The sequence below is a fragment of the Diplotaxodon limnothrissa genome, linkage group LG13 (assembly GCF_057381915.1).
Source record: "Diplotaxodon limnothrissa isolate DT_005_m linkage group LG13, D_limnothrissa_male_GT1.1, whole genome shotgun sequence".
Taxonomy (NCBI): domain Eukaryota; kingdom Metazoa; phylum Chordata; class Actinopteri; order Cichliformes; family Cichlidae; genus Diplotaxodon; species Diplotaxodon limnothrissa.
This window is the reverse complement of record NC_140608.1, coordinates 8,486,699-8,549,052: the sequence shown is the minus strand read 5'-3', so window position 1 is coordinate 8,549,052 and position 62,354 is coordinate 8,486,699. Positions and strand designations below refer to the sequence as shown.

The window sequence follows — 62,354 nt, the reverse complement described above, 5'->3', positions numbered from 1 at the left end:
TTGCCCAGCTCTAATACATATACATACATATACATATATATTAGGGGTGCAACGATATTCGTATCGATATTGAACCGTTCGATACAGTGCTTTCGGTTCGGTACGCATATGTATCGAACAATACAAAATTTGTAATTTATTTTATCAACTTTCCTTCTGACGATGCTGTCTGTGTTGAGCGCTCAGTGAATCTGCGTTCGACTACTCCGCCTAGGCTGCACTGTCGAGCGCAGATCCACTGGGCACTCAACACAGACAGCATCGTCAGAAGGAAGAGCGCAGGGCAAGCTAGCAAGACAGAAGTTAAGCTCTCCTTGCAACATGGACCTCCCCCACCCTCATTCAGATCTGGCGTTTGGAATTATTTTGGTTTTCATGTGACGTATGACCCTGAAGGTAAGCGCGTCATGGACTAAAGTAAAACAGTATGTTGGATGTGCCATGCAATGCTCAATTACATGGGTGGGAACTAGTGTGTTAGCGCAGTTAGCTCGTTAACGTTTTGGCCGTCTAGCCCCATGCACGGGGCGATCGGCGGTAGCTCGTTAACGGAGATTTGCCGTGTTGTGGCGTTAAGGTCATTTCAACGAGATTAACCTGAAAGCACTAGTGGGAACACAACGAATATGACTGCACATTTATGCCGACATCATCCTAGTGCAAAGAAAAGTGGAAGCAGACAAAAAAAAGCAAGCATGCTACTAACTTTAGCCGAGTCATTTAGACAGCTGTTTAATATGCTGCTGAGAATATAGCCCAGAAGAAGCGGATAGTATAGCTTTTATTTTGGAAAGAGACATTTCTCTGTAATAAACTCTCTTTTCCAAAGATGAGTGATTCCTCAATCAGATACAGGGCTCGCAATATCGCTAGCCCGACGTCCCGGGGCTAGCGATTTTTTCAGTCGGGCTACCAAAATCTATCTCTTCCCTGCCTGTCGGGCTATTGTAGGAAGGAAAAATATATGTCAATGCTTTTGCATTCTTTCAGAAATGTAGCTGGGTAATTATGTCATTGGCATCGGTGAGCCACTGTCAATATGTGACATATTGAAATCGCGTTTGAATTTGCGCTTGTTTTTTTGCTTTCACTTTGCAATCGTGCGAACTGTGTATAGAGAGCGACAGCACTGATCTGTGAGTGATGATAATTTGTGCACCAATTCCTCTGACATCGTCTTATTAATCGTTAGCTTACTATGCAAACATGACAAGTGAAATCTCCCGCAGCTTAAACATGTGAGAGGTTGATCGCGCAGAGAATCGCTGAGCTTATGTGAGTGCCTGTGTAAAAGCAGCAGGATATATATTTTAGTTCTGCTGAGCCAAATAAGACAGGTCAGGGTGAAGAAGTGACAGCCAAAGAAAAGCTTACCACAAAACGGAGAAGTTATGACAAATCAGACTATAAGGCAAAAAGAAAGTGCAGCTTTATGGTTTCATGGACAAAAGAATTTCTCTGGCTGCAATATGATGAGCTATATAACCAGGGCTGCACATAAGTGGTCCGCAGGTGCGCATTCGCTGTCAAAATAAAAAACACGCACAAGGGTTAGGGTTAAATTGAAAAACTGTACTTTTGAGTTCAAATATATATTTATAATTTTAATAAATGACAAATTAAAAAGGCATGAACATTTTTTTTGTATCGAAAAAATATCAAACCGTGACACCAAAGTATCGAACCGAACCGAACCGTGAATTTTGTGTATCGTTGCACCCCTAATATATATATACATACATACATACATATATATATATACACATATACATATATATATACACATATATACATATACATATACATATATACATACATATACATATATATACATACATATACATATATATACATATATACATACATACATATATACATACATACATAAAAACACCTAGCACGCCCCTGCGGGCGGTTTATCCTTCAAGCTCGGGTCCTCTACCAGAGGCCTGGGAGCTTGAGGGTCCTGCGTAGTATCTTAGCTGTTCCCAGGACTGCGCTCTTCTGGACAGAGATCTCCGATGTTATTCCCGGGATCTGCTGGAGCCACTCGCCTAGCTTGGGAGTCACCGCACCTAGTGGAGGGTGGAGGTAACGGTGGTCCCCGTGGTAATCGGAGCACTAGGTGCGGTGACTCCCAAGCTAGGCGAGTGGCTCCAGCAGATCCCGGGAATAACATCGGAGATCTCTGTCCAGAAGAGCGCAGTCCTGGGAACAGCTAAGATACTGCGCAGGACCCTCAAGCTCCCAGGCCTCTGGTAGAGGACCCGAGCTTGAAGGATAAACCGCCCGCAGGGGCGTGCTGGGTGTTATATATATAAGCTAACTCACCATGCCACTGTATGAGTGTAGAAACAATACCGCCTGCCCATATAGAAGGGTGCGATGGCTACCTCCAGCTCCCACCTGTATGTGATTAAAATACACAAAGATCAATTTAAACTTCAGAAAACAGTTAAACAGGAAAAGAGATAAACAAAACATCCTTCCGATGTGTGAACAGTTTGTTTACAAGTTATTTAATTTACGATAACTCTAATGTAAAGCTGTTCTAGCTTAACCGTGTTTCTTAGATCAGTGTTTCAAGACTGTGCTATCCATATAAATAAATACAAAACAAATCTCCCTGAAATAATGTCACAGACAAAATCCTTACGCATCCACACTGTGGTTAATAATATCACAAAAATATAAAAACATATACTGACTTTATCATAATATTTCCATTTATACCTCAAAAATAGACATATGTATTGCAAAATGACAATGACAGAAAATCATATGTTTACGGAACAATAAGGAGCCCTGAGTGAGAACATTGAATTTATATAAAGGTTATGGGAGAAATAATAGAGAAGACCTCTGCAGCCAGGTTTTCACTGTGGGCCAACATCTCCTGCAGGGCTCGCACAGAAAGACACTGGGCCAGGACAAAGCCACACACAGACAAGTCTGGTGGAACATTCTGGTAAAGAAAGAAAAGACATTTGAGTTTTTGAGGTAATTTCATGCCTGGCTGTTCCCTTCACAGGCCAACAGTGCAATTAGTGCCAAAGACCATGGCAAATTGGCAATGGGCAGTCCAAACTGGGAAGGAAGGCATGTAAAAATGCTCGAGTTACAAAAACCAATAAGGAACTAAAATTTTAGATACTTAAAAATAAACACAATGTACTGTCCATGTGCAGTGAAATATTTGGAAATTTCAGTCATCTCTCTCTTTGTATGACTGGCAAACTGAGTTGTCTGACAGTAAGGGAGGACTGTGCAGTCACACAGGTAGAGCTCCTTACCTTACAGTTAGAGGTGGGCTCAAGCCGGCAAAGTCTGCTGCCAAATCCTTCAGCAGCAAGACATAGCTTCACATGTTCCTCCTGGGAGGTGAAGGTACTCTGCAAAACCACCTCATCTCCCTGTGCAGAACACATACACACAGATGACAGATTTCAAGTTAGAGAAGCCCACAGAGCGCATTCACATATTGAGATCCACCAGATTTCACCATGAAAGCTTTTGTTGGATAGGATCAGCTAAAGACCTCCATCACACCAAAACGCCTCTGAAATTTTATCTTGTGAATTAATTAAAAAGAAAGTCAGTGAAGCAGTTTTGGCTTCAGAGAAAAAAATCTTCATCCTCTCATATCATGTAATTCAATTCTCTCAGAGGAGGAAACGTGTTTGGCCACAATGACCGAACATAGAAATTCAGTCCTATTTTGCTTTTTAAATGTTAAAACAACTTTAAACTATGAAATGTGTGAATTTTTAGGTATAGCATCAAAACTGCCCCATTGTGCAGTCCCATTGTAAACACATAAGGAAATCTCAGTCGCTGTCAACATTACCTTATCTGCATTTAAATACCACGTCGGCCAAATTAAGTTTCTCTGTTTATTTGAGGAACTGTTAGGAACGACAGCAGGCGACAGGCCAGTCGCCAATAAAACCAGCACCTCTCTGTACCCAGGCTGCAAACATCCATATTGGGAAGATACTGCACAGTCTGACCCCTGATTTACCCTTCTTTCCACTCTTCATATCTGCAGTACTCTGCAATCAGTCAAACACACTGTCCAATGCAGAGATACATTAGAGCATTAGAGCAGGACTTGGAGTCTTTTTTAAGGGACACTTAAATTTCAGATCTAACAGGCTTTCACTTCGAGTGTTTTCGAATTGAAAATGCTGCAGTTTTGTTTGTCTTCTTAAGGTTTCTTGTATTATTTATAATAGTGGAATTGGGACCTCTTTGCATATAAAAAATGACTACATTTTTATAACAAATATAACATTGTTGCCATTTCACAAATGTCATATATTTAATCACTGGGTCTATTACAGTGTGTTTTCCCTGTCATCTACTAACTAAATGATAACGAGGAAAGCTCCATCAGGATCCGGGTAGCTTAATACCACGGCTGAACAACTTTGCGGGGGGAAATCCTGCATTTAATATAATAAAGTATGATATCGTAGATGGATCTCGCAAAATGACTTCTCTCCAGTCTATGTGTTGGGCTCAGGATGATGAACATCGCTGGCTTTGTGTGAATGTGTATGTGTCTCAGCCACTCCAGACGCCCTCCACGTGACATGCCCTTATCAGAGGGCAAAGATTACAAGCTGTGAGAGGACAACTTACAGCTGCAGAGCAATAATAGCATCTTGCAGTGAAGATGAGAGAAGCCATTTTTGGCCTCCCTTTGCTGTCACTGTTGTTGCTAAACTATTATCACATTAACATTTTATTATTTATATTTATTCTTGAATAAAATGTAGCAATTTTAATTAAAATGGGATATGATAATCTTTTAACTGATTGGGATATGCATCACTGTTGACACCTGACCTTAAATAAACTATATCAGCTAATCAGTTACTACAGCAATAGACTAAAATCATGTGAGTTGGTTTCTGTTTTTTAATAAGGCTATTAGTCAGCTAGCCCAAAACAGGTGAAATGCTGTTACTATGACGTGCGTATGGAGGCATCTGCGCACAAAATAGTGTCATGGTTACATGATTGCATAATTGCTGCTGACAGAAACCTACATATAACTTTAATTAAACAAATAAATTAATAAAAAAAACACTAATAATGTTTCAAACAAAGCTAAATAGGCTACCCTAAGTGCTACCTTTAGTACAGCTACTTACTAATTATTAAACCTCCGGTGATAGCCAATGAAGACCTCTGTTTGACTAAATATTGGCCTGTATGTTTAATTTGTAAGCTGTCTGACTCACCGTCCGTAGAAACTGGAATTCATCGTCGCCTTCTCCACTGTCAGTCATTATTTAAACCTTTATGGCCACATTAAAGAGTGAATGAGCCAGAAGAGGACAGGGACTGGAGAAGCTGGAACATGAAGGTACACGGCCCTGAGTGTGTGGGCGGGGTCTGCAGTTCAACTCCGGCCATCATCATGCCATTTTAGGAAGGAAAAGTTGAAGCTGTTAAAGAAGAAACTCTAAATATAAAAAAAGGAGGATAAAAAGTCTTGAAAAGGCAATTTTCAAAGACATTACAAAGGTACTGGGTATTACACCTAACCTTGTTATCATTGCATTGGCTGTAGCTTCGCCGTACCAACAAGTGGTGATTTCGATATTCAAAGACCACCTGTTCCGAAAAAAGCGAAACCTACTTACAAGGTTTTTCGCATGGTGTGGAAAAACATAGGACGATGAAGACCAGCTACCAGAAACTGACAATATCTCCCAGACACTTTTGAACGAATTTAAAGATATTATATTTCCAAGAAAACAAAATGAATATTTAGAGCAATCCATCAGGATTGACTCTAAATATTTCTTTAAAATTATTTGGACAGTTTAAGTGTATTAGTTGACATCAAAGTGCCTCTTTAAATTGGCTAACAACAAATGATTCAAACAAGCTAATTTATTTCACATCCAATGAGTCACTTTAAAAATCCCACAACCGGTCGAGGCAGATGGCCGTCCCTCACTGAGCCTGGTTCTGCCAGAGGTTTCTTGCTTTTAAAAGAAAGTTTTTCCTCCCCACTGTCGCTGAGTGCTTGCTCAGAGGGAATTGTCAGATTATTGGGGTTTTATTTTTTTTTGCCAACTAATACACAACTCAGGGCTCGCAAAATCTCTAGCCCGACGTCCAGGGCTGTAGTGATGGGTCGTTCGCGAACGAAATGGCTCTTAGAGCCGGGTCTTTGACGTGAACGACGCGAGCCGGCTCCTTATCGCAAGCCGTCACTTGGGTTTTTTTTTTCTTTCTTTCTCTCAGCCTCTCTCTCGCACTTTTTTTCTGCTTCACTCAGCAAGCGAGCCTTGTGCTTTACGCTGGGCAGAGGGGGAGGGGCGGTAATTACACTCAGTAGCACAGGAACAGATCCAGAGGGGGAGAGAGAGAAAGAGAGCCAGGGACAACAACGTCACATTAGAAAGGTATAGTAATTAGTGATGGTAAATTTGATTCTTTTTACTGAATCGAGTGTTAATGAGTCACTCACCAAAGTGAATCGGGTGTTTTGAGTCATTTGATCAGTCAGTTGACCAGAGAGTGCAAAAATTTTACATTTTCACTCAAACTTAATTTGTTTCCCTTTTCATGTAAATCCCACTGCTAAGATGAATGATTAAAAAACAAACAAAAAAACAACTATTTTATAGAGAACAAAGAGCAAAAACATTTCTAAAATTAAGCAATTTCTTATCAAAATTGCTTAATAAACATTTATTTTGTTTATTTGTATTTTATTAGTATTTTCCTTAAGTGTGTCAAATATATATTTTCTCATCTAAATGTCCACTGCGCTGTGAGCCAGGGGGCAGTAATGCGCCTTAACATTGGTTGCCAACCAAGAAGAAGAAGCTGTGAGCCAGGAGGGAGGGGGGGAGTGAGTGATTCGTTCGCTCGCTCTATGATTCAGCACAGGAGGGAGGGGGGTTAGTGAGTCCTGAGTGATTCGTTCGCTCGCTCTTTGATTCAGCACAGGAGGGAGGGGGTGAGTGAGTCCTGAGTGATTCGTTCGCTCGCTCTTTGATTCAGCACAGGAGGGAGGGGGTTAGTGAGTCCTGAGTGATTCGTTCGCTCTTTGATTCAGCACAGGAGGGAGGGGGTGAGCGAGTCCTGAGTGATTCGCTTATGCTTACGATTCAGCACAGGAAGGGAGGGGGTGAGTAGCTCAAATGTGCTGTTAGCATGTTAGCAGCGCGATGCTACTGTGAACCGAGGAGCTATTTTCTTGATGTTAGCTTCTACTCAGGGGTTTTTCTTCCAGTTCAGAGCAGAAATGCTTTTGTTACGAAACTGGCTGTTGTTTTTCCCCCCACAATTTTAATTACAAGCTAGATATATTTCTACTAATGGAATTAGTTTGCTAACAGCAACAGGGATGAGTCAGTTGGGCTTGTGAATCATGATTCACGAGTCAGTAAAGTGATTCTCGAGTATTGAACGATTCGTTCACGAATCGAACATCACTAATAGTAATCATCCACAACTATTTTCGGTTGCAGATGATAAAGGATTCATTAAGTTTATTCATGCAGGCCCATATGACAGATAATGTGCATGTTTCTTTTTGTTTTCATATTTTAATTTATATTTAATTGTGTTGTGGTTTGCAGTGTTTTGTATGGGCAGAAATCTGTGCCATCAGAAACTGAATTTGAATAAGTTCAATTTGAATTTGAATTGCTCAGATTGAATCTGAATTGTAACTTGAATAAATGCTTTTGAAAACTGAATTTGAATTAGTCTAATTTGAAATTGAATTTATGGTTTGAAAATGATCATCACTAAATTGAAATTGAATTTTATATTTTGAAAATGAATTGATTTGCTTTGAAACTGCATTTTATCCTTTAAAAATTCAGCTCTCGAATAATTTCAGTTTCACTTCTCACCATTCAGTTTCAGTTCTACAATTCAATTTCAGTTCCAAAATTCAGTTTTTTGGAACTTACATCCGGTTCCGGTTCAAGCACAGATTAATAGAACTACGTTTTACTAGCGGACCGAAAGTGTTACTGACGGGAATCTACAGCGTCTTGAGCTGAATTAAGACTTCAGAAGTCATTCGTCATGTCGAATGACCAGCGGATAAACTCTCAGGTTGGTAATAAATGTATTACATGTATAAGAACAAGCGTCATGTTAACAAAAGATTGCCGTACAGTAACTGTTATGCTTATTGTAGCTGTTAGCTAAAAACGGTAATTTAGCGTAGTTTGCCCTGAATTCAGCTTTGACAAACAAATATGATCGACTGTTTCTAGTAGAATTCCAAAGTTGTCATCTTGTACCCTCTCAGAATGCTTGCAGAGACCCCTACAGTAGGGAAACATGCAAAACGGTGGCCAAACCTTTGTATTTTAGCTTTATTTATGCCTTACACAGCATCCCAACTCTTTAGCTAACTTAATAACTTTAGCTAAAGTGAATAGTTAGTCTAATTCATTAGTGCAGCATTACTGGATCACCTCTGTTTGAAGTGATATGATATGTGACTATCACTGTGTTTAACTACCATAATAATTTTTAGGGTACTGAGTGCATGCTTAATTAGATTTTTTTTTTTTTTTTAAAACACACTGCTCCATTACTATGTTTGACAGGCTGAAGTTGTCGGGTCACCTCCTAAATCGACCATCTTTTACAGGTGTTTTGTGCCAGAAATGGAGTGTCCACTGAAGACTGAAGATACTGAATCTCTACGCCTTGCCATTGATCCCTCTTGTGCCTTCATATAGACAAGAGACATTAACTTAACCACTCTCATATGCTCTGTACCTACATCACCTTCTCTGACAGTCGTAGCTTGGCTTATCTGAGGGTGAAATTATAAGAATGTGTTATTTTGCAAAGTGCTCTCTAGGGTGCCTAAATAAAATATGCCATTGAGGTCATTTCTTTTGAATTAATCCCTTCTTCTGAAATATAAGAACCTCTGCTGGTTTTAATGGCACTTTGGATTTCTTTACTTTCTGTTCCACTTCCAAACCCAAATAGATGCTGACAAGCTGACACAGTGACATGGAAGAGGGAAAGACGTTGGAAAGGACTACTACAAATAAACCTAATGCCTAACAATGAAAAGTGTAAAATAAGAACAATAATAATAATAATAAAGATAAAAGATGAAGTAACACGTTTTTAGTATTTTATTTATAACAAATGATCATCCAGCTGTCTGTGACATGTGATGACAAACACCATAATGGAAGGCCTTAGTCATCATATATTTTTGCATATGCTGAACAGGCAGTCAGACATGCTGTAACTGTGGGGTAGAAAACAGCATGAACACCATACGGCAGGTGTCTCAAACTCCAGTCCTCGAGGGCATGGAAAAGTTGCATGACACTTTGACCCTTGAGGACTGGAGTTTGAGACCCCTGTCATATGGAATATGACAGGTGTGGTTGAACTGCATGAAGACTCTGAAGTTTGTCTTCTCTTCTGGCAGGACAGGAATGTGGCCTTGTCCTGTGAGCCACTGTAAGGATGTACTTGGAGTAGAACTGGACTGTCACCGGCCTCAGGCTCTTCACCCTTTTCAAAGACAAAGCAGTCATTTAGATAAAATATTAGATATTGTTTACCTGTAAATGCACAAAGTAAATTTAGAAATGTAATTATTGTCAAGAGTGAACAAGCACTGATAGTGTAATCTACAGCTGTGGCCAAACGTTTAGAGAATGAGAAGTGTTGTTTGCTTATTTACAAAGTTTGCTGTTTCAGTGATAGTTGTATATCACATCATATCACTTCAAACAGAGGTGATCCAGTAATGCTGCACTAATGAATTAGACTAACTATTCACTTTAGCTAAAGTTATTAAGTTAGCTAAAGAGTTGGGATGCTGTGTAAGGCATAAATAAAGCTAAAATACAAAGGTTTGGCCACCGTTTTGCATGTTTCCCTACTGTAGGGGTCTCTGCAAGCATTCTGAGAGGGTACAAGATGACAACTTTGGAATTCTACTAGAAACAGTCGATCATATTTGTTTGTCAAAGCTGAATTCAGGGCAAACTACGCTAAATTACCGTTTTTAGCTAACAGCTACAATAAGCATAACAGTTACTGTACGGCAATCTTTTGTTAACATGACGCTTGTTCTTATACATGTAATACATTTATTACCAACCTGAGAGTTTATCCGCTGGTCATTCGACATGACGAATGACTTCTGAAGTCTTAATTCAGCTCAAGACGCTGTAGATTCCCGTCAGTAACACTTTCGGTCCGCTAGTAAAACGTAGTTCTATTAATCTGTGCTTGAACCGGAACCGGATGTAAGTTCCAAAAAACTGAATTTTGGAACTGAAATTGAATTGTAGAACTGAAACTGAATGGTGAGAAGTGAAACTGAAATTATTCGAGAGCTGAATTTTTAAAGGATAAAATGCAGTTTCAAAGCAAATCAATTCATTTTCAAAATATAAAATTCAATTTCAATTTAGTGATGATCATTTTCAAACCATAAATTCAATTTCAAATTAGACTAATTCAAATTCAGTTTTCAAAAGCATTTATTCAAGTTACAATTCAGATTCAATCTGAGCAATTCAAATTCAAATTGAACTTATTCAAATTCAGTTTCTGATGGCACAGATTTCTGCCCATAGTTTTGTGTTGTTTCACTTTAAATTTGTAAAAGGAAAAAGCTGAAAATTTAAATAGTTAAAAGTTGAAATGTGAATAGTTGAGTTTTGTATTATATGATTTATTTATTACATTTTATGTGGAGTGAATAAATAAAAGTATATTTACAGTGGCCCCTAGAGACAAAGCACATACAAACTTCAAATCACGTACGAACTCTGAAGCATGTACAAACTCCAAAACACGTAAAAACACGTACAAACTCCAAAACACGTAAAAAAAATGTACAAACTCCAAAGCACGTAAAAACTCAGAAGCACATAAAAACTCAAAACACATACAAAAGACAACAGAAGTGCTCCAGGATGCTAGGGGCAGTGTTGAACTTTTGTTACCGAGTGGCTGCACAAGCCAGCAAGTACCAACAACCGGATTTGGTGTGTGGTAATAACAGGTAAATGAACTTTTTTTTTTAAAAATTATTTGAATATATATGAGTGCCTGTGTATAAATACACAAAGAATACACATATGCTTTCAATTGTGTAATTTAAGTGATCTAGTAGCTCTGCTTTGGAAGTTCAGTTCATGCTAGAAATGTGTCTTGGAGTTTGTACGTGTTTTGTCTCTAGGGACCACCGCATATATTTATATATAAACATATATAAATAAAACCACTTTTTTTTACGTTATTAATTCCTTTTGTGCATAATTTTATAATATTGTTAATAATAAATTAATTAAAGCAACAAAACAACCTGAAGAGCCAGTTCGGAGCCGAAAGAGCCGGCTCTTTTTAGTGAGCCGAACCGAAAGAGCCGGATCTCTAAAAAGAGCCGGAAATCCCATCACTAAAACACAGAACCTGACCACGACCGGCACACTTTAGTGCGGGAGGTTTTCTTGAAGCTTTTATTTTGGTATTTCCGTTGACCCGTACAATAAATTTGCATATTAGCTAAATATTTAGTTTCCCGTAACATTTCGATTTAACATTTCGATTTATATATAACATTTAGATTTATATATAATATTTACATTTAACATTTACATTTAAATATATTTAGATTTAGCATTTAGATTTAACATTTAAAATCTTGTTTTAAATATGAAAAGTTACAAATATTTTACTAAATGTTGTAAAAAAATGACTCGAAAAAACATGTTTTTGTAAGATTTAGAGCTAAATGTGGAAAAATGTTGCCGTTAATTTCGGCATGTTTCAGTTTACAAACGGCGCCCCATAAAAGTAAACCGATGGCTCGCGCTGCTGCCCCACACTTCGGTCCATCCCTCCCTTTTCTCTGTTTAAGTACCGTTGTGGTACGGAGGGCCTAACGTGCCCCCGAGGGGAACGCGAACTACGCGATGGACCAACTTCACCATCACCTAATGGAGCCCAATTATCAATCAGTGAAAGTCGCCCACCAGGCCCGGAGATGGCGAAGATGAGCCGAGAACAGGCGGCGGACCAGCGGGCCCACCTGGCTGCGCTGCAGGAACGGACGGACCGGCAGACGCAAGTACTGGAGCGGATGGTTGGGGCCGCTGCCAAGCCGCAGCCCCCACCACTGTCGGTGGCGGTGCCCCGGATGGGGGAGGGGGACAACCCCCAGGTTTTCTTGGAAACTTTCCGTGTCACGGCAGAGGCTTGCCAATGGCCGCAGGAGGAGTGGGCTCCGCGGCTGCTCCCCCTGCTGTCTGGGGAGGCCCAAACGGCGGCCCTGAGTCTGCCGCCGGCTTTGAGGAGCTGTTTCCGGGACGTGAGCCGAGCGTTGGTGGACCGGCTGGGGCTCACCTTCGAAGAGCATCGCCGGCAGTTCCGAGCCTGCCGGCTGGCCGCGGCGGCTCGACCGTTCGCCTGGGCCTGACAGCTACGCGATGCAGCAGTGCGCTGGCTGCAGCCGGGATCGTCAGAGGGCGAGACGCTGCTGGTGGACAAGGTGGTGCTGGAGCAGTTCGTGGAGGGGCTGCCGGCGGAAACGGCGAGATGGGTCCGGTGCCACCGGCCCGCGAGTCTGGAGGTGGCGGTGACGTTGGCAGAGGACCACCTTGCCGCGAGAGCAGGGGTGCCCGGGGACGGCGGCCGGAGGCCGAGTAGACAGGCCCCAGTACCGGCCCCGAGGCGCCCGGTACCTGCGCCAGGGCAGGCAGAGCGGGCGCCGGCGCTGAGGCCCAGGAATCCCTCTGCTACGTTTGTGCCGTCCCGGGGAGCCGAGACGAGCGGTACCGCCCCTGAGCCACGGAGAGCCGCACAGACGCCGGGGCAGGAGTGCTGGAAGTGCGGGCAACTGGGACACCTGAGGAGGGACTGTCCACTTATGGAAGTGGGGCAGGTGTTCCGTGTTGCCGGTACCCCAGCGCCCTCTCCCGGCCCAGGAGGGACATACAGCATTCCGGTAAGGACTCGAGGGGGTATACGCCATGCGTTGGTGGACACGGGCTGCACGTAGACGCTCGTCCACCAAGGCTTGGTTCAACCCGGGGCATTGTTGGAGGCGGAATGGGTGGAGGTGAGGTGTGTTCATGGTGATGTTCACAGGTATCCCGTAGTGCTGTGAAACCCCTCCCAGAAATTAACCCTTCCCAGAACACAAAGACAGGAACTGGAGCAAAGAAGCCAGCCACTAGTGTACAAGCAAATGTGGAAAAATGAAGTCAAATCAAAACAACTCTGTACTCTAGCTAGCAATTATTCTGACATTTGTGTTAATTTCCTAGAAGAATGGCACCAATCTTGCTCCACGGTCATCGGACTTTGGTCTCAGCATATCCTCCATCAAAATTAGACCAGCTGGAAAGTGTGCCACAAACAGGAAGGTACTGAAGAAGTGAATACTCTGAGAACAGAAGCAAACCTCATCGTCCCAACTGAAGTTAATCACATTTTTTTCTAGTATGACATTTATGAGACGGTTTTCATTTTACGATGATGCTGCAGCAGGATGCTAACAAAATTGTTTATGTTTAATTCATTACAACATAAACCAGCACCTTTATGATTTGGGGTTGATTTGGCCGAGCCAAATGCAAAAACATAAAAAAGAAGTCCTCACCCTTTTTAAAACAAAATTACCGCTGTCACTTTTGTTCCTATTATGTTCTCTTATGTATCTTGGGGGCAGAAGACTGATGCCAAAGGTGCAATCCAGGATGCTGTCAGAGGAGCTGGGATTGATTCAGACCATATGGTAATTATGCTGGAGCCTTTGAGCTAAACTGAGTTATAAAAAAGGTCATAATATTCAGACAAGCTTCAAACAACTGTGAAACGTGTAAAAATATATTTTGGTAACAGTCTGAATTGTCCAAAATAAAAACTATTTGAAGGCTACAAAAAGTACAAAATGTCTACTGATAATAATAAAAAGTCTATGTTGCAGGAACGCCTACTGAAGCCACTGAGTGGCTTTTCTGGAATGAGTGGTGAGATGAGGGAACTAGCTACGATCATCAGCAGGAATATCAGCTTGGAATATGATGTAAAAATATGAAAATCCTCCATATGACTCTTGCTGAATGTGTCCACTACAGAGCAGCAGAGGGCTTTGTTTTGAATGAATTGATATTTTGTACTAATGAAGGCCCAGGCTCTATCCACTTCCCATATCTGATGTTTCATTCTAAAAGACATCTATTTACGCAACCAGGACATGTGTGGGGGGCCAATTTCTGGCTTATATCTTCCACATGCATCACTCACTCTCTGTTGTGTGTGTGTGTATGCTTTTCAAAAGGACATCTATTTGCACAGTCCCAATGTGCGATGGGAGGACATCATCGGTCTGGAGGATGCCAAGCGATTAGTCAAAGAGGCCGTCGTTTATCCCATTAAGGTGCGGCCGCTACCCGAGCATGCTGGTATTTCAGCTCCGGATGCCCATCTTCGATTCTGAATACATCTCTTTTAAAGGGCTTAACAATATTATAAAATTATGCACAAAAGGAATTACTAACGTAAAAAAAAAAGTGGTTTTATTTATATATGTTTATATATAAATATATGCGGTGGTCCCTAGAGACAAAACACGTACAAACTCCAAGACACATTTCTAGCATGAACTGAACTTCCAAAACAGAGCTACTAGATCACTTAAATTACACAATTGAAAGCATATGTGTATTCTTTGTGTATTTATACACAGGCACTCATATATATTCAAATAATTTTAAAAAAATGTTCATTTACCTGTTATTACCACACACCAAATCTGGTTGTTGGTACTTGCTGGCTTGTGTAGCCACTCGGTAACAAAAGTTCAACACTGCCCCTAGCATCCTGGAGCACTTCTGTCGTCTTTTGTACGTGTTTTGAGTTTTTATGTGCTTCTGAGTTTTTACGTGTTTTGGAATTTGTACGTGTTTTGGAGTTTTTACGTGTTTTGGAGTTTGTACATGTTTTTACATGTTTTGGAGTTTGTACATGTTTTTACGTGTTTTGGAGTTTGTACATGCTTCAGAGTTCGTACGTGATTTGAAGTTTGTATGTGCTTTGTCTCTAGGGGCCACTGTAAATATACTTTTATTTATTCACTCCACATAAAATGTAATAAATAAATCATATAATACAAAAATCAACTATTCACATTTCAACTTTTAACTATTTAAATTTTCAGCCTTTTCCTTTTACAAATTTAAAGTGAAACAACACAAAACACTGCAAACCACAACACAATTAAATATAAATTAAAATATGAAAACAAAAAGAAACATGCACATTATCTGTCATATGGGCCTGCATGAATAAACTTAATGAATCCTTTATCATCTGCAACCGAAAATAGTTGTGGATGATTACTATACCTTTCTAATGTGACATTCCTTGTTCATCTTCTTGAAACTGATGGACATTATGGACAATGCCAGACATCCTCTGCACACGGCCATAAACAACCAGAAGAGTCTGTTCAGTGACAGGTTGCTTCTCCCAAAGACAAGAACTAACAGACTTAAAAACTCCTTTGTCCCACACGCCATCAGACTGTTTAACTCCTCCCTGGAGGGGAGAGGGAGGGGAAACAGGAGGACAAAGGAGGGGGGAACAACTAAGCTGTAGTGCCTCTTCACCTCACTGTGCAATACCTTTTGTGCAATACTTTTGTAAATAGTCAACGGTGCAATAGACTCAATACTTGAAATGTGCAATTCACTTGTATTTTTATTTTTATTCCTATTTATTCTATTTATCCCCTTCGTATATTTTATTTATATTGTCTCTGTATTTATATATATATATATGTGTGTGTGTGTGTGTGTGTGTGTGTGTGTATTATATATATATATATATATATATATATATATATATATATATATATATATATAATATTCTGTAACTCTGTAACTTCTGTCGGTGCTGTGCTTTTTTGGAAATCGAATTTCCCAGAGGAACCCACCCGAGGGATTAATAAATTTCTATCTAATCTAATCTAATCTAATCTTCTTTTTGTTTTCATATTATAATTTATATTTAATTGTGTTGTGGTTTGCAGTGTTTTGTGTTGTTTTCACTTTAAATTTGTAAAAGGAAAAAGCTGAAAATTTAAATAGTTAAAAGTTGAAATGTGAATAGTTGATTTTTGTATTATATGATTTATTTATTACATTTTATGTGGAGTGAAAAAATAAAAGTATATTTACAGTGGCCCCTACAGACAAAGCACATACAAACTTCAAATCACGTACGAACTCTGAAGCACGTACAAACTCAAAAACACGTACAAACTCCAAAACACGTAAAAACTCCAAAACACGTACAAAAAACTCAGAAGCACATAAAAACTCAAAACACGTACAAAAGACAACAGAAGTGCTCCAGGATGCTGGGCGCAGTGTGGAGCTTTTGTTACCTAGTGGCTACACAAGCCAGCAAGTACCAACGACCGGATTTGGTGTGTGGTAGTAACAGGTAAATGAACTTCTTTTTTTTTAATTATTTGAATATATATGAGTGCCTGTGTATAAATACACAAACAATACACATATGCTTTCAATTGTGTAATTTAAGTGATCTAGTAGCTCTGCTTTGGAAGTTCAGTTCATGCTAGAAATGTGTTTTGGAGTTTGTACGTGTTTTGTCTCTAGGGGCCACCGCATATATTTATATATAAACATATACAAATAAAACCACTTTTTTTTACGTTAGTAATTCCTTTTGTGCATAATTTTATATTATTGTTAATAATAAATTAATTAAAGCAACAAAACAACCTGAAGAGCCGGTTCGGAGCCAAAAGAGCCGGCTCTTTTTAGTGAGCCGAACCGAAAGAGCCGGATCTCTAAAAAGAGCCGGAAATCCCATCACTACTCCCTCTGTGTATTTAAGCCCTGTGTTTCTCTGTGTCCGTGTCGCGATCTACCGTTTTCTTAGCTGTGTGTTCTGTCATTTCTCTAGTTTAAGTTTGTTTTGAGTTTTTTTAGTTTTGTTATATTTTGAGTATTAAATTAAAGCTTTTTTTGAGTTCACGTCTGTCTCCGGAGTCTGCACCTTGGGTCCTATTCCTGCCTGCACACAGCCACACCTAACAGTATTTTGGCAATTTGAAAAGTCTTTTATTTTGGAAGGCAAAATCAGACTGATTTGATATTGATATGGTATCACTGTGGGGTTGGATACTGTTGATCTAAAGTGGAATTAGCCTGAGGAAACAGCAAAATTCTATTTAAGAGCATTTTGAAATTGTTCCAAGAGTAAGTCAGATATGGGCAATTTTAAAAGACTTTTATTTTTGAAAGCATAATCAGAATGACTTGATATTGATATGGTATCACTGTGGGTCTGTATACTGTTGATCTAAAGTGGAATTACCCTGTGGAAACAGGAATTTTCCATTTTAGAGCATTTTGAAATCACAGAAAGTTAGGTAAATTGTGGACAATTTGAAAGGGCTTTTATTTTTGAAAGCAAAATCAGAATGACTTGATATTGATATGGTCCACTCGGGACTCTTCCTTTCCTTTCATCCTCAGAAAATTCCTAATAAAAATAAAACAAGTTTTTAAAATGTAGCCAGCATTTTGCTCTAAATAAAAAGAAAAAAAACCCCCACAAACCAAACAACCCAAAACAGAAAATTAATGAATGATGGATACCTCCAGTTACGCATAACTTTCCTTTCATAACAACCTTCATTTCCAAGAGGGTCTAACAGCAGTACAGATTGTGAGGAGATTTTGACAACCTAAAATAAAAATTGTATTTAGTAGAATATGTGTATTACACTCACTTAAGTAAACATAATCAATTGTAAGCATTTTCAAAATAAGAATATGCTGCTAAAAAGAACAGTAAAACAAAAAAGAGAAAAAACACATGAGGTGTGAACATGTACCACAAGGATCCAGTGTGCACCAGAGTTCAGTGGGCACAACCAAATGTCCTCAGCCGGAAACAACATCTGTGGAATATTTTTAAGTTTATAAAGGTTTAGATTTATTTACATAACATACACTATATAACCAATTAGGGCTGGGCGATATGACCCAAAATTCATATCTCGATATTTTTTAGCTGGATGGCGATATAAGATATATCTCGATATATTTTTTTAAAGCCATAAAGTAAGAACAAGAAGAGAGTTCTTAGTCAAAGCTGTGTCCCAGATGTCACACAGGCACTTTTATTAACATAGAGCAGATGTACATAAAATTTACTCAAAAATAAATTATGAGCATTTATTAAATAATAATGCTCCATAAATAAAAGAAAACAATGTTGTTTTTGTGCATAACAAAAAGCTCACAATTGTGCAGTCAAAATGTAAACTAAAAGACGCTGAGCATAGTAACAAAGACAGATTTCACAGCTGCTCTGTTCCCAACTTGTACTGCGTGACTGACAGCCTGGAGTTTGAAATCCGCTTCGCAACCACGTCTCTTAACAGGTGCCATTTATGGTCCTTATACACAGTAGGGTAATATTACGTTGAAGCACAGTACGTATCACTCCGCGAGGCTCAGCCGTAATGCTCCGACAATCCATCAAGCGGTGCAGCTCCGTAGCTTACCAAAATCGTACTAAAACATTTTTTGACAGATTGCTGAGCGCCGTGTTCCACATAAAATCGGTTCGCGGCCATCAAGCACAACCAGAATTCATACATAAGGCGCGCTGTCAACTTTTGAGAAAATGAAAGGATTTTAGTCCGTGCAGCACCTCTGGGCTGCATGGCGTTAGCGTGGTTAGCTAGCTAACACATTGACGCCGTCCAGCCCCACGCACGGGGCGATGCGCAGTAACTCGTTAACGGAGATTTGCCGTGTCCATCTTGTCGCTTCCTGCAGGTGAAGCGATGGGGGAGGAGGGGGAGTTGTGTTCAGTGAAAGAGAGGCGAGGCCGAGTAACGTTGCGTAGAGACGGAAGTGGACGAAAGAGAGGCAAACTTGCGGCTCCACAAGTATAATTATAACGTAACATAGACTATATCGATATAAAGGATATTGTCAGATCTTATATCTCGTATAAAAATATATCGATATTTTTTAAAAACTCGATATATCGCCCAGCTCTATAACCAATATAACATCTACATTACCTTGCTGACACATTTAAACTTCCCAGAAAACAGAGAGATTGCAACAACGCAAGACAACTGATACACGGTTTCTGAAAAATGCAAGATTTTTATTTTTTTTTAAAGATTACAAAATTGTATAAAATACCTTTGTGAAATAACCGGCATACGTTCTTACTTGCCTTTTGTTTCCTAATAAGGCAGTGCAGGTATGCATCAATGACCTGTTTGGATTAAAAGAAGATTATTTTTACAGACCACCACTAGGACCAAAAATTATTACTTCACTTACCTCATCAGAAAGCCACCCACTGTCCTCCAGTGTGCGAAAAGAAGAGTCATACAATTTGTATGGCCCAACAACTGCCTCACACGCCCGGTGTCTTTTGCAGCCCAAAGCCACTTCACTAAAAAACAAAATATGATAAGTTTCTTTAGTAATAACAGTCACCATTTGAAAATCACGGTCAATGGCCAACGGGCCACAACCAGACAAGGGCCAACGGGCCACAACCAGACAAGGGCCAACAAAATAAACATGCCAGAGGGGAGTAGCTTTATGTAAATCAGAAATTAGCCAAAATTGGACCAACAGGTCAAAATTAGCAAGAGGGAAGAAAAAAAATAAAACATTCTATCCATTTGACTAGCCAAACTGGCAACAATTGACCAACCGGTCAGGATGAAATTTTTAGCTATGCCACCTTTTTCTTGCGTGCTGGGTTTCTGGGGGGTCACTGGTACAAGCTCTTCTGATTTTACCTGAGCTATTTTTGGTGCAAACTGAATGACAAAGGATCTGTTATTTTGCAGCGCTTCATGATGATGCTGAGGACTGCAAGGCCACATCTCAGAAGATGGGCTACTCTCAACAGGTTCAGTTGGAGTTGAGACTTGGACAGGGTGGCTTCTTCTATAGGGTTTAATGTGGTCAATACTGTATAGACTTTTTAAAGTATTTCCCTCAGCGTTTTTCAGTCTAACACATTTTCCACTGAAGTCATCAATTGTGTAGGGACCTGAAAAATCCGGTTCAAGTCTTCCTCCTTTTCGCCCACGTTTCCTCATATTTAGAAGCAGAATTTGATCCCCTACATTGTACACAACATTTTTGTACTTTTTCAGGGCCCGCTTGGCTTATGCAACCTTTTGCTTGTCTTGTGACTTCGCAATGTTTTCTTGTGCAGTTTCTTTAACTGCATGTTGTGCTTCACTTTCAGACTGTACATAGTCACTGTACCTTTTGTCATCTGGCAGAATGATGTTGGAAATCTAAAATTTTGTAGATATTAGCAATTAAAACAAGATATCATATTCATAAAGACATTACTGGGTTTTTTCTCAAATGGTTTCAATTCTTAGTTCTAACATAGAAAGAATTTGACAAACATTCACCGGCACTTAAGTTAAGCAGGCACTTCTGATGGAAATACTGCCTCTCTTCCATACATCAGAAAAAAAGGTGTGTACTTTGTTGTGGTGTGTACTTTTGACCGGAGTGAAAACAGGGTGGGATCTAGATACAGATCCCAGTTATTCTGCTGGTCATTCACCAGTTTTCGGAGGGCTCTAAATGCAGGCATAGAAATATGTAAAGACAGTAAGTAAGACAGAAAGTTTAATTAGTAGTAAAAAAAATTAATAAATTATTAAGTAACAGTTAAGTTTGAATAACATAAGTAATGTTATTAAAAACTGATAGATAAAAATTAGGCATGTCAAAAATTATGTTGTCATTGGTCTTTTCATCTAGACCATTGGTCTGTGGATGGTATGCTGCTGTGACACTTCTTTCAATTTGCAATAACTTGCAAAGATCAGAGTTGAGCTTCAACAGATAAGGACAAGGTTATACTTCTTATACAAGCACACAAGAAAAAATCTTTGACCCCAGTGAAGTAAAGTTAAAAAATGTAACTGAAAATTATTTAACACTTACTTCATTCACAAACTCTCTGCCTTGGTCTGACAAAATCCTTTTGGGGAAGCCTCCAAAACACGTAACAACACGTACAAACTCCAAAACACGTAAAAACATGTACAAACTCCAAAACACGTACAAACTCCAAAACACGTAAAAAGACGTACAAACTCCAAAACACGTACGAACTCCAAAACACATAAAAACTCAGAAGCACATAAAAACTCAAAACACGTACAAAAGACAACAGAAGTGCTCCAGGATGCTAGGGGCAGTGTTGAACTTTTGTTACCGAGTGGCTACACAAGCCAGCAAGTACCAATGACCGGATTTGGTGTGTGGTAATAACAGGTAAATGAACATTTTTTTTTTTAAATTATTTGAATATATATGAGTGCTTGTGTATAAATACACAAAGAATACACATATGCTTTCAATTGTGTAATTTAAGTGATCTAGTAGCTCTGCTTTGGAAGTTCAGTTCATGCTAGAAATGTGTCTTGGAGTTTGTACGTGTTTTGTCTCTAGGGACCACCGCATATATTTATATATAAACATATATAAATAAAACCACTTTTTTTTTACGTTAGTAATTCCTTTTGTGCATAATTTTATAATATTGTTAATAATAAATTAATTAAAGCAACAAAACAACCCGAAGAGCCGGTTCGGAGCCGAAAGAGCCGGCTCTTTTTAGTGAGCCGAACCGAAAGAGCCGGATCTCTAAAAAGAGCCGGAAATCCCATCACTACAAAGTGCAAGGGTTTTAGCAACAAAAGAGAGCATTTAGAGTAAGAGTACTCATTATGGAGAATGGCCCTTTTCAGAATCATATCCATTTTATTATTGGGCCATAATTGCTAAGTCATTACTGTGTATATCACTTCAGTGTTGTTCAGCTGGAGTTTAATTATATACTTCTGAGTCGCTTTATTCTTTTAATACAGCATACATAATACATAATAGTGGATCTGCATTTCAAAATAGTTAAAGCTTTTTGAATAAAAGCTACAGCAAAGTACAAAGTGTTTGGATGCTTTTATGACCTTCGAAAGTTTAAGGTGGCAGAAGGTGTAAGACAAACCACAAACCTCAAACTGAACCTACTGAACAAGCTGTGCCTCAGCCATAACTAATTTGTTCACGATCAGCAAGTTTACAAAATTTAAGCAAGTATGGAAAAACAAAACGAACAGAAGGAAGCACAGATATATCTGACTTTCCAAAGGCAAAATATAACACGCACAAAAAGTCTGCTAGCTACAACTTTAAAAAGACAATACTTAGACTCCCTAGCTGGCAGCAAAACAGGAGAAATAAACAGGCAGAGAATGCCTGCCAAGCTTCCACTATCTTTTTTTTTTTTTTTTTTTTTTTTGCCTGTCCCGTTTGGCTCTTTTGCCATCAGAATTGTTGTCTAAAGGCAAAGAAAGATGCCCAACGGATTTACTTTACCAAATTGACCATCCCAGCCTTGCCGTAATGGTCCATTTTATTCACCTTTTATTGTTTATTTAATTTTCACTTACTGAATACGGGACAGACTTGACTGGGGGAAAGAAGGGGAGAAAGAAAGAGGGAAAGAGAAACAGCTGAGAAGAGGGACGGGGGAGAAGGGCAAAAAACAAAAACCGACAGAATGAGCAGAAGAAAAAAAAAAGAAATAAAAAAATGCATATATCAATCACCTGGATCACCTGCTGAGAAAGAAAAAAGAAAACAAGCAGAAGAGAACAAGAGTAATAGAATAAACAGCATCACAATGATATATGGGAATATGACAGTAAATACTAAATATTAAACATTATTGTGCAGCACATAAGATCAACAGAACAGTGTGCTTTGAGGTAGGAGCCAAAAAGGGTGTAGTTTGTGGGTGTGATCACCCGTGTGTACACCTGTGAGCATGGACGCGCTTGTTTTTTTTAAAAGGTTCCTTCATGTAATGATCTGCTAGAGGGTGTGGGGGGGCCACACCCCCGTCCTCCACAGCTTCCACTATCTTACATGCAGGTTGGCTCAAACACAGCAGAACAGGACAGGTCCCACAGGTTTGCCACATTTCAGGTTGTGCTGAACAACACTAACCCCTGTAACCACCATCACAAAGCCTAGAGGCCAGACAGCAAGGAGCATTTGGTGCTGGGGCTATACACTTTCACTAATGAGCAGAATGTTGGTCATCTGAACCACTCAGGTGTGGCAGACCTGGAACACAAGGAGAGAGAGAAAGACAGTACTCTTGCACCACAAGGCCAAAGAGTCACTGGAAGTAGAAAGTAGCACAGCATAGAAACACCTAAATAAAGCACCAGCATGTATACATGTTTGCCATCATATTCCATCACAGGTGAAACTCACACTTTCATCTAATGGCAATAAACATTGCAGTATTAGCAGTACTCCAGTCCAGTGGTATTGGAGAAGAATATTGGAGTCGTACTCTTCTACTTATCCAATTCAGGATCGTGAGTGGGCGGCTGGAGGCTAGTCCAGCTACCATAGGGCAAGAGGCAGGGTACACCCTGGACAGGCTGCCTGCCTGTTGCAGGGCTAACATAGAGAAACAGACAACCATTCACAGGTACATTTACTCCTATGGGCAATTTAGAATCACAAGTTAACCTAACCCAAATAACTGCATGTCTTTGGACTGTTGGAGGCCAAATACCTGGAAGGAACCCACTCAGACACGGACAGGAACACATGCAGATCTTATTCCTGTGAAGCAGCAGTGCTAACCACCCTCCACAGTGCTGCCCTATTAATATTACTATTATTATTACATCTTTGGTGGAAACTTTACTGTAAGTATAGTACAGTGCAAAAGTCTTGATCTCTTCTTATTTTACTACTACTTTGGTCTTGTGTGGTTTTGCTAATAGTCTTCCATGTTTTCTGGAGGGGTTTTTTTTGGAAATTGGGTGCTTTGTCAACACATAATTTATTCTGATTTCTTTCATTGATAAATGCTAAAAAGTAAACACAGTGTATATGGACATAAAATTGTATTTGTGCCCCAATAAGTTGATTGCCAATGACAAGTTTAGGTTTTAAGAATTGCACTAAGGCTTTTTCCTTCTTTCTTTTGATTTTTTGCCTGATGCACAGTGTTTTTGGGCATGTCCTAACTAATATATTATTGCACGTATTTCCCGTTTTCCTATCAAAATATCAATAAATGATGGGTGGCTCTAGACCTGTCCACGGTACTGTATGCAAGTATAAATATTTCTGGATATTTTCAGTAGGGGCACATTTCCTGAGAGGACCCACTAGGTTACATTAAAAAGTCAAAAGTTTTGACTATCATGCACAAACACATTAATTCATCCCAGCTGACCTTTCTTCTATAGCACTTTTGCACCAAAATTCAACTTGCACAGAAGACACTGAATAAAGAATGTAGCAGGTTGGTCACCCTGACATTTGCTGACTATATTCATGCTTGTCAAAGAGAGAAACCTTTTGAATTTTCACATTCACTGCCTAGCTCTGCACTGATATCATGAAATAAAGTCTATATTTTTAGCACTGTGAGGAGGAAGTGCTAAAAAGAATAAGATAAAAACAACAACAACACAAAAACAAAAGACGAGTAACTAATATATTTCTTTCCAGTCAGCAATTTCATTTTACACTTTTGAAGTGATGACATTGCCGAATCACTTTTCTAAAACAATTTTGCTATTATATTTGTTTTGTTATTACTCTCCGGTCTTGCTGAAGTACTTCTCAGCTTGCAAGGCTGTATTTGAAATATCTGCACAGCTAAAACAACCCATTCAACTAAACTCACCAGTATCAATCTCTGTGTTTGCATATAATCAAGCACCATTCTGTAAATATGAACCACTAATATTAGTTGTAATCTCATACAGATATTTACTTTTGGACCTTGCATTAAAAATAACCTTAATCAGTACAGTCTTAATGGTGCAGTGTCAGGGAGTCCTGTGTAAGCTTTCATATATATGTGGATTATGGAATCATGGATCATGAAAGACATTGTTTAAATAACAATTTCTCCACTGGATAATAAATGCTTGACTTAGCCATAAATAGTTTAATGAATCCACCAACTCAAAGAACAAACCGCACCTATTGAATTAATCAACAACAAAGACTGCAAATTTCTTCTATCTACACTGCCTGAAAATTTGTATTTTATCATTTATGTTTTTTAAATGTTTACCAAGTACAAAATGTCAGTACAGTTAGTTTCTGTACATTTTGTCAAATTATTGCTAATACTGTATTTTCGCACACAAGTAGTTATCAATGAACTCATTTACCAAAAGTAAACACATGTAGTAAACAAACAATAGATATGATGTTGATATTTCAAAAGTTTATGTGATATTGTGTAACTGTTGTCTTCAGGAAAAGTCAACATCATTGTCTCTCTATGTGAATTGCATTTGAAAATCATTATCTTCCATTTTAGTCTTGATTTGATTAGATATCAAATTGGTTTTGAAGTCTGTACACCATATGGAACCACCATATTGGCCTGTATCCAGGGCCCAATCAAATTAACCAGAGCAACATGCTGCCACTCAGTTTTTCATTGACATGCTGCCGTGTCATCGCCTCCTGGAGGGCACCATCTCTAAGGAAACAGCTTTTTCATCTAGAAAACACACACACACACACACACACACACACACACACACACACACACACACACTTAGTCATTATTTCTAATGAGATTGTAAAAGTTGAAGGAGAGAAGTTATATTAACTCTTCTGGTAGAGAAAGACCTCTGTAGCTCACGTCATCTCCAGCTAGAAGCCAAGTCATTACCTTCTTCAAATAGAAGCTTCTCTATTAAATTTACTCTGTTGTGCATGCCCTCTGTAAACACATCTGTGGAATAATATTTCACATTTGTCCCCTTTAATGTGGAAGTCTAAATGGACTGACGTAGCTCTAGAGTAGGTTTCAAGTGGCCCTTAGAGGTACTGCAGGTTTTGGTCTTTCTGCTTTGGATTCATATTGAGCCCCAAAGGTTGCCCCTTGGGACACAACTGTAAAATATATGATGGGGTACCACCTATATGCTTTATAATTAATTATGTAAACTAGAACTTTTATCACCCAGAACATCATTCTTTGGTTCAGAACTGCAGGCCTTAGTTTCACTTAAGGTCAGTGTTCATGATTCGAAAAAAAGAAAGACACTGGGGAGAAATGACATGCATGGGAGAATTACAAGGAGAAAACCACTGCTGACCAATCTGAACACAAAGACATTACTGAAATTTCAACAAACAAACAAACAAAAAAAAAAACATGATCCCCCAGACTTGGGAAAAATATTCTGTGGACTGACGAGGCAAAAGTTTAAATTTTTGGAAGGTTTGAATCCTGCTACATCTGGCATAAAACCGACAACATTTTATTAAAAAAAACAATTATAGTTCATGTCCTGAAGGTCAAGCTCACTTAGGTTATTCAACAGGAAAATGGTATGAAACACCTCTGAATGAAAAAAAAAAAATCAATAAAAAGATTAAAGTTTTGGAGTGACCTCATCAGAGTTCAGACTTAAATCAGATTGAGATACTTGGCATAACCTTGAAAAAGGCCATTCATGTTCACAAACCTATAATGTGGCTGTCCATCCATTCCATTCTCATCCGCTTATCCTTATTAGGTTCACGGGAGGGTTGGAGCCTATCCCAGCTGTCTTAGGGCAAGAGGCAGCGTACACCCAGGACAGGTCACCGACAACCATTCACACTCACATTTAGGCAATTTAGAGTTACCAATTAACCTATCCCCATTTACTGAATTTCTTTGGAATGTGGAAGGAAACCAGAATACCCGCAGAGAACCCACACAAACACAGGGAGAACATGCAACTACACACAGAACACCAGGAACACTGTACTACACACCAGGCCTGGTAGTGGAACTGAACTCAGGACCTTCTTGCTTCAGGACCTGGCCATTGACCAAAGAAGGTCAATAGCCAGGTAGGTTTAAATAGCTTTCTTTCCACCCATAATAAATGCCTTAGGGTTTAGGAGGTACATACACAAATAAAATTGAATTTTCTCCCTAACTCCAAGTTTGAGTGGGATGTGGTCAGAGGCAGCCTCCTGTCCCTGTCCTTTGGACTTAATCCTTGGCCCTTTTCCCAGGTCCTCTCACATTTGCAGGTCTATAATGGCTAGCTTGGATCAAAGGAACAGACTTTTGGGCTTTGAGCCAGTCCCTTCATGGACAGGACACCTACATTTCTCATTTATCTTGTCCACCCTTCTAGGTGGGGCGTGGATCCAGTTTTTTCTTCTCCTCAGTGAGCTGTTTCACTGATAGATGTTTAATATCACCACACAAACATTTCTCTTTTTTTTTAAAATTGCTTTTGGATGCAATTATAATTCTGCAAGGAGCATTATCACCCTCTTGTGGGGATTTAACTTAACCCAGCATAGTCACAGATGTTCTGGCAGCAGCAACACTGAGCTTGTCCAACTGAAAAGGAAAAAAAAGTAATGCACAATTTTTTCAGTTGTGCCAAAGAGCAGTCTCATCGTTTCAGTGCCACTGTCAAAACCTCTTCATATGGCAGAATGGTGGTTAAAAGTATGATTCAAGCATATCCTACAAAGCAGGTTTTAGCAGACTGAGCTGCTTTTATACCCAGTTTCTCTGTTCTTATGCTGATCACGGATCATAAAAGTAGTTGTGATAAAGAGTGTCCTAAACAAATATCTAACCTTAATTTCTAAAATGAGTTCTGAAATTGAAAGCAACTAACCAATAATTTAAGTTACCCCTATTTCTTCAGTGAATTAAACAAGAACCAAACTTCAACTCCAAAAAAGCCATTTTTCAAAACTGAAAAGTGGAGCTACTTTTACTTTTCTGACATTTACTGTAACATAACTATATAAGTTCACCTTGGAAGTAGTTAAAGTCATTCACAATTAACTTGTACCTTTCAAAAACTTTACTCATATCCACCATTATTTTTTTTATGTTTTCAGAGATGTTACTTGAAAGCTGCTTCTGTTAGTATTAAAATATCAGATCAGAAAATGTTTTTTTCAATTAAAAAGGAAAGTTTTGCCTCTTCAGAAAAAGGCTCAAGACAACAGTGGCTACTTATTCTTTTTCAGGCCAATAAAATCTGTCACTTCATACTATCCTCTGAGTCCATGCAGCTAGTTTATCAGCTAGGCTAGTGCTATAGGTAATCTATAAAAGGGCAGCTGAGAGATGAGAACCGTAAGCTGTACTAGTTTCAACAAAGACTGAGACAACGCTTGCCAACTTTCATGTTTCTGGCACGTGACACTACTCTACTCCTCCTGCTACCCAAATCTGTCCAAACAAGGTGAAGCTTTGTGGCCCCCTAAAGGCAATTTATCTGCTCAAGTACTGCAGATACAAGTTAGGCTTCATCGAATAGCCTAATCCTGATCTGATAAATAGAGGAGCTGAAGTTGTGTTGCTTCCAGCTGTTTGAGTTTAATACCTGTAGCTATGTAGATGACATGCACTGAAGAGCATATCTAATAGCTGAGCTAGCTACTTCATTTACTAGGGGAGCTTTCCATCATGAGTTTGTGTATTGACTGGTCAGTGCAAACTAAGATATGCATTTTGGGTTTTATGACTCATTATTCAGAACCTCAAAAATAGCAAGAATCCCAGAAAGGAAAAAAAAGGTAAGTAATACATATTAGTACATATTCTTAGAAAGACGCATAAATAGTATATCTATACAGTGTTTTGATCTCAAACCGTCACAGTCAAGTGTTCATGCAGTATTTTATTTCTTCTGTTTCATGCCAGGCAAACATGACTATGCCAAAATTTACAGAAACTGGGAATTGAATTACAGAGATCCTAGAACGCTTCAATTATTTGAAGAACCAAAAGTACTTTTACAGTCTTGTGACCACTGGGAACCTGGGTTTGAGCAATGCAGATGTATCTTAGTGGACACCGTACCATAAAGGTGCTAACCAGTCAACAGGTAGTGCAGGTCTGAGGTAGTATTGCGAAACTGTTCCAGGTAAAGCAAAAGGATAGGCATGTAACACTGGTGGAAAATAATCTTCCGTTTCCCTCTCTGAATTTCCATGCTCATAGGTGGCTACATACTTACTCAACGCACCAGACTGGAAGGAAGTTGTAGAGCCCAGCCCATGGGTTCCCCTTTCTGAGTTACTATAATCAAGATTCCCTTCATCATGACCAAGTTGACCCGTTTCAAGCTGAGCTGGAGAAAAGCCAAAATCAGGCCTCAGGTGAGATGTTCCAGACAACAAGGTAGGTGTAGAGTCTTCCACAGGACCAAAACCAGAAGGTTCACCAAGCCCACCTGGAGTTGCCCTGAAGTTGGGTGGCAAGGTTTGAACTCTAGAGGTTCCCAACCTTACTGGGTCATGCATGAATGACACAGCAGGGTCATTTGGATCAGCAGGAACAGGTGGGGCACCTGGGAGGGAATCATAATGGAGGAGAGGCTGTGCCTCTATGTTATAGAACCCACCATCATTGGGATTAGGCAGGCCCCAATCTAGAGAAAAATATCTACAGTAAGTTTAAACCAAGGAACCATGTGATATATATATATATTTTTTAAAATAAGCATCTATAAGATTTATAATCTCATTAAGGTGTATTCCTACCTTTAGCAGGAAAGCCATGCACGTTCCAGCTCAAGAGTGCAATGAATGGTAACTGACTGTAGGGGGGAAAAGGGTCATAAGCACTAAAACATGAACATTTGTGAATAAGTGCATATAATTATTTACCCACACGCTACCTTACAAGAACCCAAGAACCCATTTTGCTTGTCAGCTGCATAAATAGCCTCATCTGAGTGCTGGTTAAATATGAAATGGCAAACCCTCCTTGGCCAATTCCAGAATGAGGAGGTAACAACACACAGCTGCCCATCATTGACTGCTGACTGAAAATCATAGCAGGCCAATTAACCATACCATTAACCTTTCAGATGGCATATATACTCGAGTGGTAAGGATGAACTGCTAACCATGTAGCAGAAGAAAAATGGAATTGAGGAGGAAGAGTAAATGTCATGAAAGACCAAGTCCCTCCATTGGATGTATTTGCATATTGACTTCATATTGACTTCAAATTGACGTACTACTTCTTCGCTTGCAGCACAACCCATACAAATTTAGGAATATCTATATCTAATTAATCCGCATCCACTAAAATTTACAGTTTGAGATTCTTGTGCAGGGACTTGTTTACATGTGGATTATGGTCTTTCCCCCCATCTGGTGACAAACATAAAAAGAAACACATTCACCATTTGAAATAAATGGCTGCATTATAAAGTTTATTTAATGAATCCATTATCTTGGAGCACAAAGTGTAACTTACTGAACAGAGTCATACTGGAGCCAGCTGTTTTCTCTTTAAGGTGTTTTTACTACCTGAAGTTTTAGATCAATACAACAAATCCATGTCTCTGCCAAAAATAAGAACATCACCTATAGAGATCAGAGGTGTCAGAGTCAGAGCTCACAAGTTACACCAGAAATATTTCTCTTTTGAAAGGAAAAGCTTGCACCTGAAATCATATTGACTGGACTGGATGTATGTTCTGGCATGTTTTAGCTCAGTCTGTGTAGAGTATTCAATGATGATGCTTTTTTAATTATTTAGAGCATCAAATAAAGACAACTTTACCAGCCTATTTTTTTTATTATATTAGTCTCAAATCACTGTCATCACCATATTTTTAAATACCACTCAATTTTAAAATTTCATGTTCAAACAGTATGGAACATGAGTATAATATTCTTGTCCCACATTTTACAGTAATTTCCTCAAATGCAATTTAAAGATAAATATGACATTGAGATCCTTTGGGGTTTTTTCAGCTTACCATGGAAAACTACTACTAATTGAAATTAATGGGAAGCTTCTGGACAAATAAAGGATTTCGATAAACACCACAGCCACAAAGTCTAGTATTGTTAGGCCATTTTTTCCATGATGGCACCACCTGTTGTATTATAGTTGATATTTATTATATGTGCAGTTCTTGAAATTTACTGTCCATTTTTCCAGACACATGTAAGCATTAGAGTTTGTCACTACCCAACAAATGTTTGATCTTACCATTAGTGAATACTGCACATTTAGTCTACAGTGTTTTCAGCTTTCAAAGCACTGAGCAAACATTTACTTTTGCCTTCGTGTGGTTTTCGATTTGTCTTCTGTTGGTACTGCATATTTTTGGCCTTTTGGGGAACACACTGTTTATTGATGGATGGCAGTAGGTCTGAAACTGCTTTTGCAAACTGTAATTCACTTGAAGCATGTCAAAATGCCTTATCAGAAGATTTTATTCCCAAAACAAGTGTACTGTGGGGAAAAATAAAACAATACACAACATTGCTTGCCAAAAATGACTATTTTCTTTACAGAAAAATTACTGAAACACCACGATCCTTTTGGTGTATGACTAACTAATCTCCTTTATTTCCTGTATCTTCCAGTTTTACCTAAATTCCACGATCCTGAACCAAATCATCATACCACACAAGCAAAAAAAAAAATCAAATTGAATTGCTTCTAATTTCAATTTTTTCATCATTATTTCTATGTTTTGGGAAGCATCTTCTGCCAGACAGCACAAGATGAGTACTAAAGAAACAGAACAATGCTCAGCATGAGTAATGTGTCAGAAAACTAATCAATAAAGACTTTCATTCCATTTGGTATATTTGATCCAACTTGCATTATAGATTCCTTAACTTCACCATGAGATGGAGGGGAGGGAGGGAGGGTGGGAAAGCAGAGGAGAGGTTAATGGATGGTGGATGAAAGGTTTTCTGGTCAGGTTAAAGATCGCTCTCTCCATAGAGGGCAGTGGAGAAGGCAGTGTAGTCCAGTGCCCCGGGTGGTGCTCCATGACCAGCGTAGGGTGGCATCCTCATGATGCAATACTCTGCTTGTTCAGGGGGAAGTTCTCTCCTGAGCTCCTCTACAAGTATATAAGGCTGTGGACGTGGAAAGGTAATTGCATTTCAGATTCTTACTCCCATTTTCTGTTTTAATTTGTTTCTCATCTACAAAAAAGTACATCGTAAATCAGTATGACGTGGCAAATCCCTGGAAATAATGACAGGAATAGCTTATGCTAAAAATATCTGCCCATATGCCAGTAAGCCCCATACACACCTTATCAGCAGCGAGGATCCGGAAGGATGCCACAACCTGCTCGGCAGTGTCTGTATCAGCAGTCTCTCTGGTCATAAAGTCGATGAAAGACTGGAAGGAAACGATTCCCGTAGCATTGGAGTCTACCAGCATCATTATGCGAGCAAACTCCACCTCTCCCTGAAATAGGCGTGAATGAAGACCCATAATGACTGCATGTATGTGTGACTGTATGTGTGAAAATCAAACAATTGCAGAATTTACTAATAACACAGCTGCATCCAAATAACAGTGAAGCGCCTTACCAAGTCATATCCCATGGAGATGAGGCAGGCTCTGAAGTCATCTGTTTCCATTGCTCCATTCTTCTTCTACAAACCAGACACCAAATTTCAGAAAGTGTTGTCAGAGAAATACAGAAAAGACTGAATACCAAATGTCATAAGCATTCAATATACCCTCAACATGAATTTTATGAGACAGGCTGCTCTGCTATAAAATAAGTTACAAAGAGGAAAACAGCTGTATATTTCAGTTTCCTCATCTTTTGGCTTTTTTTGATAAAAGTTGAAGATTTCATGATAAAAAAGCTTAAAGGCTAATATGGCACATGCACGTGCATTCACACTGAAACTGGGCGCATGGAAGTTGGAAACACAGATCCAAAGCATTCTTATCAATCACAAAAAGCTGCAGCATTGTCAGTTTTGTAATGAGATTGGAATTTGTTGGGTGTATTATCCAAGCTGTTACTCCATCATGGTGAGGGGAACCAGTATGTGGCTGTACAGATGTGACTTGAATACGTTTGAGACATGCTTGAGTAAGTCATCTATCATTGAAGTTTTACTATATAAAAATAATCTTAACCAAATATATATATAGAGAGAGAAATACTTAGATATTTTAATACTTTCACAGCAAGATACCAGTAAAAATGTTTAATCTTCACCTTTAGTCCTGACCAACCTTCATATTAAATATAGGGGTGAGTGCAGAAGATTGCACTTTGAGTATCAGAGACAGTATTTAAAACATGGATGTAGCTTCTAGATCTGAAAAGTAAAGCCAATGAAGTTTAAACCTGCTTTCTTTTTCATGCAGGTTTACAGCCAGACTTTATGGGCACAACTGCTAGCTTCAAGTAAATAACTAAAACATAATTTGTAAATTATGGTCCCCATTAGAGTGAGGAAGGAAGATAAAACGGTATGCTCATTGGTTCATCAATCACAAGTCATTAGCTAATGAGCATGCAGTGTTGCTCAGCTTCATAGAGAGATCCAATCCTCGCTCACCACATAACGTTACAAAATACTGAGACGGCAGTGCCAAAAACACCCAGCTTTACAGAGAGACTGCACTGACCAACATGTAAAGCTGCTGTCGCTACATCCGTGTTTTATACAGTTTATGGATGTCACAAATACCACATAAGAGTTAACACCTGGGTTTTGATGCTCATAAGCTCAAGACACATCTCTCAAAACTGGGCTACCCCCTGCTCTTCTTCTGAGCTACTGAGATTGCTTTACATCGGCCACTGGAATAGGCAGAAAATGGCTCTAGTGAAGTGAAATGGCAAAACGCTGTACCCTGTCAAAGTGGTTGAAAGACGATCTGAACTCATTCATCTGCTGCTGACTGATGCCCTTAGCATCCCGGGTCAGGATCTGGGTCTCAATCTCATTGATAGTTCGGGCGATGGTTGTGAGGAGCAGCTCCCACCCAACACGGATGTGCTGTGTTGACAGACCAGAAATGTTAAAAGACTCTGGAAATCCAAGTTTATGTTGACAAACCTACTTTAAGAATCAATGTATTTTTCTATGTATATGTAGCTATAAAACTCAATTTCCAGTACCTCCATGGTGTAGTTGGTGTGTTTGTTATCAAACACAAGTGACTCCTGGATTAGCTGGTGGTCTCCCTCTAACTTGTCAATATTGGGTTTATAAGCAACTATGACATGCTCGATTTGCTTCAGCTGGGTCATCTGGTCCTCCAAGGTGCCTCCTATCTCCAGGGAGCAGCGCCCTATTTCCTGTTAGGACGGTACATGCCACGAGGTTAGCTCGTAAGCTCGTTTGATCATAAGATGGGGCTCTAAGAGCCCCATCTTATGATCAAAACTGGTCATGAAGAGGGTTTGCTTACTGAATCTGCAAAGAGCCAATTACATGTGACTGACAGTAATTTTACTCTGTATAAGAACTATGAGGTGAGTATATACATGTGTGTATAAATATATCCTGAGTAAATTTACTTTGTATTATTCAGATATCATCATCATCAGGAATGAAACTGCTATTCTACTTGTCTAAGTACAATGAATTAGAAAATAATCCTCTTCCATTTCAGACTTTATTTGATTAATGTAGAATTTGCTTATTAAGCCTGTATACTGAACCTCCATCCTGGTCTGTATCCAGGGCCCAATCAAATTAGCCTGGGCAGCAAACTGCCGTCTCAGCCTTTCGTTGGCATGCTGGCGTGCCATCTCCTCCTGGAGGGCACTATCTCTCTGAGGAACCAGCTTTTTCACCTAGAAAACATGCACAGATACACAGAACAGATACATTATTGCTGGTTGTATAAATTACATTTTTATTAAGAGATAGTGATTTGGATTGCAAACTTACTAAGCGATTGCTGACTCCTCTGTCATAAAATATCAGTATTAGTAAACAATGATAGTGTTCTCTTATGTCCACTATCTCTATGACTACCCTTTAATATACTCTCTGAGTCTATAAATCAGTTTGAAAACTGTAGCTACCTTTTCCCACTTGTTGAGAAGCTCTTCAGTTGTGATAGTACTGTAAGAGTTGATAAAGCTGGCCTTGATCCCATAGCTCTGTGAAATTTTCTGCACCTCATTGTGGATTCCCAAGATGGCCTGTCTCTCTGAATCTGCCTCGGGAAGAGTAGCTTTGAACTGCTCATGAGCTGCGATTAGACTCTGGAAGGGGAAGCAGGAGAGGAAAGTGTTGAAATTTTATGGAAATGTCAATTTTGTCCCAAGAGATAACATTATGTGCTGTTTTTTTTAGGGTGTGACAAATAGAAACATTGCGCACTATATAGCATTTTTGTTTTTTCAACACAACATTATATATTATGAAACCCAATCACGAGGAATCCATTAAATGGGCTTATATGAAAAACTGTAAAATTACACTGTGATCACATTATAAGCACTTAATGCCAAAGGCTGCTCTCCTCAGAATATAGTAAACTTACCTGAACCTCTTCAATAGTATGCACTATAAACATGTCCTGCAGATCCTCCATCGCTCCTTCCATCCAATTGTTGAAAGGAGCAGACCTCTTAGCAAATTCTAGGAACAACTGATCAATGGTTTCCAGCAGTTTCTCTGTGCGCTGAGAGGATTACAAAACATAACAGACATGTTTTATAAATGTTGAAATCCTAAAATTGTCACAATATCTAATCACAGCTCAGCGTTACGCTTTAGCATGACTTAAACACCCTCTCACCTGTTTTGAGAATGATGGCAGTGTGCATAACTTTCTTTGACTTGTTAACCCCAGCTCCCAAGTCTGGCTTGGTTGTTCCTGACAGAGTCCCTCCCCTCAATGGGAGATAGTTGGAAGTAGAAGATGGAGATAAACAGCCCCCTGTTCCTGTCATTCAGACTTAATCCTTGGCCCTTTTCCCAGGCCCTCACACATTTGTGGGTCTGGAATGGCCAGTATGGCTCAGAGGAAGTGGCTAGTGGGCTTTTAGCCAGTTGCTTTCTGGATATGACATCTACATCCATATCTCTTTTATCCCCTCTACCCTTCTATTTTACCTTTCTATGCAGGGCAGGGATTTTAGAGGGGATCCAGTTATCTGTCCCCTTCAATCACTTGTCTCTTCAACACTCACATCAGTGACAGACATCTAAAATGCTTTGACTAAAATTTTAATTGAGCTGGCGTTTGATGGTAGTTCAATGCGTAGAACATTAGCACACTCTTGTGGGGACTTAATATATACAAAGAACTTGAGAACTTTTAAGATCTCTACAGCTATAATGGATTAATACCTAAAGCCTTTGCCATAAATCCCCTTCAGTCATACACTCAGAAGTGAAATTTTGTTCTTACCTCCAGTGCCTCTCTCCTCTTCTGAGTCAGCGTTCCCAGCTTGTCCCATAAGTCACAGATGCTTTGGCAGCGCTGGTTAACAGCAGCAACATCATGGTAGTCCAACTCACTAGGAAAAGAAAAATAAACCTGTTGTGCCATTTTTACTTCTGGAAAACAGAGCCCCATCCACCCACCAGCACTGGTTAGAGTTGTGGTATACAGAATATATAGTATGATATAGAGATATGTAAATCCTACTGCATGAGAAAACTGTATTAAGTTGAGGTAAAACAACAAAGAAAAGAAAATTTGAGAGCAAATAGCTATAATAAATAATAATGAGGACTGCAAGATGACTTTAAATTAAAGTTTAACACATGAAAAAACAGAACATATTCAGCTCAGTCTTGGAAGAAAAAAGGGCTCTTGGCTTTGAACTTCAGAGCGTTTAAAACTGCTTGAATTAGTATTCAGGTTTAGGCACTCATTTACAGAAAATGCACCACCAAAATCATCACAGTGTTGAGACTCTGTCACTGCTTTCCCTGGATGAGCATCTGAAGCTGCACTTTTAGGTGAAAGTATAAGTGACCTCAAAGGAAAACAGTGAACAGGGTTCATGTAGCATTTTATTGAGATGTCATTCAATGGAAAAGGTCAAAATACACCATACGGTAAACTACAGGAATAAGAGTTGCCTTAACCCCAGACTGCTTCAAGCTATTTGAAAAAAACTAAAATTAAAAATGCTTTTTGTCTTTGGTAGAGTCTTGTGTGCAGTGGAGGTCCACTGGTAACCTGTGTCCCAGTGGGGGTGGCTGAAGATGGCTGGGAGATGGTATCTCTCACGGCAGACATTATTCTGATGAACTCTGCTAGCCTCGTGTTCAGCATGTAAATGTGGCACTGTGTAATGAAGAAGCTGACGAATCACAAAGAGGTAGTGCGGCTTTGCGCCAAATGGTGTCTCATGGTATTGTGAAGCTTCCCCAGCTGAGGCATAATGGTTGGCATGTGGATATACATATGGAGGCACTGGCAGAAAGCCTTGGTCTTTGTTTCTCTGTCTTCACCTAGATGGTCATAGATAGCTGCATAGCAACTCAACTCACCAGGTTGGTAAAAGGTTCAAAAGAGAGATGTAGTGCAAAATCAAGCTCACAGGTTTCCCACCCTTACTGTGTTCAAAATTTCCTTCATCACCTGCATGAAATAGAGGTGAAGGAAAGCATATAACTGGGCTAGGTTGAGTTGCTCCAGAGACTGAGTAGGTTCCAGTAAATCATTACACAGAATTAGCTTCAGGTATAGAATTTACTTCTGAACTCGCTGGATTATGCAAAAATGAGACAGCCGTATCATTTGTGTCAGTAGGTGGAGGAGAGAGTGAGCCAAAGAGAAGGACAGCATGCACCTCTGTGTTAGAGACCACATCCTTAACAGGATCAGTCTCTTTCCAGCCTAGGAGGAAATAATATTTAAGGTATGTGTTCACATAATAACTTTGAAAATATGACTGCATCCCAGCGCATTATGATCTCAGTGAAGTTTTAGTCTTACTTTTAACAGAAAACCAGCATTTTGGTCAATAATAATAATGTATACTTTATTAATCCCATAGGAAATTGCTTAGTCCTCTGCATTTAACCCATTCACTCAGTGAAGCACCGGGCACCTACCAAAGGGTATCTCAGTGTAGCCGTTCGGTGGATTTGAATCCCTGATTGGGGGGGATCATGGTGCAAACACTCTACCTACTGAGCTATCCCTCAATAACTGATTCCTTCTCTTTTTTCCTCAGTGTTTTCAAATATAAAACAACAAACGCTCTGTATTCACATCTATCATTGTGCACTGATTGAAAAAAATCTCAGAAGTCCCATGAGCCACACCTTTCTCATTTCTGAGTACTTAAAATCTTAACTAAGAATACCTCTAATAGCTACCTAACCTCTGCCTTGGCATCTAGTGGTTCTTAAGTGGTTAACAGTTAATTCACATGCATTTGAGATGCATGAACCATAGCTTATTTTCTGTGTGAGAGGACAGCAGTGACCTCTATTGCTTGTCACCCATAATTTAACCCAGTAATCACCGGTGGGTTGTACTGGGTCTAAAGCCAAAAAACAATGCATGTGCATTTGTGCATGAAGTGTGCATGAAAGAAAAAACAAGATTAATTTCATTGACTTTACTATTATTTCTCCTGTCCTGGATTTCGGTGATACGTGACTGCATACATCTGCTGTTGGGAGTGCATACTTTAGTTCCTGTGCAATGGCAGCAATCTGCTCCACTCTGTCCTGGTGGGCTGCCAAGTCACTCTCAAAGGCCTCGTGTTTTCGAAGCAGTGCTCTGATTTCTGTCAGTGTGGCTGTTTCGTAGTCCTTCTGGGAAAGGAACAGCTCTTTACCTGAATGTCACATATGAAAAAGGAATATTGAGATAATAATAAGGTTCTACTAAAAACAGTCCTTATCTGGTCATTACAGATGCAGAAATTAACCTTCAATAACATTTCATTATGAGGAAATCTAAACAGTAAAATGCACTCTATATAAAGTGCTTGGCCAAGATAAACACGTGGACCTATAGACACATCAACAGCAATCAAAAAGGTAAATACACAAACTACAACTGACCGCTGGCCCAGTTCTCATGATTAGTTGCTTTTTGGCGAAACTTTTCTGCAAGGTGGTCCACCCTCTCAAGCCTACGGATCTCTGTAAGAAGCCATTCCTCGTACCCTTTCTCTGCCTGCTCCAGACCCTGCCATGCACTGGCTATATCCTGTCAACACAATGCAATCTTTAGTGTCTGAACCACAACAGAACTGATCGCAAGACTCAATCATGAATGAATGAATATGAAGTTGTGACTTACAGATACCATCTTCCCCTCAGAGGGCATAAAGGCAGGCCGGTTGCTGATGCGCAACTTGGTCTGAAGGGTGTTGAAGTTAATTTCCAGCTGGCACTTCTCCTGCACTTTCGGGGGCTTGTGCTGGCGTCTGTAGTCCCTGAAGTCCTCCAGCTTCCGTTGCATCTCTGCCATGGTCTTCTCTGGGGTCCGATTCTCCAGCCAGGGAGTGGTGCGGCGGATCCACTCCAGCAGCTGGAAAACACAAGGACAACATGGGAATAAGTGGAGTGAGCCCTCAAGAGAGTGGTGATAAATAATTGATTTTTCCAGCAGATGGATCTCAGTTTGTAACATCAGTGAGATATTTGAGTAGAGAGAGAAAATTTTGTTTTTGAACTTTTAATTTGAACAGCCCATAATAAACAGAGGACAAACAAAAATGTACTAATACTGTACCTTAATCACTGTTATCCAAAAAGCACATCACTTTGAAAAATCTTTCATGACACAAAGTGCCATCATTATATTTAAACTTTACCTCACTGGCCAGTCTCTCATATTCTTCCATCAGTTTCTCATTCTCTTGGTTTACTCCAAGCACCTTACAGATCCTGTTGGCAGCAGTCTCCGCCTGAGAGCACGGGGACAATAATAATGTAATTAGATCAGAGAACTAAGATGGCAAGGATTTTTAATCAGTGTGCTGTGTCTAAATCAAACTGAGTATATATATATTTTTTATTTTTTTGATATTCTCAGAATAACATGGTGCTATTGAAAAAAAGACAGACAAAACTACCTGCTCAGCTCCAGCAAAAGCATGGTAAAAGCAGGACACATAGGTCATGATGGCTCTCTCATCGGGCTTGGGGGTGTTGATGATATCTGTGGCATGAAGAGGGATGAAAAGTCAAGGTGGCAGAAAGAATTTAAAGGAAACTACAGCTACATTGGATAATAGAAGGAGATATTTTTTATGGTTTTCACTTCCGTTCAGACATAACAAAAATGCAGTTAGATATGAAGATAATTATATGTGACAGAAATCTATGTGGTTGATATTTGGACCCCTGTGAAGGAGATTCATCCAAAACAATAGATATACATTGTTAGCACCCATTACCATAAACAGGACACAAAAAACTCATATTTTTCCACTACATAAAATATTACCCTCTGCATCCAGCATTTTTGGAATGTCCAGGTGTTTTTCTGCTATGTCAAAAGCCAGGTTCAAGTTCCCCAGAGGATCATCCTAAATAAGAACACAGAACATCACTGTACACCAGTGCCACACTTACAACACCACTGAAATCCATGCAATCAAGGCACAAAACATGTGATGGTCATATAATCTACATGCACATTTACTAGCCCTCAACTAGATCCTTGCAAAACCTTAGAAATTACATCTCTTAGTTTCCAAAGAACTTTAATACCAGTTTAATTCTTTATTTGTTGATTAGATCACATTCACAGGAAAGGTCAGTTATGTCTCAAATAAATACCATTTATTTATCTCCATCTGCCCTTTATTATGAATATGATTGATTTTTTTTCTTTGTTTGATTAAGGAATTGCTGTTTTAGTCTGTTGCATAAGAGATGATGAAAGGGGAAGCATTTAATAATCTATAACCAGCAGATGTTTATTACTCTCTATACCTCTTCTTATTTTTTAATGGAATTGTTTTAAAGAAATGCATTCCTCCTTTTTCATACTAGTTACTGTGACAGGAAAATACAAGTGTTTGACAGGACAGGAGTTGTGCCTTGAGCCAAAAGCTGACAGTGAACCCCTCTGCTGCTGATGGGGCTGTCACTAAGAGTGCAAAGGGGTAAAGGAATCATACTATCATGCTGCTGTCCCTATCACTGTACCGCTGTTCCTCAAAGGTAGAGGGTAGGGGTGGTGCACAACATGACAGGGGCAGCTGCTCACATATCCGGTACAAGAAAGATAGATAGATGGATTGGGTGGTAAACTGATGGCATAGAGGAATGGAAATAAGAATACCTCGAGCCTTCTGTGTGTGTGTCTGTGTATGTGTCCCTGACAAGAGCTGTCTCAACAGGCTTAACAAACTCGCTCACCTGGAGCCAGATTCAAAGGTTGCCTGATGCACAATGCAACTGTCTCCAAGCAGCATGAGCAGAACTGAAGTTCAGGTGTGACTGAGTGTGTGAACATGGATCTCAAAGACACAAAAAGTGTGAATAAAAGGCTGTAGCAAGAAATAGTGTACTGAAGTATATTACTAGCCAGCATGGTTTGTTTACATTGTCCATTTGAATCATTGTATATACTTTCATTATTTTCTAATAAAAGTATCACCGTCCTTGCGGCGATTAATAAGTATCACTGTGATGTTATGAGTGTAATGCGTATAGATGTCTTCCTGACTTTTATGTGCACCGGTGGCCTCTAAATGGGGAATACGACGTGACAGCATGGACAATGGCAGAGGTAAAGCTAAGCCTGCGCTCTGCAGGGACTAAGCTCATGTTTCTGTGACTATTCAGGGTTGACTCCAAGTCAGGCCAGTCAGCTGTGTGTAGAAAAGTGAGTGCCTCTGATCACAAAATGAATGAAAAGTCACTCTTCATATCCTTCCAAGGTGGTTCCCCTGCTATATATTTACAGTAACAGGGAACATATGGCCCGAGCAAACTAAATGTTCTGATGTGAGGTCAGCTATGCTGGCTGTGATTTTTTTAAGGCTTAAAAAGGGAAGAAAAACATCTTTTTATGAACTCACACCTGGCAGTTAAAGCATGACACCTCAAATAGTCCTATAGCAGCCTTGCCCTTTCCATCTGGCTAACACAGCACCTTCTTCCAGGAGAGAAAAGTTTACTTGTGTATTATCGCTACTTGGCGAACAAGGGAGGGCTGTGAGCTGTGCTCTCTAGCCCTCTGCAAACACGCAGCAAATAAGCAGCTCACCGAGGCCCTCACCTGAATCCTGGACATCTGCTAAACCAGAACATTTAACTGAGACATACATTTTTGACCTAAAATGCTTCACACTGATACTCTAGTCATTAAGTAGGTTTCAAATGCAGAGAAAAGTCAAGACTCTTCAGAGTGTAGAGGCCATATATTTCCACCATGTGGTAACCCCTTGTTAACAAGGGAGCCTTTTAAATCTAATCTGGTAATGGGCGCAGCGGGTTGCACAAAAACACAGCAATAAAATTGAAATAAAAGTTGCAGTTTTCATGCTAATTATGATGAAATTGTGTGCTAGGTAAACTGATTTGCTTAAGCATAATGAAGCATGAGGCGATACTAAATGAGTGCACTCACAATAGAGAGAAACACATTCATAAATTAAAGCCGGATTATAACCATTAGCCAAATAACACATTAATAACACAACACAGCGGACTTCCTACAAACACCTTACATCACATTAAATCACTAACATGTAGATCTTGTCCTTTGAAATGCCACATATTTCTAAGAATATCCAAAAGAGACACAACACAACACCCCAGGATCGTTAAAACACAAATTAGTTTGTCAAACAGATGACCACTGCAAGCGAGTTATTAGCAGAGTAAAGAGATCAATTGTGTAATCTTCTAGTAGTAGATAAAGACTTCTTTTCCACAAAGCGGACAAAACTGTGCTTCTTATGTTTGTGGAAATCAAAGTGTTATTGTGCAAGCTTGAAACACAGCAAGCGAAACCACACAACACCTTGTTGAGCTTAGAGTAGTCGAGGAGGTCGGGTCTGTGTCTGTGAATCAGGGCGCAGAAGGCCAGGCCATCCTTCCAGCTTCACCAGTCAATACAGAGAATAAACATGTCAGGTCATAAAGATGAAATTTCTCGAGTCCAGCTCCGATATTCACCATTAAAGCGGTGGTAACATTTCCCTGATGCTACCCTCTATCCTCCTTTTTATATTTTGTATTACTAAAGTCATCTACAGAAGAACTTAGTATTGATATCATGCTATTAGATGAACCTATTGACCTAACAACCACTACATTATGTTATAATAGATTATAGACACCTGGTTTACAAGATCTAAATTCAGTGGTCACAATACAGTGTGTCATACTCACCTGACATGGAAGTTTTGGACATTAACATTCCTGTAGGGGGCAGTCTTTCTTTGACACCACAGTAGAAGCCCTTCCTTGGCAGATGTTTCTGAGGAGAACATGTATTTGCCATTTAAACGTGTGGTCAGCTTTCTCATTTGGCACATACTACACAAGCATTCTGTGCACTGATATATCATACAACTTGTTTTTGTGACAAGTGAACTCCATAACAATGTTTTCATTTCGTTTGCAGGGTTTTTTGTGCAAATATATATATTATTACCCACCAAAGTAAAGTCAACAGAATTATGATGGAATTTTTAGCATTTTTTAAGTGATGTTTAATTTACTCGAACATAAAATGCACTTTTATTTATAAACTGGCCAAAAACAAGCAGGAAGGATGCTGGTTTTTATTTAATAAAGTAATCCAGTCTGTTGTGTCTATCTATATGTGTGGATTAATTGTGCTTATTTGCACAGTCAGATGCGAAAATGCCCATTTTACAGGAAAGGTCTTGGTATGTTGTCACGTAGCTTGAAGCACCTATATGTTCCTGGACTGTGTGTGCTAACCTCACCTTCCACAGATATGTCCTGAATGGCAAAGCGGAGGATTATAGTCCAAATCATTCCAAGAGTCATCTTTACATTCCCATCCACAATCTCTGAAACAAAAAAGTGTTATATTTAGTCTCCAGCAGATTATTTCACAAGGTAAAAATTCCTGGTTCCAACTCTTGCATCCCTAAATGGTTACATTATATTCATACACAGGACGTGCACAGGTACCTTCGGCTCCTATTGAAACCAGTTTGACTCCTTTACTTGTGATGAAGTCCAAAGCTTTGTTAACATTTGCGATCTTATGAAACCGCATCTTCCCTCTATCTGGCTTGGGTAGCCTCTCTCCTGCAAACACAATATGGTGTGCATATAACCTCAGCTAATAAGACACAGAAAGAAAGCTGACTGAAACACTAAAAAAAGGCAAGAAAATGAAAACTCTCTTTAGTGCTCCAACCTGAGATAACTTCCAGCAGCAGCATGAGTTTGAGTCCATTCCTGAAGTCCTCCTCAATGTTTTCAATTTGAACACCAGCTTTCCTCAGGTGGGAGTTACACCAAGCTGTGAAGGTCTAACAGAAAAAGGATTCCCAGCTCAATAAAAATTGGATTTGACTCAAAAACGAAAAGAAATTTACAGCAGTCAGTTAAGTTTTCTTCACTTTTGGGGGCATTTTTGTTTAACTGGCAGTTATACTCACTTCTAAAAATTTATATCACTTTTTTAGTGGATTAAACTACAAGCTATTCCTCTTTACAGTAAACCTAAACAAACTGGGATCTTCACTTAGGACTATAACCAAGTCGATTGTCCATTAGTTAAACATTAGTGTTAAGTTTCAACATTTCCTACAATGGTTCCATAGCTAACACCTATCAGAACAAATGTACTCCATGTTTGGTACTCAAATACTGTAAATCAAGTTAAGACAGGCTCATTGTCTTTCGCCTATTTTTATAAAGCCTCTATCAATAGCTAGCAGCAGAGTTCATGGACGCTGAGCACTGTAAGGATGAAAGCTGGGAGCCGACCACAGAGCACATTCCAGCTGATATAAGGTGATAAATTTAGACTGCTCTGCCGTGCCTCATGATAAAAGACGGGGAAGAAGAACGTCAACATGAGTGAAAATGTCACGTGGACGAGGGACAAGTTTTCCCCTCACGTCACTTTCTGTCACTATTTTGCCACTTCGAATATGACACGTTGATATGTTACAGCTGCATGGAGATAGCTCTATCACAGTACACGTGTGCCGTTCTTCCAGAGCACAGGCATTGCCGATGAAGTGTGGAGACAAGCCAGGAGTGAATGAATGATGGGCACATTAAAAATTCTCATTTAGAATAATTTGAAAGATATGCTAATGGATCTGGATGTTGTAAATATTACCCTCTGCCACACAGAAAATATAAACATTTCAACAGCTCACTATCATTAGATAGAAATCAAGTTTCAATTTGGGCTGCCCAACTATGGCAAAAGAAAAAAAATCATTATTTATGTTGGTCAGTACTGATATCATGATCATTTAAACTCGGTTATTCGTAGACCTTGGAAAATTAAACTTTAAAAAAGTGAAGACAATTGTCTTTTAAGTGACTGAATTTCCTTGAACTTTAATTACAATTCAGCACTCTAAATAAAGAAATAAATGCAAATTGAAATATATCTGCCACAGTCTGGCAGAGAATGAGTTCAGGCTTTTATGGAGGGGCAGAAATGAAGGACAAGCATGTTTTGAAAGGCAATGTGGGAGCAGTATTGCAAAATGATGCGCCACAATAACAGTTTCATCTTGTTTTTTCTTCCCCAATAATTATTGGTAGACAAAATTGTACTAAATATTTACACTTTTGCCCATCCCTAGTTTCTATGTTTAGATGTATGAATCATTGAACTAATCAACTACATGATAAAAATTGTACATAAACAACGAGCTGTAGTGTGATATTTGCGTATGCTACACTTCCTGATAACATGTTTCAATTTTACCTTTCATCTCCATTAACAGGAGTAGAGAATGAAAGCATTTACTGATTTTATTAAAAATAAATAGTTTTCAGTGAAAAGATAAACTGGGTTGACTTTTGCACTTTTTCCTTTGAGTTTCATTTCCTTTTAAGAAAAATTGTGATTTTAGCCCATGAGAGGAAAAGATCACAGCTGATGTCTATCTAAAAAGAAGCACAGAAGAACATTTTAAATGAGCTAATTTTACATTTTTGTGACTTTACTTGCATACTTTCTAGATTTATATGTGAATAAATAAATACTCTAGAGTGACATGGGGAAAATATTTTAGGATTTTCCAGCACTGATCCACGGACAACCTTGTACCCAGGAGGACTGCATATGCATGCCCAGCCAGCCACTCAGCTTCTCGCCCCGCAGGTGCCGGAGCAAAATCAGAATATTACAGGCATTAGAGTAAAGGCCATCCCCATTCCACACTGAGTGAGTCCCTCGGGTGTGTGTGTGTGACAATGAGCCGCTGCCTTCCTTGTAAAAAAAAACTTTGTCTGCTGGTCCTCCAAATCTGGCTCTGCCACTAGTCGCAGAACCCTACTTTCTAAGCATCCCCGCCCTCTACTGCCCGGTGACGATTAAAGCTAAAAATATTTATGAATCACATCCAGTGAGGACCGACCCTGTCACTGAAGTGACGGATGCCTTTGGGGGCTCACTAGGTCAGAGGCTGGCAGGCTGAGACCTGGAGGATGGAAAATAAAAGCGAACTGGATGCTTAACATTTTGGAAAGACCTAGCCACATCAGCGGATCATGGATGACTATTTTCACTTGGTTTAACTTAGATGAAGGATATTCACTATGTATCAGTCACATTTCATCACTTTCGCTCAATGAAACCGAGCACCCTGGCTGTGCCTACTCTGCTCTGTCATCAATCTCCTTGATGAACTCATATGAATTAGGCAATAGATTTAAAAAGGGCTCCATATAAGCAATAATATATAGCAACCACAACTAGAATTAAAATAAGCTAATTGCACCATGGTATAGGAGATAATATTTTGGAAAAAATGACAATAGATATCAGTAATAGAGCAATTTTGTTCCATTTTCAACAAATAGAAGCTGCAGCACAGTGTGGGTGCTAATATTGAGCGTCAAACTGGGGCACAAAGGAACAGAAAAAACTCAAACCACCCTCCAATGACCACTTATCAACTCAAAATTAGATAAAGAGTGGAAAAAATAGCTGTGTATATGGACTGTGGTGTTGCTGCCTGGTGTTGCCAAAAATACAGTTTTATCATCCCTGCGCAGGCCACAGGAGGTTACGAAGGGCATGGAGGAGCTGATGGACTCCAGTTGTGCAAAGAGCTGCAGTATAAGGTCCCAGCCAATTTTTAAAGCCCTAAAACCAACTGACGGTGTTGGGGGCCGAGGCTATATCGAGTCGAGTTGGTGCTGGTACAATTTTTCTACGTGGTTTCTATAAACAAAAGAATTCCGCACCAAGGACACTGGATTAACCCTACTAATGCCTTTTGGTCCCGAGGTTAAAATTAGATGGAGCGTCCATTCTAATCCCAAGAGCGTCATCAAGTGTTAGAAGCATCTGTTGACAGCTCGCATTCCTCGCGTATCAGTGGAGAGGCAGCAGTCTGGAGAGCCGCTGGAAGGTACAGCTATTGTTAGCTGGTACCCACCACCGCATCCGTCCCTCACGCCTCACGCACTGGACCCTATCTGCGTCAGGTCTGCGGCACTTAGCGAGGACCACACCGGAGGTTAACCAATGCCACCTTTAAAAATAAAACTAAACGTTACGTTTACCAGAGGTGGGTGAAGTAACCCCAACGGCCACTGACTTCTTAAGGCAAAATTCAAGCTGTGTAGTTGTGGTTGTATAACTTGTGTACCTCTATAACTTGCTCCCGACCTCACTGAACTATATTTTGGGTAATGTCTATCAGTGATACGAATAACAGCTACCCTATCCCAACATCCAAGAACAAAATGTCCAGTAAAGAGATCAAAATACTTCAGCAGCGTGACTTGTCGCGATGAACCCGCTGAACTGATTTTATTTTGACAAGGTTAACCGGAAGTTTATCTCCCCGACTCGGCGTGCTTAACGTCTCTCAAGACTTTTTTTTTTTTTACTGTTAGCCCAAAGTTATGAACTGTACTACTGTGTACATATGTAAAATATATATTTTTACATAGAAATATTAAAAAATTACCATAACATCTAAAGTTACACAATTCTGAGTAAGAAAAGACCAAGCTGTTTAATTTCTCTCTAAAATAATATTAGCTAACGCTCGATAGTTTTAGACTTTTTTCAGAAACAGACGATTTTTTACGTACTTTCCTCTGTTGTTGTTCCCAGGCAGGGTCTAGTAACATGTCCCTGTCCCACTCTTCCTCCTGGATCATATACTCATCCTCGTAGCCGTTATCATAGTGCACCGTGGTCTCCACCTGGGTCATCATTTTGCCGATATTTTCTTTCTTTTTCTTTACGTCGAAACTCAAATGTTTTCCTTCAGACTGTAGATTTAGGTCTAACTGCCGAGCACAGAAAAAAAAAAGTTCCTCTTTTCACAGAGCTGCTCCTTCGTTTGTCTCACTCTCTCACGCTTGCCCTTGTCCTCCCGACCTGACAGACGTCTGGCCCTGGTTGCCACAGATGAACAACAGACGGTATCATTAGATCGGTCACGTGATGCCTTCACCCCCCCCCCAAAAAAAAAAAAAAAATCCCATCACACACTGCAGAAGGACAGTTGATCATCTTATTTATTGTAACGTAGTTTATTGTAGAAAAGAAAAATGCATTGTTTTTTTCCATTTAAAGCATAAACAACATAAACTTGTTTTTAGGACATATAAATAAAATGCCTCTTTCTTAAAAAAACCCCAACACATTATATACACTGAAAGTATTGGTCACACTCTTCCAAACCTACTCTAAAGAATCACTATTTGACTCCGTTATGGGAAAATGTAGTGCTTGTTTTCCCCCCTCACATAACACTAACACAATGAGGATTAAATCCAGGAAAAACACATAAATATCAAATTAATGTTATGCAGTATCGGGGTGTATGCACCTCTCTGTAAGTGTACCCATGCATGTGTGCACACTACATTTTGCAACAATGAGTGATAAACAGTGGCATTTAGGCAGATCAGCAACATGTGATAATGTACTGCATAGACTGCAAGAAACTAAAACCACTTCTGGATCTTTACACAGCTTACAGGAAATAAAGTGTTTATTTTTCCACCAAAAAAACCCCCACAATCCTAGATTATGGTCATAATTTTCAATTCTTTGGAGTGTTTCCCAGGGAAAGCTCAGCCTGAACATAAACTGACTTGTCAGAAAAGACAAACATCTCTGATGCAGTTTAGTATTTTCTAAGGTTCATTCAGAGTGCAAACAAAGGGGCTCAAGTGTTTCTCAAAACCATCCAACAAAACCTTATGAACATGTCACCTTGGCACCTTAATGCCAATACAGTCCAGGAGTTTGACATTAACCAAAACAGTCTTTGAAACTGACTAACAAGTGGAGAGCGAGAGGAAAGAAAAAACACAAGTCAGTGTTTATAGAAAGGAGGTGAGCCATTTAGACTCTTTGTATCCATGTGTATCCATCATCACGCTGTGATCTGCAGCACAGTTCTTTAGTCCTGGGTGTTTCACAAGGAGGGGAAGAGAGGGCCACGAAGGTGATGAGGACAATCATTCAGATTCACTTAGGCCACAAGGTCGCCTCCACTCCTGGCCTCTTTCATGAATCCACTTGTTTGATACTGATGATGGAAAGAAAAATACACAGATAGATTAATCATAAGCCCAGTCTTACACACACACACACACACACACACTCACACATTTAAATATGTAAAACATCTGTAAAATCACAATTATTTTGGCCAGTGTAGTAACATTATTAATCAAGCAGTGATTGACACTAAAATGTCTTTTTCAGACTTTTTAAATTGCATTGTCTTAATTGTTAAATATAATTTTAATGTTTAAAAGTGTAAATAGAGTTGAGGGAGGTGGAGGACACAGGCTCAACAGAAGTTGGGCCTTGTGTTGGTGTCTCAAAATCATCCAAAATCCCCAAGTCCTCAAATCAAGCACTATTCTTTTATACAATGCTTACTCAGGTAGACGGCTTTATAGCCAACAAGAACAATCAAACTCACCCCACTTGTTGCCCACCAACACTGGACAAGCTGCATGTCGAGTGCTGTAGTCTCCCTCCCCGCTGGCAAACAAATTGTACCAGAACACTGCAGTACCCTGGAAAACAAACAGGCACCAATGGTTAAGTAGTTCTGCACATCATCTCAGAGAGCCAAGACTTGGTTTCCTAAAGTACTTGCAACAGATTTCTCAGAAGTGAAATGATAAATAAAGCAAAATTTAAATACATGTGTTCTCTTGCTATACTGGGATTGTTAAAATGGCAGTTAAAAACATTATAAGAGCATGGGGGCACATGAAAGAATCCTTTTATGAACAAATTGGCAGTTATTTCCGCTAAATGAGCTTATATTGGATGAAAACGCTCCTTTACCATTAATAAAATGTGTTTTGGAGAGAAAAAGTGCTTGAATAAGTATATTTTTCTCTTTTATTATGTACGGTGTGTACTTTATTATGGACATCTGTGACCTTTTTTACAAAATCCTTCAGTTTGTTACATAATAGGATTAGCTGGAAAACCAATATTAATGGACATTTATAAGAGGAGTAATATCAACATTTACCTTTTGAGGCCAAACTGCTGCACCAACATCTGGGAATACTGTGGCTCCACCTGCTGCTACGTCACTCATCTACAACAGAGACAGAAGAAAAATCCAGCAGTGTAATTTAAACAACTTATATGAGATCCTTAGTTTCATATAAAATGAAGTTGAAGATAGAATAGTTCTTGTGTGTAGTATGCAGATTTAATTAACTTTTGTAAAGTAAACACTGTTAATGTGTTTAATCTTATGTTCAATGTATTATTTATGCTGAAGTAGCTGTTAAATTAGCTGCTACAGTATGTGGTTTCTCTGGATAACAGATCAATAACAGATCATTATTTATTTTGCTTCCCAGTGTGTCTAAGTTGGTGTGATCAGCCAAGACTTAAGTTTCCATTTGTTTCCTGCATGCTGAGTCAATTTCTGCTCAGTTGTGTTTGGTTTTGTTTAAGCAGTTAGTTCATTTTATTAGTCCGTTTTTTAATTTCTGAGTCTGATTTGAGTTCAGATTATTTGACCTCTTTTGCTGAGGTTCCTAGAACTTATTTCAAATATAATTTTTGTTAATAGTTTTGTGCATTTTTTGAGTAAAATAAAATCCTCCTGTTTCCAAATTTACCCGTGTTCCTCATGACTAACAAGCATGGCCCCTCACTCATGTAAATGCTTTGTGACACTGTTTCAAGGTGAGGAGTCACATGACTTTACGATTAAGTAATAATACTGAACGTACTGTATTTGAATTGAGAATTTAGATGCTATTGTTTCTCTTATCACATCAGCAGAGTAAATTTTGTCCTATCACAGCAAAGACACTAAAGCCCATAGTCACAGATGACAGCTAGCCCCCGATACTATGCTAGCCCTTTGCTAGCACTATGTGCAGTGACAGGGTTCATTCTAAATTTGTATACTGAAACTTAATACGATAGTTTTCTCAGTATTATCAAATATGCAGACTTATAAGTCAACAATGTCTACTTTAATTATAACAATGACTGTGTCACTGACTGCTAAATTAATTTCAGTACCAGCATAGGCAATTAGTATAGTAAAAATCAAACTTCAATAAATAAAAGAAGGTTAATGCTGGTCCAAAGGGGTGATCACTCACATAGAAAAGACACGTTGCAATACGATTCCCAGTTCCCAGCTCTTTAAAGGCATCTGGCTCATCTTTCTGTACGGAGATAACCAATACCATGTTAAACATCCTACCACATTAATGCAGCAGTACATTAACTGTGGCAAACAGAAAAAGAACGTACCCTTCCAAAGTCAAAGTGAGGTTCGTATTGACCTCCAACACCATAATTTGCAACCTGCAGACAAATACATGTAAAAAAAATCAGTTTCTAACAGAGGAAACAGGGAAACTTGTTTGCTTCATTTGGTGGTCATGTACAGTTTTTTGTTGGTTTTGAAATAACTTTTTTACCTGTAACTCTTCTGCAGTGTCCATTTCAAGCCCGGTGACACCTTCAATTCTGTTATTGATCATTTCAATCATTGGATCATCATATTCAGTGAGCCAAGCACTAGAATATAGAAGGGAACACAGAGAAACTGAGAATGAAACAGCATGGGAAACATATTTCAGTAAGGCACACATTTTATCCACTAGATGCTTCTGTAAAAAGTGTCTGAGAGGCATGCTACGCAGGAAACTTGGAATCAAAAGCCAACAAAAACCAACGTGAGTTTGTAAATGGCAATATTAGGATACAGAAGCAAAGTAGAGTTGCAGAGGGAATGGAAAATGGGAACAATATCCAGCTTTACAATATCTAATGAATATCTTTGAAGATATTTCTATAGTGTGGTTTAGGACTAGATAAAATATTTTTTTCTGGCCATAATATCCACTAAAAACAAAATAAAAATGTCCATCCTCTTAACACGAACTTGCAGTTGCCATTATGTGAGAGACAATTCCAACACACTCTAATGTGGGTTGAGGAAAACAAGTTTTTTAAAGACGTTACAAAGGCAGTGAGATGATTCTTCGCCCATATAGCTTCTTCATCATGTTTTTAAGAATGCCTGCAGATCAGCATTAACACGTGTGTCTGTGTGTGTCATCTTTTTTCATTCAGTTTGTACTGATAGGTCATATTTTATAAATGGATATTGAATGAAGCATGAGCCAGTGGATTATTTCCTTAAGTCTCTTGCAGTCGTTTAAATGGAGTTCAAACTGTTCTGATTTCTTCCATCTGTCTGTTACCTCAAGTTCACTCAAGTTAGAAAGACGTGCCGGCTGTCATGCATGCATACAAAACTTTAAAAGAAACACCACACCCTGACACCCACACACATTAATTACCAACTGCAGTAAAACCAAAGAAAGCATGGGGTTTTGGTGGGCTGCTAACGTGCTATTTTTAGGATGGGATTTAAATTTGAATTTAAAACAGTGAGCAAGGCATCTATAAAAATTGAACGGTCATTTATCTGCACTACATAGGCCTTTGATGTTTCACAATGTCTCTTTTTTAAAACAGATCTTGTACAAAATATAGAACTACAGAAAAATGGCCTTGTATTGGAAAGTGATTTCCAAACAATGCTATGGGACATAAAAATCCAGCTCAGGTCCAAAACTCAGGTAGCCTGGTATAGATATGAAGTCAAATGAGCAGGGGAAGGGAGAGAGTCCTTCCAAGTGATCTTTGACCCCTTACCTCACAGGGATTTTCCTTGAATGGGGTTCAGTCACCACAGCTCCCGTTAACTACAGCATTTCCAACAGCAGGACACGTAGAAGCAGGAAGAGCAGTATCAAAGAAGGAAGGAAAATGGACTGCGGAAGCACACATGCACAAGGACGGACAAAACATAATAAGGAGGAAAAGAGGGAAAGAAAAGGCAGCTCACAAAAGAAATAATGTTAGTATCAACTAGTAAAAGAGTAATATCTTTCCCCTCTGCTACCTTCATGTGTTACCTCCGTGGAGCAGACACTTGAGCAGAAACAGACCCATAAAAAGGTCCTCAAAAAAGAGTTGGATAATCCAACTCGTCCACAAATAGCTACATATTCAGTCGCGTTAGTAATTTAGCATTTCCCTTTCATTTAGGATTATTTGGGGGGAAAAAGCTACAGATGTTTCTTTATTTTTAGAAAACGTATTTTCAGCAGGAGAGAGTGCTTCAGCTCAAGAGCCTTTAGGATGGCCTTTATGAGGGGCAGAAACATGCAGCTGTGATCAGACGGGAGTACAGAAGAAGACGTGAGCTCAGTTATTAAAGGGGAAAATAAGATTTTCTCCTCCTCATCATCATGCTCTGTCTTACCTTTTACTGATCCTGTAAGAAGCTGTCTCCAGCACTCCTGTGATGGGGTTGGAGATGGTTGCCCTGCGTAGCTGTGAAGCACACACAGATAAACACATAAAGATATTAAAGTATGCGTTGCTAATAACAGCTTTGACCTCCCATCCTTTGCCATCCCAAACCACCTATGAAATCCTAAAATCTGAACTGCTTACTCGTGGTTTTGCCAGCTGCTTGATTCTCTCAATTTCTGCATCAGAGATGATGTCAAGGTAGCGAACAATGTAGGGGCGGTCCCACTCATCCTGCTGTTTGACGGGCGCCAGCAGTAAACTGGGGTTACGATTGTTATCGTAGTAACGACAGAACAACCTGCTCTGCCTACGAGGCGTCTGATTTAGAGAAAAGAAAAGAGCACACAAAAAGTTAAAACTGAGCTGCAGTATGCAAGTTATAAATTGCTTTCAGCTCTTCCTCACCATTTTGATACCCTCTCCACGGCAAAGCATCTCATATTTCTCCCTTTCTGGGATCAGAGAGAAAGCCTTTTTGGACTTCTTCTGCTTCTTCTTCTTTTCAGCTGTTTCTCTTTTCTCGCGCTCCTTCTGTTTTGGAGCTTCTTCCTCTGCAGCCTTTTTTTGCTTCTCCAACTGAAACTCAAAGTACTTCAGGTTGCTCTTGCCACGCGGGTGCTCTGGGTCTATGTGTGAAAAACCAGGAGAAAACATCAGTGGTGATTACAAGCAGCAATGCAAACTAAAACAACATCGCTTCTAACATGACAAATATACGCCATCAGTCAGTAATGATGACTTCAACTCAGATGGAGGACTACTGTCAAAAGCTGCAGTCTGAGACATTGCAATCCATTGGGACAATGTCCTTCGGGTGCTTTGGCACCCTTTTAGCAGGACATGGCCCAGGAAGCAACATAACTTTCAAAATAACAGCAAGGGGACTGTTTACTACTGCTAAACTGATAGCCGACAGTGTCACTTTCTTGGACAGAAGAAAACAGCAGTACAAATGGTTTGTATCTTTGAATTGGTGCACTGATTGGCAAAGAGGTGTGATGGAGACAGCAGCTCGGGTAAGGAAGCTATTTCGCACTCTATTGGTTTTGAGCTTTGATTGTTTTAAATCCTTCTACTAGTTCATAACGTACTCAGTGATTTGCCCCCCCCACCCCCCCACACACACACACAAGTACATCTCTCACTTGCTGGGTGTCTATAACCCAATAAGACCTCTCAAGTCATCAGGTGCAGATCTTTTAACTGTCCCCAGAATTCGATCTAAGTGTGCTGAGGGTGCTTTCAGTTTCTGTTGCTCTGTTCTTTGGAACAAGCTTCCTATTCATCTGAGGTCAATTACAATCATGTCTACATTCAAAAACAAACTTAACTTAACATAAAACCTTTATTTTTCTCACACACTTACACTTAATAACACTTTTGTGTACGTGCTTGTCTGTGTGTATGTTACCATGCATGTTATTCCTTTGTACAGTTTAGTTTTTTTGTTTTTACAAGCCTTAAGGCATTGCAGACTTACATGGGTTTTTAATGTTTTTATATTTTATGTTAAGCACACTGAGTTTATGTGTAAAATATAATATAAATATATAAATATAATATAATAAAAATATCAATAAAATTGACATTAACACTGCTTTGGAAAGTCTGGCAGTGGTTTAAACTGTACCTGGACACACTGAAATCCTCTCTTATTCCTGGTTAATCCGTAACGTCAATAAATAAAAGGGGACAAGTGACAAAGTCTCTAAAAAAAAGCAATACCCGGTCATTTTTAAAAAATAGATTTCACCGCTCTGTGAATTGTGCTATACAGATAACTGTTTTGCTGGTACAAACAGCAGCGTTTTGAGACAAGACCCCACAGATTTGTTACAGCACAGATGTTATGCCCCAACATAGCAACTGCCTGAACTGTTTATGTCTGTCTGGCTCGGAAATGTTGACCTGTGCCTCACCTCTGTTTAGTCTGTCCTTCAGTCTAAACCTTGCTTAAAATACCCAACAATAATTTATTTTGTTTGGCCAAATTAAAGCAAGTTCCACACTATTACAGTCTTACTTCTTAATTCTTTAGAATATGAAGAGACTCACCCAGTTCAATCAACCTCTTTGTATACTCCATTGCACGCTCCATCTCCCCCTGCTGGTAAATGGCGTAGCTGAGGTAGTCGATCACTGTCACCTTATCTAAAGTGGACTCCTCTCCCTCATCGAGCTGTTTCAGGGCCTGGGCCATCCACAGCTCTGTGTGGTAGTAATCGGCATCGGAGTAGGCAATTTTCCCCAGCTCAAAACAGTCCTCTGCTGTCATGTGGCTCTTGTATTTCACTCCTAGTTAGGAGTACACACAGGAGGGGGGGAAAAGAAATCAGAAAACAATCAAACCCTTCCCCCAAAAAACTCACATAGTCTGACATTTATTGTGACTTTCGTGGCAGTCACTTTGTCTTTATATCTGTACATTGAATCCTTAATGAACAAATAGGCCCATGGGCATGTGAACTCATGCCATTTATGTGTGACATGCAACTGTTCGGAGGATTTTACCAGGTAAGTTTCCCGTAGAGATTGTGTTGGCATCAAGTCTGTAAGTGTCTTGTAACCGGATGAGAGCTTTGGCAGCTCCGGTCTGGTCCTCGTCATTTGGGAAGTGCTGTCTCTGGATGGTCAGGTTGGAAATAAATCCTGAGAAAAATGGCACGATAAAGTATTCTATGTGTGGGCACATTAATCACTCAAAGTGACATTTAACACTTTCTCTTAAAATTTCATGAGGTGAACAGTTAGATGGGAGTTTCATCCATCCACATACACCTAAAACAAACAAGTCAATGTTTTAGTGTACTTCTGTGTTGCACTTTTTCTGCAAGTTTTTACCACTCATTTATAAAACCAAATATTACAGTGTTATTATTTGAACCTGGGCTTTACTGTTCATACCTCCAGTGGTGTCACGGAGCACAAGACTCTCCAGGTCCCCCCACTCTGTGTTCAACCTCTTCACCAGTTTGAAGGCATTCACAGGGTGTCCCAGAAAGCCTTCAGGGTCCTGCGTGGCAGTAACTGTCAAGGAATCCAATTTTTCAGCCCACCTATCACAAAAAAGGTAATATGGATTAAAGTGTGTTGATTACACTTGTAAGCAAGCTACCTATTATTACGGCTGTCATATATAATATTTATGGAGTTTTAGGAAAGCAACTTCAGAAATTAAACATGGAGCTAACCACAATGTTTATAGATACTTGCAAATTATTTTTTTAAATGAAGTTGATAGCTGTATATATTATCAATTATCAAGCTATATTATCAGTCATTATCAATCAATATTATCATCCAAATCCAATAAGCAACAATAAACCCAATAAACAATAAACCTGTCAGAATTAAATCCTCGTTTACTGCTGACTCAGCTCTGTAATGTGTCCTAAAGCATCACGGATCACAGGTCCTAACTTCATCCAGTGAATGAGGGTCAGGTTAGGGTTGATCTTTTCATACAGGAATGTGGCTTCTCCACACAGCAGCTGTACCAGTTGCAACACCAACTAACTGTGCAGGTAACATTAATTCAGAGACCCACTCCTCCATATCAAAGTTTTCTAACTGTGCGATGTGAGTCAGCTGCCCCGGTACATAACTGTAGTTAAGAAAGTTGAAATAAGAAGCTGCATATCTCATCTTTGTAGGGGATTCTGATGGAAATGATCAGACATGTGGTTAACACAGTTGGAATGTTTCTGCACTCCGTATCCTTTTTATTTCTCTCTATTTTAGCTAGCGATTGCGGTGCTTGGTTGACTCTGGCACTGGGATAAAAATAATTTAGCAGATGCAAGGACATGACGACGAGAAGGGAGAAATGCCCCCAGCAGCAAATCACACCCAGGAGTTGACAAACTCACCGTTTGATCTGCTCTAGTTTGCTCTCCTCTGCTCTGATGTAGTCCTTCAAAGAGGTGACGAGATCTTTTTCTGTGTACAACAGATCTGTCATCTGGCCTGAAAGAAACAAACACATATTAATTGCAAACACTGAAATGATAAACTATACTAATCTTATAAAATTAGTACGAGCTTTAAAATTTCTTGGCCTTGTGTCTGTGTAGTAACATAACACAAGTCTTTTACCTGTAGAAGTGAAGAAGTCAGCGTGGGCTGAGAGCGACTGCAGGCAGCTCAGCAGCAATAAACAGTAACACGGCAGCTCCATTCTAATAAAGAGTGAGAGAAGAGCATTAAATTAATAAAACATGCAGATTAAAAGAGTCAGTGAATGACCTACCTATTTTGAAGACATTTTAATTTCTATGACAAGGTATCACCATAATCCAATTTATTCTAGTCATATAATTAAAGAGCTAAACCAGACACACTACTAAAATATGTCTGGTTTAGCTTTGAGGCTGGCAGTTAGGCCTGGGACAGGCAGCACTGTGATCTTTTGTTTCTTGCAGCCACAAATTACAGGAGAATGCATGACTCCATTGTGCATTCTCACATGCACTTCTTTATACTTCAAATAGTATAAAGAAGTACCACGCAAATTTTACTGTGGTGCTAATTTTTTTTCTTACCCACATAACAGAAATTCAGAGCAAATGTGCAAGAATTTTACTTTTAAATATTCTGGGATGTCCACAACATGCCACATGCCATGATTGACATCAAATTAGATCACTTATTTATCTCAAGAATGTACTAAAAAATTCCAAACTACTAAGACTGTAAATATACCCAAACCGAACCATGTTGGCCAGTGGCACATCACATTTTGGCTTTTTGTTTTTCAAAAGAAAAATAGCAAGAGAGCAGACTTGGACAAAAGTTTTGGAAAGAAATTAAGCCAAAAGAATCAAGACCAAAAATCCCCCACATTATAAAACGCCTGCTGCTTGACCAAGTGAGATGGTTTGTTATAAATATAGTGTAAACACAAATACACACACACACACCCATAAGCGCACAGGCAAAATGAAGATCATGAAGCGTACATAAACTATTCAGTGTAAGCCAGCAGCAGGCTGAGGCAGGTTCGACTCTGCCACAAGGGCAAGTCTTGAATGAGAATAAAAAATAGAGTGACTTCATATGAGATTTCAATTTAGGTCAGCAGAAGGAAGCAGAGAGGGTGGAAAAAAAAAACCTGAAGCAAGACACAACTTACCATTATCCTCTACTGCTACCAAGCTACTTCTGCAACTGCATAATGTGTGCTGCCACTTAAAAGCCATAAACAGCCTCTTACACTTTCTGATTTCCAAGATAAAAGTTTTGAAGAATGCAATTATTGTACCCAGGAAGGGTAATTACTACAATTTTCTTTCACACTCAGTTAAGTGTGATGCAAAAATGATAGCTGTATATTGAACATTTCTAATTTCAAACCAAGTGTTCTGGTCATGCCACACATGGAAGTGAAAGGAGGTGATTGTGTTAATAAGCATGTTGGTACATCCCATATTAAAAAAAAACTAAGAATAAAAACAAAGTCTTACTGACCTAGAAACCAGTTCATGTGTAATCTAAAAGGCAACTCCTTTTGGTTGGACCACAGGGTTCGCGTTTCCTCAAAAGTATCCACCCTTAAAAATTCCTTGGATGGATATAAATCCATAAAGTCATGTGATAAAGCAATTTGCTAGTTTACTTGCCTTTATCCTGTCATGTCACTTGTACCACTTCCTGCTTTCCTAATCAACTTTCAGCTATAGGGCTGTAAACGTTGTACCAGGCAGCAGCAACAGCCACAATGAGAGTGAAATAAGTGTTAAAAAAGTGTTAAAAGAAAGAGCTCGAAATCCTTAGACATCTAGAATTAGATGTTGGTGCATATTTAGTACCTTAAAAACAAAAACAAAAAAACCCAAAAACCTCTAAAACTTATTTACCTGTTATGATGAGAATATAACTAATCCATAGTATACATAAGGAATATTTAAGATAAATACAGGGGGGACACGTAATGAAACGAACAACACCCAGACAAAAAAAGCACAATTTTAATAGCCTAACTGGCTTCGCAATACGTTATACCAAGTTTAAACCTGCTCCTGACAAAAACAATTTTATTTTTGAGAGTCTGCCCTGAGAAACTTCCTTCATCGCACAAAATGTCTCCAAGTTTTCCAGCTATGGAGTCAGATAGCACAGGACGTGCATGGAAGAGGACTGCCACGTCTTCGCCACTCCCTCCTGTGTGAAGACTGCACACTGCCCGATGGAGAGTCTGATATTACCTGCAAAACTCAGTCAATGAAAGCTGCAGACTGAACTGCAGCAGGAAGGCTTTTACTAGGTGTTTTTTGGGGAGTTACATATAAACAAAGTTTGTAGCTCGATATGACATTTTATCTCCTTGTCACTATGAAATATGACAGACTAAATGTGAAAAATGTTTGCCATTAACAAATAAAATGTATAGAGGCTGTTAAATGAGGCATAAAGCAATATGACGGCAGAAGCATCCCACGCTGCATTGCGCTGGAATGCCGGAAAACTAAAGCTAGCTAAAGTTTCACAGGGAAAAGCCAGGTTACGTTTTCTTTTCTTGCTATTTTCTAGTTTAACTAACTGGTTCAGGTCATCTCATTGCCTCCTGCTTAGTTTAGTAGTATAATCTTTGTTTTGACCCACAACACAGAAACCTAAAACTTGGCTTACTTTTGTTCTACTTTTCATTGCCGCTAGCTCAAAGCTCGCACAGCAAACAACGGTTGCTGTTGGTAACAGCGACAAACACTGAAAAGACGTAATCTGTAAACTGGTGACTATCTGAAATGTAAACACATTTTCTAGATAAGCCTACATTTCTTATCTCACTCAAGGGGTCGATAGTCACCTAATCGAGAGCATCCTGTAGCAGAAGCCGTCGGGGTCTCTCCCTGAAGCCCACACCGATTCAGTGAAGTTAACGGTCTGAAGTTGGAGACTCGGTCCGGTGGCTCTTCCTGTCTGTGATGATTCGGTGTACTATTGGCTATCTGGTGGTTCGGGCTGTATTTCTAAAAGGATGGGGCTCGATGCTACGTGCAGACTCACATGCATACACTCTCTGCTTCTGAAAACTTAGGGGAGGTGCCTGTAATAGTGTTGACCCGTACCGACACGACCGAAGATGAGTATTTTGGTGTTTAATGTGGAAATCGTTCCAGTGAGGTCACATGCCACGTGTTAAAAGACTGCCGATAGATGTTTTCTTTCTCCTCTTTCTCTAAAACCTATGTGCTCAACTTTGCATGTATGCATCTGCACTCCGGGCCCATCATCTCCATTCAACAGATGTTTTGTGTAGTTTTGTAACGTTTACATTGAACGAACAGACATTTTTCATCATCTTCCTCCCACATTCCAGAAAAGTTATTCTTACTAGCTTCACAAAAAGAAAAAAAAAAGTGTGGGATGGTAGGGAGTGAATTCCTTCTGCATTCAGCTGAATTCAACAGGGTGGAGCTACGTGTGTGTGTGTGTGTGTGTGTGTGTGTGTGTGTGTGTGTGTGTGTGTGTGTGTGTGTGTGTGTGTGCGCGCAGAGGGGCAAATTGTTAACTGCATTATGTCTCAACTGAAATGCCCAGTGTAAACACTACAGACTGTATATGTCTGTGATAAACACTGGCTATTTGCAAGCCTTTGTCATCTTAGATATCCACATGAGCAACGCTGCAAAACAGGTAGTATCTCAGTATCAGCACATCATTACATCACTGAGTGAAACTGAAGATAATAAACCTTTCTTATGTAAAGTTAAATAAAATTTCCTTATTAATGTACATGTTCTATCAACTGTCACCAAGCAAAATGTCATAAGTGTTATACTGAGGCTTACAGAGGTTACAAATTCAACATCTGTATAATCTGAAATATGACAGCTTAGAGTGAGGACTTGGATAGTGAACCGAGATCGAGTGTTTTCCCTGCAGCTTCTCAGTCTCCACTTAAGAAGAAAAAAAAGTATACTGCTTTCCGTTCCCATTTTCCCCGCAGTCATCAACAGATGTCGTCCAAGTCGGTAAGTCTGCGCCCAAACAGCTGCTCCTCATAAGTCAGTATCTGACGCAGGAAGTTCACATTGGGGGCTGTGCATTCCCTTTTTTCTTTGAAACTGCAGTGGACCAGGCTCAGACTTAAGTGCAGTGTTAATGAAGCTGGATGTCAGTGGCAGTGCCTCCACCAGGTTCTAGTAGCATAGTGATTAAAATAGCATTAGGACTGTCGGTAGTGGTGTTGACTACATGTGTGATATCTAGATTCTTGATAATTCGATCCTCCAGGATCGCAGTGGGGGCTTGGCTTTCAGGTTCATGCAGAGGAAAGGGTAACGGGCATGTAAAGCTGAGAATTCTCCCAGCATGATGACAAGGTCCATTTCTAAAGCACTGAGCTGTAAAAAAATCAGGATTGGAGGTCTGGGGAGTCGGCCCTGACCTTTACACCACCCACTGAAATATGCAGTGAGAAACCTTGAGACAAAAATGCAGATTCAGCTAGATACAGTCAGCATAATTCAAAGAGACAAGCA

The 62,354-nt window shown here is 39.5% G+C and overlaps 4 protein-coding genes across 5 annotated transcripts in view; all 4 read right to left on the bottom strand.

Annotated features, from left to right (window-relative positions):
* Positions 1-5,297, bottom strand: part of ryr2b (ryanodine receptor 2b (cardiac)) — an 84,840-nt gene extending 79,543 nt beyond the window's left edge. The window contains exons 1-4 of the mRNA XM_085369113.1: positions 5,250-5,297; positions 3,294-3,413; positions 2,861-2,965; positions 2,332-2,406 (exon numbers count right to left, since the gene is read on the bottom strand). Coding sequence (XP_085225239.1) covers positions 2,332-2,406; positions 2,861-2,965; positions 3,294-3,413; positions 5,250-5,297 — 348 coding nt within the window. The remainder of the gene's footprint in view (positions 1-2,331; positions 2,407-2,860; positions 2,966-3,293; positions 3,414-5,249) is intronic.
* Positions 5,298-28,976: 23,679 nt separating this feature from the next.
* Positions 28,977-29,835, bottom strand: LOC146619804 (uncharacterized). Its single transcript, XM_085369838.1, has 3 exons — positions 29,813-29,835; positions 29,676-29,731; positions 28,977-29,563 (listed from the first exon to the last, which is right to left on the bottom strand). The coding sequence occupies exons 1-3, from the start codon at positions 29,833-29,835 to the stop codon at positions 28,977-28,979; spliced, it is 666 nt and encodes a 221-aa protein (XP_085225964.1).
* A 2,033-nt stretch (positions 29,836-31,868) lies between these two features.
* actn2b (actinin, alpha 2b) lies at positions 31,869-48,411 on the bottom strand. 2 transcript variants are annotated; one of them, XM_085369112.1, is made up of 21 exons: positions 48,114-48,411; positions 44,230-44,344; positions 43,998-44,117; positions 43,787-43,873; positions 43,224-43,311; positions 42,853-42,931; positions 40,321-40,402; positions 39,947-40,032; positions 39,686-39,778; positions 39,169-39,399; positions 38,928-39,075; positions 38,548-38,698; positions 36,304-36,412; positions 35,431-35,571; positions 34,967-35,149; positions 34,598-34,732; positions 34,052-34,231; positions 33,783-33,929; positions 32,478-32,558; positions 32,209-32,367; positions 31,869-32,027 (listed from the first exon to the last, which is right to left on the bottom strand). In XM_085369112.1, the coding sequence occupies exons 1-21, from the start codon at positions 48,237-48,239 to the stop codon at positions 31,869-31,871; spliced, it is 2,700 nt and encodes an 899-aa protein (XP_085225238.1). In that variant the 5' UTR covers positions 48,240-48,411. The 2 variants fall into 2 exon arrangements, with proteins under 2 accessions (XP_085225238.1, XP_085225237.1); XM_085369111.1 differs by having other exon boundaries at positions 32,493-32,558.
* Positions 48,412-48,652: 241 nt separating this feature from the next.
* Positions 48,653-61,160, bottom strand: p4ha1b (prolyl 4-hydroxylase, alpha polypeptide I b). Its single transcript, XM_085369749.1, has 15 exons — positions 60,677-61,160; positions 57,967-58,049; positions 57,741-57,837; positions 56,776-56,927; positions 56,383-56,520; positions 55,927-56,166; positions 54,277-54,497; positions 54,013-54,189; positions 53,819-53,889; positions 51,960-52,059; positions 51,790-51,843; positions 51,636-51,701; positions 50,537-50,605; positions 49,970-50,066; positions 48,653-49,567 (listed from the first exon to the last, which is right to left on the bottom strand). Exons 1-15 carry the CDS (start codon positions 60,688-60,690, stop codon positions 49,497-49,499), a joined length of 1,650 nt encoding a protein of 549 aa, XP_085225875.1. The 5' UTR covers positions 60,691-61,160; the 3' UTR covers positions 48,653-49,496.
* Between the last annotated feature and the right edge of the window lie 1,194 nt (positions 61,161-62,354).

What these genes read in the sequence shown, in the direction of transcription:
- p4ha1b (XM_085369749.1), bottom strand. An exon ending in CTCACTTTGACTTTGGAAGG is followed by an intron (nt 51,702 to 51,789) that starts GTACGTTCTTTT and finishes ATCTCCGTACAG; the next exon opens with AAAGATGAGCCAGATGCCTT. An exon ending in GTTGGTGGGCAACAAGTGGG is followed by an intron (nt 49,568 to 49,969) that starts GTGAGTTTGATT and finishes TTCCATCATCAG; the next exon opens with TATCAAACAAGTGGATTCAT.
- LOC146619804 (XM_085369838.1), bottom strand. Translation starts at nt 29,835, where the DNA reads ATGGGTTCTTGGGTTCTTGTAAG. An exon ending in GGTTCTTGGGTTCTTGTAAG is followed by an intron (nt 29,732 to 29,812) that starts GTAGCGTGTGGG and finishes TCCCCCCTACAG; the next exon opens with TCAGTTACCATTCATTGCAC. An exon ending in GCATGGCTTTCCTGCTAAAG is followed by an intron (nt 29,564 to 29,675) that starts GTAGGAATACAC and finishes ATTTTTCTCTAG; the next exon opens with ATTGGGGCCTGCCTAATCCC.
- actn2b (XM_085369112.1), bottom strand. Translation starts at nt 48,239, where the DNA reads ATGATGACCCAGGTGGAGACCACGGTGCACTATGATAACGGCTACGAG. An exon ending in CTGAGGGGAAGATGGTATCT is followed by an intron (nt 39,076 to 39,168) that starts GTAAGTCACAAC and finishes TTGTGTTGACAG; the next exon opens with GATATAGCCAGTGCATGGCA. An exon ending in ACACCAACTACACCATGGAG is followed by an intron (nt 33,930 to 34,051) that starts GTACTGGAAATT and finishes CTGTCAACACAG; the next exon opens with CACATCCGTGTTGGGTGGGA.